General features: G+C 43.5%; 1 protein-coding gene across 3 annotated transcripts; it reads left to right on the top strand.

Moving 5' to 3' along the window:
- Window positions 1-6539: 6539 nt before the first annotated feature.
- On the top strand, window positions 6540-59208 carry BRWD3 (bromodomain and WD repeat domain containing 3). 3 transcript variants are annotated; one of them, XM_084293979.1, is made up of 40 exons: window positions 6540-6686; window positions 6791-6849; window positions 7021-7050; window positions 7286-7345; window positions 14516-14666; window positions 16591-16689; window positions 22618-22778; window positions 22944-23165; window positions 24476-24576; window positions 25210-25280; window positions 26601-26701; window positions 28560-28600; window positions 30719-30823; window positions 32106-32259; window positions 32767-32901; window positions 33682-33810; window positions 34225-34450; window positions 35128-35298; window positions 37115-37298; window positions 37764-37857; window positions 38509-38658; window positions 39362-39438; window positions 40472-40649; window positions 40993-41109; window positions 41322-41429; window positions 42280-42404; window positions 42631-42713; window positions 43255-43366; window positions 43743-43804; window positions 43890-44045; window positions 44741-44861; window positions 45630-45755; window positions 45846-45927; window positions 47726-47782; window positions 48314-48454; window positions 48738-48890; window positions 50538-50701; window positions 51289-51386; window positions 51914-52072; window positions 52682-59208. In XM_084293979.1, exons 1-40 carry the CDS (start codon window positions 6650-6652, stop codon window positions 53464-53466), a joined length of 5385 nt encoding a protein of 1794 aa, XP_084150105.1. In that variant the 5' UTR covers window positions 6540-6649; the 3' UTR covers window positions 53467-59208. The 3 variants fall into 3 exon arrangements, with proteins under 3 accessions (XP_084150105.1, XP_084150106.1, XP_084150104.1); XM_084293980.1 differs by having other exon boundaries at window positions 51920-52072; XM_084293978.1 differs by having other exon boundaries at window positions 6791-7050.
- Window positions 59209-71086: the final 11878 nt, after the last annotated feature.

Genomic DNA, 71086 nt, shown 5'->3' on the forward strand with positions numbered 1-71086 from the left:
TTCTTTTTTTTTTTTTTTTTCAATATAAAACCGCAGCACTTTAAAAAAATCTATGAAGTTTGGTGGCCCCTTCACAAAAATACCTATTACTTCTGTAAAACTGAGAAACAGAACCAAAACACACACACCCTGACAACGTAGCAGAGAAAGGGGACAGGGTGCAGGGAGGCATCGTTGTGTGTGTGTTATCTGCCTGGCTGAGGCCGTGACAGTGCCATTTGCATACCCAGCTACGCGGGGACAGCCGTGATGAATTCCCAGCCGTACAGGCAGCCGCCGTGTGCCCAGACTGCAAAGCTATGGAGAGCCTCCGCTCCTCGGCGCTCGCAGGAGGAGCCGAAAACGCAGGATCAGGCCCTGAAAAAAAAAAAAAGAAAAAAAGATTTGTTTAAAAAATATCCAGTGGGATTTGGATGTGCTGAGTTAGGCAGGGAACGCTGGGGTTTCTGGGGGAGAGCCCTTTGTGCAGCGCTGTCCCCCAGGAGCCATTTGCATGAGAAGGATGGCGCTGGGCAGCTGCAGCGCTGGGCACCACGGGCCCGAGCCAAAGCCAAGCTCCTGGCTTTGGAGGGTCAGAATCGGGCCCTTCGCCGTGGGCGCAGACGACTGCAAATGCAAAACCAGCGATGACGAAAGCTGCGTTGTCGCCTACAGCTCTCAGGAATTTTCCTGCTACGAGAACTTGCCGAGTTGCAGGCACTTTCAGGTGTCGTGTCGAGATCCAGCGGTGCCGTGGCGGATTTGACCGGGGTGCTGGCATTATTTCCCTGCCCTATTTACAGAGCTCAGAGCTACGCGGGCGGCTGTCGCCCCTTTTCACACGCTTTTCACCCATATCCGAAATCTTACATCCATTGGTATGTAAAATAGAGACGGGAACGTTTACACGACACTCGGAGAGGGTTCATTTCTTGGGAAACTGCAAATCGAAGTCCCCCCAAGCGCAGCAGGGATGCACGCAGGGAGCAGCCAACGCCAGCTAATGGCTGCCGTGAGGACGCCGAGCTTTGCGTCGCGCGCAGGCTGCCAGAGCCCTCCAGCCAAGAGGCCTTTGGGATCTGACGAAGGGGTTTCAGGTTTTCGGGTGGAAGAAGCATCACGTTGACACCATGAGGAACGAGCAGCCCAATGAGGAATTCTGCTTTAAAGCAGAATTTGGAAACAAAGACGATGTCGTCCTGGCGGCTCCTCCAAAGCCTTGCGTCTGCGGTGGCGTTGGAGGCGCCTCTTGGTGCCGAGCACCATCTAGAGGGCTCGCTGGGGGAATGCAGCAGTGAAATCAAACTGGAATATTTAAAAATAGACAAAAAAATAATCCTAGAGCAGACCTTATGTAATATCCAACAGGTATTTAGGTATTATTTAACAGCTGCAGTCAGGAAAATCCTGTACGAAGGTGTGGAAATTTGGAGATTTCTCCAGCAAGGCAGGGTGGTGGCACAAGCACCTCTGCGCTCAAGCAAATGTGCCTATTTTGTTAATCATTTTGCACCTGTATTTCCTTAGAATAAACAAGCCATGATGCAAAATTTTAATTTTGAGGTTATTGCATTTGGAGATTGTCTTAAAGTAAGCCTTGACTTTTCAATGCCTGTATTTCCTTACCACTGCAGTTCAAAGCACCGATTCTTAAATTGCTCCTAACCAGCACTTATTTTCCTATCAGTTACAGAAAACCTCGGATTTCATCGCTGGAACAATTGGTGTCCTTGTGTCCCACCTGGCTGCACATGAAAGGCCCAAGATGAGCAGAATGCATACAAAAAAGTTGGATTAAAAAATACTCAAAAAAAAAAAAAAAAAAAAGCCCCAAATGCTTAACTTCCTGCAGTCCTTAAATCTGAAAGGGTTCAGACACATGCATCCCCACCCACATTTCCTGAAGAGGAAAGGTACAGTCTGGGTGCAATCCAGCACTCCTGCATGGCTCTAATCTCAGCTGATCTGATCTGCAGCCACGCTGCACTTCTGTCCGGTTTGGGCAAAACTGCATCAGGTATGTTTTTACACCATGCTGAAGCTACAAAGCAGCGGGCTGGCTTTGACTCATCAGGCAAGTCTAACGATAAATAAAAGAGAGACTCACTCACTTGGTGCTACGAGCCGACCAAGGGGAAGATAATTTAATGTAGTGGTTAAATTAAAGAGAGTTAAACTCTGTTTACTTGCATTTACTCACAACTACAGCATTAAGACGAGAGGCAACAGGGCCAAGCTGGAGCATGGGAAATTCAGATAAGGAAACGATTTTGCAGCGTGAGGACGGCCAAAGACTGGGACTGGAACTGGCTGGGTTGCCCGGGCAGGTTGTGCAATCCTCCCTCCTTGGGCAAGGCCCTGAGCAGCCCGATAGCATCAGACCTGTTCTGCGCAGGAGGGCGAGTGGATGACCTTCGAGGTCTCCTCCATCCTAAATTATTCCGTAATTCCATGAAACAACCCAGCCAAAAACCCAGCTCTAAACTCATGTAATGGAGAGTGTTGGAAAATAAAGGGAGATGTCTCGTTTCTGGTAAAGAAGGGTACATTAATCAAAAGGCATAAACAGCTTGTATCTGTACCCTTTACATGGAGTAACACGCATATAGAGAGATGCTGTGCTGGGGAACCAGGGTCCTCACTAGTGACATGAAATAGCAGTAAGGCAGAAAGGCAGAGCTACGTGAGGCTGTGGAAGTATGCAATAGGCATCCGCATGCCTGAAATGGAAATCTCCCAAACCAACCTCACTCATGGCCCACACCTTGAACCTCAGCACAACCTCTTTCACAGTGATATTCTCCATGATACTTTCCCAGTACACCTGCAGCACTTGTTGTCCACCCTTCAGGCTTCCTACAGATATCAGTTTGTGATAATCTACACCCTGGCTTGCCAGGAGACATGGGGGAGAGGGAGCGAACCCTGCAATGTTTGGCCACGGCAGTGCAGGACTGCTTTTATTCTGTGGGACAGCATCTGAACTGAGGGTTTATCTAAAGGTTTCCACTCTCAAAATCCTTCAAAGGCTTTCCTTTTTATTTATTTATTTATTTATTTATTTTCCAGGAAAATAAAAAAAAAAAATAAAAAGAGGAAATTGTTACAATCCTGTTTCTTCCTTAAAGCAGCTCTGGATTTGGATACCTCCGTGGTTCACCTGCAAGAGCATCGTGTCGGCGTGCTCCTCCCCAGCGCTCAGCGCTGCTGTTGGCATGCACGTACCAGTGTTCTGCTCCGGAGAAACATGAGTAAGCACTAGCATAAAGCCTGGCTTTCACGAGGAGATTTACTATCGCTCCCCAGCATGCTGCTTCTTGGACGCAGCGGCTCCAGAAAGAGATGAGTCACGGAGCTGCAAGGCCTGCGGAGTGCTGTGGAGCTCCCAGGGAACGAAGGCTACGCTCGGAGGTGGGCACCGCTCACCAGAAAGATGACTCCTGGAGGGAGGAACCCAGGAGAAGTGGGAAGAGTTATCTGTCGCAGTGCTCACAGCAACCCTAGGGAACAAGAAAGCAACTGGGAGAGCGTTAACACCACCAAGCTGTGGTGCCACAGGACCAGCACGGAGGCCGGGGGTCACTGGAGAGCCGTAAAACCCAGCTGGAGTCACTGGGAAGGAGCCTGGCCAAAGAAGGAGTTGCACAACGGCTGCTGTGGGCATGACTAACGCGCTGTTGGGACTTGACCTGAATGCAGGCTGCTGCTCTGTGCGCCCGTACCCGGCTCCAAACACCTGCCTCATAGCTGTGGGATGACTAACAGCCTTTCCTGTTGCTGCACGAAGCGCAGCGCTTGCATCACGGAGCACCTCCGAGCCTACGAGCACCTCGGCCAACAGCAAGACTCCTGGTCTGAAGTGTGGGAAGCACACAAGGGGCAGACAAACTTACTTGGGGAACATTTTCTATCATAGGCTTCTGATTTGAGAGCCCGTTGTATTTATTGTAGAAATTCCCAATGGCTCTAGACGGCCCTAAAAGAATAATCAGGCCCGTTGTGGTGGTACAGCTTTGCTTGCTGCTGCCTCCAAGCTTAAATAACAGCAAATTGTGAGGAGAGGCTCAGTAAGACACCAACCAAAAGGTGCCAAAGAAATGCACCATGTTGAAAAAGAAATACCTTGGGTAAGTGTTACCACTGGAACACAGCAGGACGGGGTGCTATGGAGTATTCGTGGTGCTGCGTTTTCTCTTGATGTAGAACGACATTTAGCTCAGAAAGACTGCAATGTACTTTCAGGGCACATTACACCATGTTATCTGTGTTTTTCCTTTGCATTCCTGGCACGCACAACAAGATGAGCTTGCAATTATCAGATAGGAGGGAGAAACATTACCTCTACAGATACGGAATATCAGAGGGTTCTTTTCCTCTCTGGCAATGTTTCCAGAACTGCTGCTTTACACTGTAACTCACTGCAAGGCACACTTCAAAGCCTCTGGTGTAGTGCTGGAAGAGTTCTTCCTACCCAAAAGCCCCCAGAACTGCAGTTTGCAGCTCAGTGAGGTGGCACCTCACATCTCTTTAAGTGACAATAATGAATTTGCCTTGAAAAAGATTCCAAGAGCTACAATGATAAGCAGGGAGTTTTTTTTTCTTTTTTTTTTTCTTTTTTTTTTTTTTTACCTTTCTTCTTTTCCTTTTCTTTCCTTTTCTTTCTTTTTCTGGCTATTTAAACTCTATTTAGCAACTTGAGAACTTCAGAGGACGAAGAAAACAAGGTCTATGCATCACCCAGTTAATCTGAGCTCCTGCTGCAATTTCCAGACCTGTATTAAGGTGCAGGCGAATTATGCAGAGCAGCTGAATGTCAAACACCTGACTCGTTCTCGAGAGGGCTCCTGGCACTTGGTCTGGTGCCTTGAAACATCCTGAGCAGGCTGCCAGCAGGAAGGGCTGCATCCTCGAGGTAATAGCAGGAAGAACTCTGAAACAGCACTTCACAGAAAGCCTAGTCATGCATATAGGCTATAAATGTATGCAAAAATGAATTTATTCTTAATGTTTCAACCGCATTGATTTGCTATGATTCAGCTGTTGGTATTCGAAGCACGAAGATGAGTTGTCTTTTTTATTTATTTTTCAGTTATGACAATGCTTGTTACACTGCCAAGGCTCAGGAAACTCTAATGTTGAATGCCAGGTCTCTATGGCAGCAAAACCCAATTTGACATTAAGGAATGTTGTCCATTCACTCAGTGTTTTAGCAACTTATCTCTGAAGTGGGATAGATTTCTGAAGTTTTTTGACAGGACGCTTCCTATGGAAAAGTGACTTGTTTCCTTTAGGAATATCTACAGGGGTCAATATTGTGCCTTTTTTTCTTTGGCAAGAGCACATGCCTCACCGTCACGTCTTTATTTCCTGGACAGTGGGAGGAAATGATTGTGATTAGGCTCCTAAAGCCGCCCCACGTCCTGTAACCTTGGCAGGGCTGCGTCCTCTGGGCGTTCATCCCTGTCTTTACGTGCTGAGGCGGTGACACTCTGATAACAGCGGGTGCCATGTACCGATGGCTAAAAGTTCCTATTTACGTTCCCGTCAAGCACAGAAAGGCAATTCCTGGGTATCCACAATGCATTAATTTGTTTCGAGCACCTTTATGTTTGTTGGGGGAGCTCCCGTTTGGTTCGTGCCAGCTGCACAGGAGAGCTTGTAGGCCCTGTCCCCCAACGTTTTGCCTCATGTATGGTGGATGAAATGGAGAATAAGAGAGAAAACGACTTCGCAAGCCTAACTCAGGACAGTTATTTTCTTTATTTTCTTTCCTGGAGAAAAGGAGGCTCAGGGGTGACCTTACCGCTCTCTATAGGTACCTCAAGGGAGGCTGTAGCGAGGTGGGGGTTGGCCTGTTCTCCCATGTGCCTGGTGACAGGACGAGGGGGAATGGGCTTAAGTTGAGCCAGGGGAGTTTTAGGTTAGATGTTAGGAAGAACTTCTTTACTGAAAGGGTTGTGAGGCACTGGAACAGGCTGCCCAGGGAAGTGGTGGAGTCACCATCCCTGGAGGTCTTTAAAAGACGTTTAGATGTAGAGCTTAGGGATATGGTTTAGTGGGGACTGTTAGCGTTAGGTCAGAGGTTGGACTCGATGATCTTGGGGTCTCTTCCAACCTAGAAACTCTGTGATTCTGTGATTTATTTTCTTTATTTTGAAATCTACATTTATTATTTTCTTTATTTTCTTTTATTTTCGCCTCGCACCGACAGCCGAGCTCGCAACCCGACTACCCGCGACCTTTCCGTTCCGGGGCATCCCGGAGACCCTCGACCCGTGCCGGGACCGTGAGGGGAGGAGGAGGAGGAGGAAACCGGGAGAGCAACCGGGGGAGGAAGCGGGGGAGGAACCGCGGCCATGCCCGGTCCTCCCCTGCCCGCTTCTTCCGCCTGGGCGCTCCCCGGCTGCGGGAGGCTCCCGGCAGCGCCCCCGTGCGGCGGGCGGGGCGCCCTGCGGGCCGCTGCGCGCTGCGGGCCGGGGATCGCGGCGGGGCCGGCGGCGCTGCCATGAAGCCGGCGGGGAGCCGCGGCGGGGCGAGCGGCTCGGCCGCGCACCGGGGCTCGGCCGTAGGGGCTCGGCCGCTGTAGGAGGAGCGGCGACACCTCGGGGAGACACCCGCCGCTGCCCCTTCTCTCCCCCCACCCCCGGGCCTCCTCCTCCTCCGTCGGAGGATGGCGGCAGCGGCCGCCCCGACGCAGCTGGAAGCCGGTGGGTAGCGCTGGAGGCTTGGGGGGTGATTGGGGGGGCTCGGTGGCTGCACGGTTGCTTTGTAACCGCGTCCCTTTCTCCCTCCTTGTTCCTCCTTCTCTCAGAGCTCTACTACCTGATCGCCAGGTTCCTGCAGTCCGGGCCCTGCAAGAAATCCGCCCAGGTGAGCGCGGCCGGGCCGGGCGGGGACGGGACGGGACGGGGCAGGACGGGACGGGGCAGGAGGGCAGCGGGAGGGCCGTGGGGAGGTGGGGAGGGAGGTAGGGGGGGAGAGCCGGGGTGCTGCGGGTGTCCGGCCTCACGCCCTTTGTGTGCCGCTGCCCTGTCCCCGCAGGTGCTGGTGGAGGAGCTGGAGGAGCACCAGGTAAGGGGCAGCCGGGGGCTGAGCTGTCCCGGCACGGCACAGCCCCGGTGCCCAGGATGGGATGGGATGGGATGGGATGGGGTGTGGGGGGCGAAGCACGGCCGGGAGAGCCGGGCTGAGCCTTTTTGGGGGGCTGCCCCGAGCCGTATGGGGGGGGCTCGGAGCTGCCCCCCCCCCCCCCCCCCCCAACATCCCCAGGGAGGGGTCTGACCGCCGCCCCCGTCCCTCCCCGCAGCTGATCCCCCGGCGCCTGGACTGGCAGGGCAAGGAGCACCGGCGGAGCTTCGAGGACCTGGTGAGCCCACACCCCATAAACCCCCCCACACACACCCCAAAAAAACCCAAAACCCTCCGGTACCGGCTCCGTGCCCCCCCCCCCCCCCCCATGTCCTCAGCCCGGGACCCCCCCCCACGCTGCTCTGCGCCCCACGGGGCCGTGGCTCGGAACGGGGCCAGGACGGGTGTGTGAGGGTGTAATGGGGGGGTAACGGGGGGGTAATGGGGGCACCGGGGGTGCCCATTGTGGGGCCGGGCGGGGTTATCTGAGGGCACGTACCGGAGCCCTGCCCGGCGAATGGCGCCGCGCCTTACAAGCCGGAGCGGGGCGGGCGGCGATGTAACGAGGCGGCTGATTGGCTGCGGGGCGGCGGAGGAACTGGTTGAGGGAGGGGTGGGGGGGGGTGGAGGTGAGGCCGGGCCGGCGGCGGCGGGGCCGGGCCTGAGGGGGGCCGGGGGAGCCCCTTGGGGGGGGGGGGGCGCCGCTTTCAGCCGGGCCCTGAGGGCACTGAGGGACCCGGCACGGCCACAGCCGCCGGTACCAAGCCCGTGGTCGCGGCCTGTGCCGGGCCCTGTGTGGAAAACGTGAGGAAAAAGCCCGGCGGAGCCGTGCCCGGCAGCGGGAGGTGGGAGGTGAGCCTTCGGGCTCGGCTTGGCCTCAGCGGTTGTGGTGCCGCCTGGGTTTGCTCCTCTCGGCCCCTGGGGTGTGGTAGGGAAGCCCTCAGAGCTCCCCTGGTGTGGTGGGGGTCAGTGCTGCGGCCACGTCCTTCTCGGTAAAATGTCCCAGATGGGAAACGGAGGCGTGAGGGGAGGCTTGGAATTGATGGGGAGCTGCTTCGTGGTGTGCAGCGCTATCAGAGCTTGGTTTTTCTTCTATCTGAAGCTAATCGACAGCGATCCTTTCTGATGGCCTCTCTTCTAGTTTGGTTTAGCTGTTAACAAGACTTACAGCGAGGAACGGGACCGTTACGGGAATCCTTGCTGGCAGATGCTAGGTGGGGTGAGCTGAGCTTCCTTATGGATCCTCAGACCGAAGCTTTCACTGACAAGGATGTTGAAGGAAAGGCTTGTCCTCCCTTTCCTTTGGATTTGATGTGTTTGGTTTTTGGCCCTTTGAATGCACATGATCCTATACTAACCCGAGCTGCTTGGCTTCAGTGCTAGCCAGGTGGATGGATGTAATGTGTAGGACAAGGCCTGGGCTGTGGAGAATGAATAACTCTGAGCTTCGTTTTAATGATCTCGCTCACCTCGTGAACAAAAAAATGTAATTACTGACGCTAGCGTTTGGGGATGAAGCTTTTTTTTCTACCCATTTCTCCTGTTTGACTGCTTAGAAGCAGGCAAACAAATTCAGTTCCAGTCTTTGCCGAGTGTTGCAACTGCGCTGGGCAGGCGGGCCCGAGATAATTGCATGGGAGTTTACAAACCCAGAGAAGTCAGATTTCTCGTTTGTTTGCCTGATATCCTGCTCCTGCGAATGTGACAGAGAATTTATTGTTCTAATTGCTGATGTTTCAACTTTGTTTTCCGTTCTCAGTTCGGCTGTTGAGGCTGGCGTTGGTATTTCTGGGGGAATATGCTGGTAGTCCTGTTGTTGAGGATGTTGGTGCTGCTCTCAGGGCTTTTGGAAATGATAAAGATGTAACAACCAAATCGCCTACCAGGCGGCTTTTGTCCAGGCAATGTTTACTCCCCCATCCCTCAAGCTTTTAGTAAAGAACTGAAATCTCCCTGTTGAGATTTTTTTTTTCTTTTTTATTTGAACTTGCTCTCTTACTTTAAATGTCAGGTACTGCAAGCCAGATACAAGATACACTAATAGGAATTGTTTCCAGTGAGCAAAAGCCTGCAGAGAACCTGAGCTGGTTGTGTGTTTGGGTTCCCTTTGTCTTTCTGTTTATTTCCACCTCGGAGTGCTTTTATGTGCAACATGTGGCTGCCTGTCGAGGTAAGCGCCCAGGTGTACTCCAAAGGTCTGCGTGCTCCAAGCACTTTTCACTTTGTTGCTGGCTGCTGGTGGTCGTGGGACACGAAACGAGCTCGTAAAGGGGAGGGTCCTCGCCCTCATTAGGAAGGTCTTAGGTATGTCAGACTTGCACGCAATTAGTACTTCCATTTTAAATTAACCACAGCAGTTTAATGTGTAGCCAGCTGCTGGGCAGACAAGTCGAGCTGAGCTGCCTTAGATTATCACAACAGTCTCCCCTGGACTGCTGGTCGAAATTATCTTTGTTTATTCCCGATAAAAACGACTGACCCTCGTCTGGCTTTCAAGAACTTCTCGCAGGACCGTCTGTTCTGTCCAAGCCCGTTTTGTTCTCCGTGCTGAAGATAGGCCTGATTTCAGGGCACGCAGAAAATCAGCTGTTGTTGGACAGCGTATCTGAGCGGGGAATTTGCATCCGTGAGAGGCTGGCGTGGAACAGCTTATGGGATTTGGCTTCGAGGTTCTGCCTCGTCCGTCTGCATTGATTTAAAGCGAGCTGTGAGGCCGAGGTGCTGTTATTTATAGATATTGCCAATCCCAGCATTAGCAGCAGAGAGATGTTACAGTTTTGTCACCTCAGGAAAATGTCATCTGGTGGCGTGGTGGCTCCGAGCCACCCTCTCCAGGGAAGCTGAGTGGCTAATGGCTTTTTAAATTTGCGTGTATTTGCATATTGTTGACATCTTGTGCAAGCCCGGTGTCGGAGCTTCCTTTTGCTGAGATTCCATATTTGAGGTCTTGAGTAATTTCCTGCTTGCTCAGCTGCCTCGGTCCTCTTGGTCTCCTCTGCTGCTTTTGGGTACGTTTGTCAATTGGTTCCGAACTGATTGGTGTTTTGGCAAACGGGACAAGTGTCGGATGGTTTCTGGAGGGTAGAGATCTGCTGCAGAACCTCCTGCCCACGGAGGCCCTGGTGTGCAGGAGCTCGTGCAGGTCCACGTTGCTCTCAGCGTTACTTCCATCAGGTTTTACATCCAAACAGCTTCTGCATCGGGTGCAGTTCCATCAGTTGGAGTTCCAGCTTCGCAGCAATGTTTCGTGGGGCTTCCTGGTGCCAGCCCCTGGGAACACGGGCATCTTCCTACCAGTAGTAATGGCAAAGAGTTGTGGTTTTGTTTGTTTGTTCCCTGTTTATTGAAACGTTCCCGGGAGGAGAAACTGTCAAGGCTAATACCAGGGGATTTGGTTTGTTGATCCCTGCAACAAACAAGCCTCCTGCCTGTCTCGGCTGGCCAGTGTGGACCCTTTTCTTAGCAGCTTTTGAGATGACGTTGTAGTGGTGCCAACAGCAGGAGCACGGACAGGTTTAGGGCCATGACTTTCCCCTAACCCTGCCGTGACTTTAACCTCACCGTGCCTTATTTGCTGCTGCTTGGCACTGCAGCATCCTCTTTGCATTCTGCTTCCACAAGGGCATATCCACTTTACCCCATTCTTGAAAGCCTTTAGATCTGTAAGATCCACGTCCTGTGCAGTTGCTCCCATGGTGCTGTGGCGTTCCTGTGCTCTGACATTTTAACCCATCTCTCCCAAAATAAGGCAACAAAACGTGGTTTTCTTTACAATTTATCCCGGTCTTTGGAACTGGGTCTCACGTAGCCTGCTCAGCTCTTCCAAGTTATTTTATTTAACACGTTTTTTGACTTGTATTACTTGTTTGTTTCCATCTTTTTTTTTTTTTTTTTCTCATTTTCTAATTTTTTTCTAAACCAGTTTTTAATATTCTGGAGATACTTGCTAATACATATGGGGAGCTGATAATGTCCTTACCGGTATTATATTTTGCCTCATGGGGTTTGGGCTACAAGGTGTGGCTGTAACTGATGTTAAGCTTTGCTTTTTTCTGTCCTTTTAACAAGAATCTGATCTGGGAGACTTCATTTTTCTCGCTCATACGTTTGCAGCTTTGTGTTTTGGAAAGATTCTTAAAACCCACTTAGGGCTACCTCATGCAGAGGTGAAGGGGGAATATTTGTTTCAAGTTCTTTCGGGAACCTGCAAACAGAATTGCTGGTTTGGCTAAGGGCTGCAGTTGAAGCATTTGATTTGGAAGTTACTATGGAAAAAAAATCTCTGGGAGAACGGACTTCTCGTGCTGCCTGCCTGTGTAGCTGCTTGGTAGCAACAGCGGTGGGAACCTACAGGTCAGGGGCTGCCTCCTGGGGCTTCTCTGCCCCGTGCAAACACGTGAGTGATGGGGAGAAGAACCCTACGGCCTTTCTTCTTCAGCCAGGTATGGTCCTGCTGGCGGGTGGCACGTCTGATGAGTAGGGCTCGTTAATAAGGCCCATGGTCACGTTGATAGGCGCTCGGTCTGGGCGATGTGCGCCCCGTGAGAAGTTGCTCAGAGAAGTTTCCAACGTTGTAAAACCGAGCGCTGAAATCTCGCTGCTTCAGCAGCTCCCTCGTGCTGCTTGAACTCTGGCTCCACGCTGGATTTGCCAACTCTCCTGGTCTGGGCAGCGAGCAGCCAGATGTCTGGGAGCCTGAGCTGCTTAGCGCCTGGGTCGCCCAGACAAATCAGCACCAGGCAGCCGCAGACGACTGCCACATGCTCGGCGAGCCTGGCGCATCCATCTTCGACCTCTGAGCGCTGGCAGGCCTGCAGATGTGGCCGTGCTCGCCGTGATGAACTGCCTGAATGCAGAAATCTCCGTGTGTGAAGTGCCTTCCCGCTTCGGAGTAGGTGCACGGGGCTGGGCAGGGCTGCCTGTTGAACAAACCTGGCTTTTGTGTGAGGAGAGCCGTGCCCCGGCCCCAAGCAGGGTGTTTGCTGCCAAGTTTAGTTCAGCGCCTCTCGCTAGGCACAGAACAGGGGCGATGCTTCAAAACTGGCGTGTTCCTGGGTGAACAGGGAGGTGTTTCCATCCAGCACACTGAGAGAATGCTTTGGGCTTTCTGAAATGGCATATTAGTGGTGGTTTCTTTCTACCCTAAAAGCAAAATGTAAGTTTTCACTGCTTCTGCATTGCGTACCGTTTTTCTTCTTATCTTGTGAGTTTGAAGACTTGCTAGAACGGGCAGTTGTTGACTGAGAAACACCTTACTGATTATCAGCGATGTGAAGCAGCGTTTCGTACCCTGAAGCTGGCAAATTTCAGATTTTCTCTTCAGGACTGCCTTTGTTTCAGATCCTCCCCTTACACAGCGAAGGGAGGCTAGCACAGGATAACAAAGTTTTGTGTGTGTGTGTTTTTTTTTTTGTCATTAAGATATTTCTAGCATTTGAGCAATGGCTAAGAGGGATGGACAAATACAGAAGTCCAGCGAATCCTTTCATCTCATTTTGCCAACCATTGCATCATGTACGGCCTTTCTTCTCAACTCACCGTTTCACTGCGTGGAAATTCCTGGGATGGGACCGTGTTAGTGCAGCCCTCAGGTTTATTTCTCCTGCAGAGGTACGATTCTTCCCTTTCCAGCAGAGCCTGGGGCTTTGGAGCAGCTCAGCTCCCACGTGGATTGTTATTGACCTGCACACCTTTACCAGGCAGCGACCCAGAGGCTCTACGAGTTTCCATTCGGACTGGAGGAGTTTGCTTTGGTTTAGTTAAATGACACCTTGTGTGTGCCATTAGGAAAGGCTTGGCTTTTTTGGTTAAAGTCTTCTCGGTGCTGCCGTGACTGCATCGTAACGCAGCTGACTCACCGCGCTGGGCTCCGTAGCACCACTGCTGCTGCCCAATTGGAGCGAGGGATTTCCCAACGACCTGCAGCAATCGTCTGCCTGATGCCATGGCTCAGCGAGCAGCGTTTTGGCAGCACCCCTGAGCGAAGCAGTTTCCTTTTCCTCCTTCCTGCTGCCTGCTGTTTCCCTGGTGCGCCGGGGGCTGGTGTTCCCCAGGGGATGCAGGTGACCAGGATGGCTGGGCCAGGCTGCGGGTGCTGTGCGGTTCAAAGCAGTGGTCCTCTTCCTTCCTTTCCACCAGCTCTGCCCCGTGTGAATCTGGAAGCTTTCCTGAACCTGGCAGAAATCCTTCCCCTTCTGTTGGGTGAGTGCTCTCTGAGCTGGGGAGCTGGAGCACCTTGCTCTGCACTAGCTGAGTGCCGCAGCCGGTGCTGAGAGAGACTTTTTTGAGGATTTAATCAGGCTGGGGGATGCTGCAGCTGGACAGAAGCTGGCCATGCAGTGCCAGGAGGGAACTGACAGCCTGTCACCAGCACCGGCGTGCGCCTGGATGCATCCGAAGTGGTCCTGTAGGAGAGAGGGGCGCTCATGGCCATGCGCCTGCTTTTTCTGTACAATAAACACAGCTCTGGCCCCGTCAGGTACTATTTAGTATTACCTGGCAGGGGCTTGTGGCTTGGGAAAACAGAAATCTGTGTTAGTATCGTCATGTTCTTTGTAATGCTGCGATAGATACAGCAATTATATAGCTCAAATGAAACTTTTTTATCAGTCTCCACTCACGGCTACTTTTTTTGTTCCTGTTGGTCCTCGTGAAGGAGATGTCTGTGGCTCTGTGTCCTGCCTTGAAGGAGCTAAATGGGCTCTGATGCTGAGTTTTTGCTGCCAGCTAGTAAATGTAGCAGAAGTCGGGCAGATGCAGGGCGTTCTGGTTAACGAGGCACAGTTTGTTTGCTGTTCGAACAGACTGGCAGGAAAAACCATTGTCTCTCTGGAGAAAGCAGCCTTTGTCTACAGGGGAAAAGGAAGAATGTTTTTCTCAGGATGACGAAGTGGAAGCTGACACGTGTGGGTGTTAGAGGTACCTATTCCTGCCTGCTAAAACTGGGGGCTGGGAGTTGCTGTAAGGATCCCATTTAGGGTGTTTAGGCTGTGCTACGGGTGCTGCTTACAGTGGTGTGACTGGGGCAAGGGCGTCTCAGCTGAGCAAGACGTGCGGCATGTGAAAAGAAGGAGTTAAAGGGCAAAACAGACTTCAGAAAAAGTCCCCAGGCAATCCTTTGTTTGATCAGAGTACTGCCCTGAGAACGCTGAGTTTTGGGGATTTTCTGTTTGGAATTGAAGGTTGTCCTAAATTATGACTCTGGCTGTTGCTACCTTGATTTTCTAGTCTGACTTTTTCAGCGCTCTGTGGCACTTTGAAAGACATCTTAGGTATAATTCATTCGGAGGTTTTTTTCCACCACTTTCATGCTAGACTTGATTTCAACAACGAACTTGAATATTAGAGTATGAGCTGGGAGAAAAATACCGGCAGAAGCAAGAATAAAACAAATTTCTGTGTTGTTTAGGTGGCTGTCAATGCACACATCCCTCCGGATTATCTTCTTCGCATCTGTGAGAGGCTGGGACCGCTCTTAGACAAGGAGATCCCCCAGAGTGTCCTAGGTGTGCAGACCTTGCTAGGCGTTGGGCGGCAGTCTCTGTTACGGGCAGCAAAAGGTAAGATTCCCCATGCACGCGTGGCTGCGTTGGGTTTTGATGAGTAACCCCCTTTTGTTTCAATTCTTGCTGCGCGATCTGTGCTTGTTTGCATGCGCCGTGGTTTATCTCGTTTGCCTGTCAGCTCCTGCTTTCCTGTTGCAGTCCTGCTAAAACACAGCGGGTGCTGGTCCTGTTGCACATACCTGCTCTGGGCTGGCAACGCCACCCGAAGCAGCTCTCGGCTGTTGCTGCCTGATCTTGCTACTTGCTTCCCCTCCCCACCCTCCCTAGCACCTTGGGCCAAGGATTGTGTAAATGATGAGCTGGATTAGAGATTCGATCCATCTGAAATAGCCGTTTTCTTCATACGCCCGAGCACGTGTGTGTCTGAAAGAAGCCAGCAGAATTTATGTTTTGCTGGGCTGTTTTTCACGCTGAGAAGTTCCATTATTTGGCTCCCTGGCCATGCATGGGTCCGTCAGGTTGAAGGGTAGGGTAGCATTTGGGGCAGCGTTTAGAGGGTTCTCTGGTGATAATTCCTGCTTGTCCTTGCTTAAAGTTAATTTGACCAAAATCCCCTGTTCCCTTCGTGAATAGAACACCAGGCCAGGCCTTTTGAAAAACCGCTCTGCTTGAGATAATGATCCCGAAAGCAGACTTTTGTGTTAGAACTGAGTGGATCTGAGAGCCATCTGCTACTGAAAGGAGCGGTTCCTCCTGTCCCTCCTCGCTACCTGCCCCTGCCACTTCTCCCCTGTAGGAGCCAGAACTTATCTGATCCTGTGACTGCTGATTCAGAGAGCTAAACTGTTGCAAAATTTATTACTGCTATTGTAGTGAATTAAATTAGCTCCTGGAAGGATCAGAGTGCCGGAGGTGACGAGAGGCAGCAGGAGCAACGACCTGGGAGCAGGGCAGGGATGGAGGGCAGGACCTTCCAGTCCGAGTCAATTGACACACGTGGATTTTTTTTTACTCCCAGTTCTGCTTCGGTATGAAGCTCCCATTTCCCATTAGCAGTTAGTTATTTTGATCAATTTTAGGAAGTAAGTGGTGCTGTTAAGGTGCATCATTGTAATACTCCGTGGTACGTTTTGGGTTGTAATCGGAAGGTGGTCTCAGGGGTCTCTGAGTCACGTAAACTTGCAGGCATCACAGTCACAGATCTAAATGGTGATGCGCAGAGCCACCAATCTGTGGCACTATCCTTCTGTTTCAGTCCTTACTCGCTGTGGAAGCTCGTTTCTCTCCTTCCAGATGGCCAGAAATGGAAGAAGTCCAGGTCTAATTTCTGAGGCACTCTGAACAGTCTCAGAAAAATCACTATTGTTCTAGAAAGAAGGCTCTCTAAGGCCAGTTGGCAGCAGATAGCTGGAGAGCCTTTAAAGAAAACAGTCTTCATTTTAAAAACAGGGTTTTTGGGGGGTGCTGGGGTGCAGAGAAAACTCTGAAAGTAGGGCATATTGCCACCGACTGCAAAGAAACAGATGTATTGGAAAAAAAAAATCCCTTCTCCCCTTTTCCAGGAGAAAACACATGTATATGCGTGTTTATTCTCAAATGTACAGCTCATAAAGAGAGATCCTGCATGTATTGGGATTCCAGAAGGACTAAAAACACATCAGAGCTCAGCTTCATACCAAGTGCACCTACTTCTTGCATTCTCTTTCCTTCCAGCATATCAGACTCTTACCAAAGTGAAGCAAAACCAAGCTGAAGACGCTTTCAGTCATATTGCTTCCTCTCACTGTTAAATTCTTGACAAACTATTTAAAAAGATCAATCTTATTCTTCCAAGAGAACGGTTGAACTTGGAGGCTGGGACATGACCCAAAAGACGCTGGGAACGGTGCTTGATGCTGTTGATTCTAGGGAAAATTGGGCAGTTGGGCCCAGCTGGGCTGTTCATTTCACTTACCTGCTGTTAATTTTGCCTGTGCAGACTTCCGACACACGCTATGGAAAGGATCTGCATTTGCAGCTCTCCACAGAGGCCGGCCTCCCGAACTACCTGTAAATTATGGGAAACCACCAAACGTGGGTGAGTCTTGACACGCAAACAAGGTGTTTTTTCCTTCTCTGTAGTTTTATTAATATTCCAACTTAAAGTTACCGTCTGAAACGCGAATAGGGGTTTTCCTTAATGGCTTTTTTGATATGTCACCATGAATTGCTCTAAAAAAGGGTTTTCACAATAGAATAACCCTTTTTTGCACTATTCTGGCTTGATTCTTCTGTAACGTATGCACACATGTTAAAACGTTGTGGTCATGTTCAAAAGCTTTGCGTGTCACCTTCCTCTTTGGAGGGGAAATAAGCTCGAATCTTTATGATATGCCTACATAACATGTGTGTATGCCTACGGGATTGAACAGGCACGGTTACAGGCGTGGAGGCAATCTTATTCGGGAACCTCAGCCAGAACAAAGCGCCTGGCTCCCAGAGAACTTTTTTGTCTCAAGAATTCAGTTCAGTTCAGTTGTGACAGAAAACAGACTGCTTGCAACATCCCTCTCCAAAGAGGAAATAATCACCAAACCAACATTTGTACTGCTTCAGCTTCAGATGTCCACCCCGCTAAAGAACTTGTATAAAACTCAGATGTGTGTTAGGCATTCGGCTTATACATCATCAGAGAGCTCTACTTTGCTTAAACTGGAAAGTATTTTTCTTGCACAGTCTAAACTTTCATTAACCACTTTTATAGCAAAGAAATTTGATTCTTGCAGGCATAAATATAGGTGCTGTCTGTCGTGATTTGTTTTCTTCTTAGGGTGTTTTATCTGTGTTTGCCATCTGAGTGTTTGTGCAGATGTATAGGCTTCTCCTGGTGTGTTAGGGGATCCGTTCACGTAGGTTTCTCTTATCTGTTAAATGGAAATCTCTAAAGGGAAGTCTTTCTACTGAACTGCATCCAACTATCACTATTAATTTAACTTAAAAAGCAGAATATTGAAAGTACCTTGTGTAGTTTTCCTTCTGGTTACAATTCTTATTTTATCTCTGGAAATAATTTCTCTTTTTAAGGAGATTTCCATCAGCAGTTCCTCCTTTGGAGACTCAGGGATCAGAATGAGTCTCTGCTTCTGCCACGTCTGTTCCTCTGTGCTGCTGCACTTTCTCCCTGCCTCTCATTACTAAAAATTAACCTTTGTCTGACACGAAAGGGACAATGTAGAGGCTGCTTATGGATGAAATTGATAGTGCAATTTGCATGGGGTCTGTGGTGTTTTGGCAGCAGTGACAGGATAGCAAAGTTAATATGGATCTTGTGGTCGAAAGAGAAATGGGTATTTGCCTAGACCTGGTTCATATTTAACTATTACATTAGTATTTTTCCTGCACTGTGAAACAATTTGGGTTATGTTGTGGAAATTAAAAAATAAATAACTATTTCCATATATTAGTAAGGTTACTTCTGTGCATACCTCTATTTTTATCCTTTTAGGCTGGTTCTGAAGTTACTGTACAATTAGCAGTTGGGTTGGTGGGTTGCTAATCAGCTGGATTTAGATTTACTGCACAAACTCAATTTCTGTAGAAGTTGTATTTCTGTAAGTACTCCTGCATCAACCCCATCATAAGGGGAGAACCAGACCGCGTGTTTTTGGAATATGCTTTGTTATTGATGATCAGCAGTGACGGGCTGGACGTCAGCATTGGCATGCTGTCATGACAAAGGTCTGTGCTGCTTGGCTGGTGGCTGTTTGACTTCACAAGCAGAATGTCTTGTTGGTTTTGATGTTTCTCCACGAATTGCTATTAAGAAACACAAAAGTGTTGTTTGGAAATCTTTCTTTCATAGCCTGAAATTCATTTTTGTAAACACTGGTTTCTAGAAGAATACAGTCCTCCTTGGTGTAGCTTTCTGCTGCTGACAGGGCAGCACGGTGAACGCAGCAAGGCTGGCCTTGCAGGCTGTTTTTTTGCAGGTTTTGCTGTAGCGCTGTGTTTGGGACTCCCGTTGTCTCTTCCAGTCAGAAAACGAAAAGATTGGTCACAGAGAAGCTCAGAAATGTGATTATTCCTGGATGATAAACCTGGGTTTGAGTACTGCATGGGGTTTGTCGGAGGCTTTTTTTGTAAGCCACACAGAGCAGATCAGAAAGAAGGACGGTTGCCCTCTGTAGCTGGTTACCAGAAGTATTTTAACCCATGTATGAGCATGTTCACACGCGTATAGCTGTACGCAGTGAAAGCAGCACCCCCAAAATTCTGGCCCAGAAACTTCGTTGCATGGTGGCCGTGCCCAAGAAATTGGGCTGTACGGAGACGGACGCGGGTGGCAGCGACTTCTCAGCGAGCCCTGGCAGCATGAAACGTGGTGGCCGTGTCGTGAGGTTGTGGTGCTTGTTCCAAAAGGCAAAATATAGCGATGTGGAATCGTCACCCTTAATACTGGGGGGAAATTTCCGAACCTAGTGTTCGTACCAATATTCTGGTTTCAATTTTGGCTTGAAAAAATGGAGCGAGTCAAGGGTTTATGGAGAGAGGAGGGATTAAAGCAGCTGCGGTTAGGTGACTTTGTCCACACTGACGTGTTTTCGTTTTTTCTATAGTTGTGACTTAACTTTGAAACTTGTGATGTTTGTTTTCTGTATTTATTTTTTCCATGGCAGGGCTGTTGTGGGTTTTGTTTTATCCGCCCAATGCCAGCGTTCCTGTAAGGGTTTTTACATTTGCGTTGTTACCTCTCCTAGCATGGATTGCAATTAAAGAATCACTGATTTATGTTGAATTTGCCTCTCCTACACCTCCTGCGATGCTGCTGCTGTAAGTCAGGGCTTTCCCCAGCCTGTCCCCAGGGTGGGAGCTGGCCATGCTGCTGCAGGGCCAGGTGGCGTACACCAAATGCTGCGGCAGAAAAAGCCAGCTCCTGCCCGAGCCAGCGGGCTGCCTTCCCCAGCAGCCCCTTGCAGGACTTCCCCTGAGAAGCAGGCCTGGAAAAAAATTTGCTTCATTTCTTAAAAACAAGACTTTGAATGTCAAATAACACCAATACAGTTTTGAAAGGTTTTCTTAGTAAGTAGTGAGGGGAAGGGGGTAGACTTGGCAGCTGTTACACCCAGTATGGCCCGAAGTACAGCAGCTAATTAGATGGGTTGCTAAAAGATTTTAGGGCTATTTGGCTAATTCTGTGTGGGATTCAGTAGTATCTTTTTAAATGGTTTTAAGCTTTGAGTACAGTAATGTAATTGTATTAAAAAGGAAACTTTACAGGGCTTTTCATCATGTACATGCAATTCCCTGTTTAGATATTATGCCCGTTAATCTCCTACCAAAATGGTGAGACCTGGAAGCTGGATTTCTGTATTTTGTAGGGTTTTGTTTTTTATTTGGTGGGGAAGGCAGCGTTACTTGCAGTTCCTTTGAAGGCAGTGATGATTCACCACGTGTAGGAAGGAAAAGCTCTCAGTCGGAGCTTTGTGTGTGCTACACGTTGCTGCTACCCGAAGCGTTTTCACAGGGAGGATCAGATGCATTGAATACTTCCTACTTTTGTTCCAAGGTGCTCTTGCTTTGCTAAAGATGACAGCCCTTACAGCACAACCAGAAGTCTGTATTTCTGCGAAACAGTCAATGGAAGCATTTCATGAACAGTGTTTGTGTTTTTTAGTTATCCACTGGAGACTGAGAAATGGGGAAATGGATGCACACAAAAGCGAAGTGGCTTTTACGTGCTCTGAGGCTGAACTGCTTGCAAGTCTAGGAATTGACTGGAAAACACGGGTGCTGAGCACCAAGTGAAAGGCTTTGTGAGTTAGGTGCCAGGCTGTTGTTAGCCCTTGTTGGAAATCCCATGGAGGAAAACCTAACATGGGCAGGGGTAAATTTCCAGCAGGATCACCTGGGAGCATTGCACACACAAGGTGTTGTGATTACTGGGAATACTTTGAAATGCAAGTGTGCCGTTTTGATTCACACGATTTTTTGTGTGATTAAAAATCTTCAAAGCCACGTGAAGTTGTCCAAAGGCAGGTACTCTTTTACTCTGTATTTACATGATTTAAGCCCTGCAAAGCACAGCAGAATTACCAGCTTGCCAAGTGGCTACCTCTTTGCGCTGGCTACCCACTGAAGGGGAAAGAGATGCAATGCTTTTTAAAAGTTAGGTTTTAAGCTGGCATACTTAAGCAATGTATAAAAATAACACATAGGCAGTCCTGAAGGTACCTTTGCACAGCATTTATCACAATGGGATCTCTGGATCCTCCTGCAAGAGGTGGGGAAAAAAGTTAAGGATTTCATTTCTGTTCTGCTAGGGGAGGCAGTTTCCATTTAACAGTTCCTGTACAGTATGAGATATAGGCTGAACAGTAGGTAGATAGTAAATTAATTTAGTGCATTTTGCCTCTGTAGTACTGCTGATTATGTATTTTTACATGAAAAACAAATATTGACTGAGGATAAGGTTTCGGCGGTAGCCTGATGATTTTTGCAAACCTGTACATCTTCCATGCAACTTTTTTTTTTTTTTTTTTTACTAATTGTGACATTTTAGTTACATTGAGGGATTAAAAATGGGCCAAATTCCAGAGCATAAAAGTGAGAAACAAAAACACTTCCTGTAAATCTGCATCAATTCGCTTTTCTTCCCTATTTCTCTGTCTGCTTGTGTGTCAATGCTTCAGTCTTACAAGTGTGCAGAAGTGTGTTACCAGTGAATAACCCTTTGAAATTCTGCTTCTTGACATGGTGATTTTTTCTAACATCTTCCATATTTTATTTATTTTTTTTTATGGGCAGGCAATGTGATGATACAATTAAGAAAACGGATCAAGTTGTTCGCGCTGCTACTAAACCAGAGGCACTGTGCTGTTAAACTAAAGGGTTGAAAGGCGTGAGAGCTTCGTGTGCTTCCTGGGAAGCCCTGCCTAGTGCAATGTGCAGGAGGCAAGATAAGGGGCTTCTTCAGGGAGCCTCCTATCGCAAGTACTCAACAAAACCACCAATGTAGCAGCATGAGATCTTTAAGTACCATTGGGAGGGAAAAAAAAACTCGTAAAACTTTGAAATCAAAAGTGGAAGTGGTATGAATTAGGATAGGTACAATTAAGTGCCAAAAGCGATCTCAAACTAGGTGTCAGATCAAAGATTAGAATTAGGATCTTCCTGTGTTCTGCAGCTACGATGAGCTGCATCCAGTGGTGTGTCCCAGCAGAGTTTTTATTTACATATTTATTTATTTTATTTACATATTTATTTTCTCCTCTCCTTGTCTAGTGGAAGGACTCGTAGTTATCACCAGTGAACCTGCGAACAGTGCTGGTTTTTACCTGATGGTTTTGTTCATTTAGATTTCAGGTTGTTCTTGTAAAGGCTCCTAGGTATAGCAATAGGATGGAATTTGTTGCTGTAGTTTTTTCTTGCGCCTGCTACTCTTCAGCTTTTTCCATTGATACTGCATATTTCTTGTTCTTAAATTACGTTGTGATTAAAATGAAATGGTATTGCCGCTGCTGCTAATAATGAGAGAGGTTTTGTAGGGAACCTGTAGAAGACCATTGACCCTTACATATGATCTGGGATCCATTACAACGAAAAATATTTTCATTACAAGAAAAAAGAAAAGGCATTTAGAATAACCTTTAACTGTTGTCATCCAAAAATTATAAGGAAATTACATATTACTAATACCAAGTTTTCCAAAGCCACAGAGAATAAGTATTTATGTTGTCTGCTCGTGTTTTGAATGCTTGGAATGACTTCTGGTCATTCAACCACTTTATTTTGATTTAATATTTTTTTAATACAGCAGATGTAGTGTGTGTTGTGGTAGGCATTGAAAGCGTCCTTCAGGAGTGGGCTCACTTTTTGGAAGACCGTGCATGCTTTTGTGATAAGGTGGCAGAGGTTCAGATTTACAGAAGTTGTTACCAAATGTTATATTAACGTAACACTTGTTTACTTTGAGTTCTGGACAAAATCCATGTCTTAGCTTTCTTTTTGTTTTGTTTTTCCCTTCCAGTAAATATAATTTCTGCCAGGCAATTAACTGGCTGCGGACGCTTCAGCCACTTGTTCCCAACATCCACCTACCAACAGATGAAGATGCACAAGAGGATTTTGGGGCATCTATCATCTGTTTACTGCATAGCCTTTGATCGCAGTGGGAGAAGGATTTTTACAGTAAGTTTAAAAATGTTACTTTGGAGTCCCTCAACAGCCTCTTAATTACTGCTTGAGATGCAGATACAGCCTCCAGAAACTGAAGGGAATCAAAATTTTGTGACGTTATGGGCACACAACGTGTATATTATTTTATCTAATCTTTGGAAATTTTTCTGGCTTTAGGGGTCAGATGATTGCTTGGTCAAAATCTGGGCTACAGACGATGGGCGCCTGCTCTCAACGTTGCGAGGACACTCGGCTGAAATTTCTGACATGGCTGTTAACTACGAAAACACGCTGCTCGCTGCAGGCAGTTGTGATAAAATTGTCAGAGTTTGGTGTCTTCGAACCTGTGCCCCGGTCGCAGTGCTGCAGGGCCATTCAGCTTCCATTACTTCCATACAGGTAAGGAATAATGTTTTTTTATAAACTGTTAAATTAAAATGATACTAATGAATGTGGATTATGAACCGGGGCTAAAACTTCTCTTTTTGTCTGTGTTTGGCAGTGTAGATTTGCCCCGGCTTGAGGGCAAATCAAGATTTGCTCTCAATTGAGAGCATCAGATGAACTAGCTGAGGCAGAGAGAAATCTGTGGTGGCAGTCCTTACGCAGCAACTGAACCAACATTCCAGCATTCCTGGAGAGTATTTGCTTTTCAGAGGAATTACTGTCAGCAAAAAATCCTTATTCCACATTACTTGTTTGCTCGTTTTTTTAGCCTGTACCTCAAGGGGCTGTGCTCACTGGTGTAGCATCGAGCAGCCACAGCACAGGTGAGGGTTTGTAGATAACCTCCACTTGTGCCCTTGCGGTTTCAGTTGTGCCAGTAAACAACAGTGGAGCTGCAAAAAAATGACTGAACTTCCTGCACCCAGTTCTGTAGAGATGACACAGTCAGTAATGGCTGGTAATTGGCAGTTTATTTACTTTAAAAACAAAAAAATAAATTGGCTAGACAGAAACCTCCAACAAAGGAAAATTCCAGGATAAAAATAGACAGTCCCTGCAATTTGGCAGGTTATGCACATCAAGGAGGGATTGAGTGAGGACATTTAGCTCAGAATACCTTTCTGCTGGAACTTTTGCTGCCTTTGATTCATCATAATCTTCTCCTACACGCCAGTAGTTCTGGGGATCTAATTTCTCCCCCTCTTGCCTGTACTTTCCACTTTCCTCTGATTTTTAACTCTGTTGCAAGTTGCTTACTTTAAGGTGATTTTTTGGAGATATTTTATAATTTGGATTTGTGTTTTATGTATTTACTTAAATTAAAAAAATGTTTACATATACATACATCCCTCACAAGGTTTTTGGAAAACTCTGGTTATTTAGAAAATAGTAATTTTTATTTATGGCTTTTTGAGGAAACGATGAGTGATTCCTTTATCAAATACCAGGCAGATAGAGGATTAAACAGGTATTCTCTCATCTTCTTGCCCCATTCAGAGTGTCTAAGCTTGTTTCATGTCTCCAGTTTAAGTTTTGTGTGGTAAAAACAGACTTGCTAGCCAAAAAGTGGGTATTTTCCATTTCCTTGTCATTGTTTTTGTGCAAGTTCAGATTCTGTGGTTGTTCCTAATACTGCTCTCTGTACTCCTGGGGAGAAAGCGAAGGTGCTAATGAAAAAAATTCTTGTCAATGTCCGTTTGCAAGATTGTAGCATGTAAGGGGAGAATAAAATTATCTGATTGAACTTAAAACTTTATTTTTAGTTCTCTCCAGCAAGAAAAGGCACAACACGATACCTCACTTCTACTGGTGCTGATGGAACAATCTGTTTCTGGCAGTGGCATGCTAACACCATGAAGTTTAAGTAAGCCTGTTCAGATAATTATAATTATTTTAAAAGAAAGACAAGTTTATTCCGAATTTTAGAGCGGAGAGGAATGCTGGGATAATTCAGGGACTGTTTCTTCTCAATGAACAAGTTTCTTGGGGATATGTTCTGCCATAGACTTGCTGCTGGGCCACTGTGGTGTGACTGCAGAGCGCTTTCTTGTGTGTGTTGCAGAGCCTGTGGCATTACGATCCGGAGGGGAAGCTATTATTTGGGGTTGTTGTGCTTTGGTAGGCAGCGCTGTGGAAGAACTTAATGCTTTCATGTTTAGGACCAAGTCCTTGCCTAAAATGTTTTTAATCCAACGAACACGCATCTATGGATGTCATCAAACCCACACTTAATAGGAAGTAAATGGTATTAGAGTAAAGGATTGTCAGGTTCTGTTTTAAATAGATTTAAGTTGGTGAGTATCATGATAAATAAATTATTTTTTTTAATTTAGAAAATGATGGTTTTCTTACTAAACAAAGGAAAAATAAGCTGTAGCAAAATTAGGTATGAATTCTGAAATAAAGGGTTTTATGATGGACATACTGACCTGACCTTTTAAGTTGCAGTGAGGGTCTAAAGCAATGAAAAATAAAAATGTTGTCTTGTTGCATGTAGGGATCGCCCTGTAAAATTTGCAGAGAGGTCCAGGCCTGGTGTTCAGATCTCTTGTTCCTCTTTCAGTTCAGGTATGTATGCATTAGTAGGTAGCTGAAAGTATTCTGTGAACTGTAATTCCTTTTGGTGGCAGGGCTTCTTTTTACTACTTTTAAATGCAAGTGGTATCAAACCTTTTTTTCAGTTAATCACAGCACTGCCAAATTGTGATTGTTGGAAACTTTCCATGCTGTCTGCCTCAAGCTGCCCTCTCGTTCCTTCCTTCTTTCCTTCCGAGCTAACGTGGCTCAACCACCTCAGAGGCAGACAGCTTTCAGCCTGTAAAGTTCTGCAATGGAAAGTTCTTATAATCTGCCAGACAGGTGGCCTCTGTTCAGAGATCACACTTGCCAATCCCAGATTTGGCTGTACGGTAGGAGAATCAGTTCTCCTTAATTAGAGACTTCTTTGGCCTTCAGTACTTCCCAGTATTTCTCTTGGGACACTTTTGTCTTCTGTCTTTTGCTCTGGCTACCCAGGCTGCACATGCTGCTTCGTAGCAGAACAATAGGGCCTGTACCAGGCTGGGAGCACAGCAGTGAGGCTGGGTTAGTGAGCAGCTATTCACTAATCTGCTTAGTACTTCGTGCTGAACAATGAAGTATAAAATCATCTACTGAATGATCTGTAAGTGACCAGGTCCCTGTGGTCCATTGTATGTGTTTGGAAATACCAACTTGACTGGCATCCTTTGTTGCAGCACTGAATTCTCAACAACAGTGTTTTTTTACAAGCAAAATTATGTAATTTCTCATTAATTTTCGTTATCTGAAATCAAGTGCTATTCTAGAGCCCTGTGACCCTTTTCCATGTTCCTTTCTTAAAACCATGGATCCTAAATAGCTAAAACTATTTCAATGCCATAAACTACACATTACAATATTGCACGAAAAAAGAATACTAAACAGAATAAAAAGCTCCTGATTCAGCAATAATTTCTCATACACTTCAAATTGATATGTTTACATATTTTGTTTGGTATTGACCAGTGAGGATATTAAATTATTCCCCTTCTGTTTTCCTACGTAGGCTGACTGAGAGCACTGTGGTACTTTCTGAGGGAAAGCAGAATAGTTTGTTGGGGGAATGGTGTAGTTAGCATTTGTAAACCTTTGTGATAAAGCTGAAAATGTTGTATGCTTCATTGTTATGTTAAAGTTGGTATGGTCTTAGAAAGTACAGATTAAAGCAGAAGTTGTCAAAGTTAACTTCTTTTTTCAGGACATCTGTTCTTATTACATTGAAACTTTCAGTTTAAAACCACAGTATGTGTCTTTGACAATAAAGCAGTAATAAAAATTAGTTTTTACTCGGTTGGCTTTTCTTCTCACAGAAAACATTGTCTTTCTTAGGTGGCATGTTCATTGCAACAGGTAGTACTGACCACGTGATAAGAATTTATTATTTGGGCTCGGAATCTCCAGAGAAAATGGCCGAGTTAGAATCTCACACGGTAAGAGACGAACCAGAAAGCACTTCTTTTCCCCCCTGCTTTACCTTATTTCAGGGACCTAGGTTTTGTATGCCCTATTCAACTTGTATTTTTTTATGTCCCTAGAGTTTGGTTGGCTCTCAACACTGCAGTTTTTTAATACCTTGAGATTTATACTTATTTTTAAATTCCTCTGAGGCAGGAGATGCATGCAAAACATTTTATGTGTATTATTCTCTCAGGAAAACCTATATTCTTCCAGGAAACTGAGGGACTCGGTGTTTTCCTGTATTCTGGAAGAAAGTCTACGAGGGAATGGGGGGATTAAAGCAGTTTTCATGCAAGATGTTATTTTTCCAATTACGTTGACTCTTGATTATTTAATTATAGTTGTGACATAAATCTATGTAACAAAAAAAAAACAAACCAACAAAACAAACAAAACACACACACACAAAAATCAATTCTGGTTTTAGAGTGTACAGTCAAACTTTGGGTCATGGCAGTAATTTCATTTAGAAAGTGAAGAAAACTTGAGAGCATTCTTTCTGAGGCAATGCAGAAGGATTCTCATTAAAATTGAAAAATATATTAAATATCTTTGTAATGTCCTTTAGCTTCAGAGTTCTGAATCTTGATGGTTTCTATTAAAACCATTGAATGTCTCAATTTTATTGAAAGCTGATAAAGAAGAGCCACTAACATAGTGTCAAGCCTTTCTTCATTTCTTATTTGTTACTGACAGCAGGTGATAATAGTGTTATTTATTATGTGCGTGGTTAACAATATATCAGAAAGGGCAGCTTATAGCAACCCTGATAAGGCTCTCACTGATGAGGAGTTTGGAGCATTTATCTTTGAACCTTAATAGCCCAGCTGTCCACTTTAACAATATTTTATGGATTAGGGCTGAGACCTAAACTGATTCACTGAACTTCAGTGGGAGCCATGAGTCTCTCATTTAAGTCGCAGCTAGAGCTTCAAGTCAGGAAATGTAGCAAATGTTTTGCTTGCAAAAAGAACTTATTTTCCATATTCAGCAGTTCAGCTTTGGAATGAACTGAAATTCCTTTAATTTTTGAAAGTCTACTCGGTACTGCAGACTGCTGTCAGCCTGCCCCTGAAAAAATCCTGAGCTGGACGCTTGGCTATCAGCAGCTGGAAACATCAGTGGGAGTAAAGAATAGCAAGTGCGTGTAGCCAACACAAGTATTTAGCAAAATAAAAAGGCAAATCCACGTCTAAAGCTCAGTATTTGTTTCTCAACAGTTAAAAAAAGGTCAAATAAAGCCAAAATTTGCTTTTTATTTTTTGGACAACGTGTTTTGAAGTGCTTTAATGTTATGTCTAAAAATTGCAAACCTCCTGGGATCATTTATTTGGTTTAGTTCTTTCTCCATCATGTCGAGTGCTGTGCCTACAAGGCTTTGGGAGCTCTGGAAGTATTCTTATTCCTGTTAACAGGGGAGTGTAAAAAAGGTGCAGCGTTCCCAGGCAGAGCTTACCCCGGGTTTTGTGTGGTCCCGTGGCACTGTGCAGGAAGACTGCTCAGGCAAGAACAGAGCTGCTGCAGCTTCCTCCTCCTGAACAGTGTCAGGGAGGCTGAGTCAGAAATCATTTGCATCTCTGAGCTGCTTCTGGAGTGACGTGAATTCGTTGCCTCTCTGAAGTTGTCTGTTCCAACGTCTAACACGATATGGCTGCTTGGGGAAATTTTAACTTGAAATGTGACTTTTCTGCTCTTGAATTTGTAAGACCGTATGTTATAGGAGATGTATAAAAGATGCAAATTGCTAAATAGAAGCTCATCATGAAGGTCTTTTTGGATGAGTGTTCCATCTTACAGAGCACTTACTGCTATTTTTCCCCCCTTGTTTAGGACAAAGTAGTTGCAGTCCAGTTCTGTAACAATGGCGACAGGTGAGTGGCTGTCCTGGCATTTTTCCATGAGAAGTACGGTATTTAATTGTCAAAATCACTTTTCAGAGAGAACCTGGTGCAACAGGAAGACTGCAAACAGGCTGTGATTAATCTTAGATGAATTATTTAAAACATATTGGAAGATGTGTGCTATATCTACAAACTTAGTCTTGCTGAGTTCTGCTGTAGCAACAAAAGCCCTCTCTGACTGTACTTTTGCTTTGCTTTTTTTTTTTTTAACTGAGCGAATTGGAAACCATATTTTGCATCTTTTTTTCTGTAAGAGCGTCTTCTTACAGCTAGCCATGTTAAGTAGAGAATGGGTTACTTCTGAAGTACAAATATAAAATAAATAGAGTTGTGAGTGAAAGTTAGAACTGTTGCATATACACAGATCAGTTAGTTTAGGTGAATATAGTAATCCTGCAGCCCTAAAATTTATGGAATGGACCATTCCTGCCTCCAGAGCTTCTGTTTTTTAAAGCTGTGCAAAGTCAGGATGCTCATGCTGAAAGGTGCCCGTAGGCATGTGTGCGTGTCAAGCTTCTGCAGCACAGCTGTGCTGGAGTGCAGTTTGACAAGCTTTGATTAGTGATCAACATCCTAATGTAAATGTTTTTATGCCAGCTTTTGCTCATTTTCCTTATTTTGCTTGGCAGAAGGCTGAAGGGATGTGTGCGTGCAGGAGCCATCCAAGCAAAACTGTACCTTTGCCAGTGCAACTGCACCTGTACTCAGAGATCCTTGTCATGGAAAATTATATGGGAATGTACTGGTATAATTGTACTAACAGTTCCTTCCAGATGATGTTGAGAACACTAGTCTCAAAGAGGGTATTCAGTCATGTAGGCACTGAAAATTATTCTTTTATGCTATCGTGATTCTTTTAATGAAAAAGTTATAACCTCCTTTTTATCTTATTATAAAGAAATAGAAACAAAGTAAACCTGGAAAACTTCTTGCAGGCATTTTAGAACTTTTTCATCATGATGAAAAATTCAATAAAACTGAAAAGATGGAACAACCATTTATTAAGATAAAATTGTATAGGCTTGCATCGTTTTTACATGCGATTCTACATGTGAATGGAATATATTCATAAAGGTGCTGGCTATCCAGTGAAAGCATATTACTTGAGAAGCTTTTTAAAAAAAATTCTCAACAAAAATGACTTCTAGGCGTCAATGGCCAAAGCATTATGATGTAGTTAAATGCATCTGCCAGATGTTTGTTTATTTTTTAACAAGAAGGATTTAAAAAAAATGAAAATACCTGTGTAATACTTGTGTTCAGCTTCGCAGACAGGGCTATCCTCTTTTATTCAACTTGGATGTTTCCCTTCTCTGTCTTCACCCTTAGTGAAAACTTCCATAAGTTAATGTATTATAATTTATGCTAGACTCCTGGCATGTAATTTCTTCTTCTTTGCTGCCACTATGAACTGCTCAAGGGATTTGCTGATGTCATTAAAAAGGGAATGTGCAGCTTGTATGAATTACGACATTGAAGTCATTCCAAGGCCATCTGCTAGCTGTAACCAAATGTAATTAATGTTGTGGGATATAAACTGTTTCATACTGTACAAAATCTGATACGAAAATTGTAACCTCACTATCTTTTAATTATATTCCCTAGATCAGAGATGCACAAACAATGTAAAGAATAAGTGTTGAAAAAAATATTAAAGCCATTTCTAGCTTCTGTGCTGACTTGAATGGGTGTGCTCTGGGCTTGCCAAATTTCGTAGCTGCCTTTTTTTTTCTGTGGCAGGAGTTCATGGAGATTTTATGACTAGTTAAACACGCCAGTGTGTGGGAACATATAGAGTAAGAATATATACACTAGTATGCGTTTCCAAGTACATGTATACGTGTGTGTGTGTGTGCAGAGTGAATGACTGTCCTCTGCCAAACTCCTAAATATTCTTGGCACAGGATTTAGCATGCCCTCAGCACACTGCTGCTGAGGATGGACAACTCCATAGGGAAGCTACTGAATAGTGAGAGTGTAAGATCCCAAGACAGACATTTGGGTATTAGACCAGAAGCAGCAGTGGTTTATGCTTATTCAGAATTTCATAATTTGTTTTTGTTTGGTTGTTTTATTCCCCCTCTGTAGCTTAAGATTTGTCAGCGGAAGCAGAGATGGAACAGCAAGAATCTGGCATTACCATCAGCAAGAATGGAAGAGTATAGTCCTGGATATGGCTACTAAAATGACAGGGTAAAACTCAAACAAAGCACACTTCATAACATTGCTTACCCACAAAACAAAAACTTCCATCATATTTAAAACTATTATCTATGTTTTTTAGCTAATTTCAGTGCATGTTTTTTGTGTATTGAAATGCCATGGCCCTATCTGTTAAGTTACACAGCTGATTAGCGTAATAATGTTGTTATTAATACATTTGTAATTCCTGACTCTAGTGGTTGGGGAACACTTAGTGTTTTATTTTTTGGTTTCTGCCATTTCTCAGAAGAGTTCTAGTAGTGACTGCCATAATCAATTTCCTCAGGTCACTAGTGTTCATTTTATGCCAGATGCTGTGCTGTTTTATTTGTTGTGCTACAGAGTAGAGTTAAAATTACAATGAATACTAAAGGTGAACCAGAGAAAAAGGAGCACAATATTTGATATGCATGCAAATTTGGACATGTTCAGCAGGTTCCATTCCAGTAAACAAATGCAGTAAAATAAATACATAAATTGGCCATTAAGGCTTATTTTACTCACCTGAGGACAAATGACAGGATGCAGAAGGTTTCTAAGAGATCTGACACAGATTCTTTTTTGTAACAACCTTCCTTTATAAACACATTTTTGGATTTCTTTTTTCATTCCAAGGCAGAATTTCTTGTAATACATAAGTACACATCCAGAGTGAGCCTTAACACTGTATTTTTTCCCTAAGCTTTTAGGTAAGAGATGAGATGTGTTGATCTGGTTCTCAGGTTCAATTGGCATTTTGAGTTTTTCTTTTTGAGGTCCTCAGGTGTCATCTGTAAGTGGACTTGTAATTGAGCATGCACAGTAACAGAAAGCAGAGATGGACAAATCCATTAGGCAAAATTCCTCTTTGCAGCATTATTTGTATTTCATATGGTTATGGTTTTAATAAGCTAACTGGTAAAGTACGATTTGGATTTATTTAGCAAGTTTTTGCTTATTACGGAGTTTACTCCCATTGATGACTGGTAAGAAAAATGTCTTGTAGGAAAAGACTGCACTGAACTGAATAGCATGAATGAAAGAGTTGTGGTAGGTGAGGATTATCGATTAAAATGTGTGCTTTTTAAGGAAAGAAAACTGTAAATCTTAGTGGTACTGAGTTTCTCTTTCCGGATTTTACCCCTGCAGAAGCTATCCTTCATTCTCCTGCATTAGCCAGTAGTCACAGCGGTGGCAGCCATGCTCTCCCTAACTTCATTCTGAGTCAGTGCTGTTAAATGTTTCTGTATGTAGTTACTGATTTATTTCTTCTTTAAATTATGAATTTCCTTAGAAACAATGTAGCATCTGGGGAGGACAAGGTGACTAAGCTGAAGGTTACTATGGTGGCTTGGGATAGATATGATGCCACTGTCATCACTGCAGTCAACAATTTCCTTCTCAAAGTGTGGAACTCATCCACAGGGCAGCTTCTTCATAGCTTATCTGTGAGTAAAGTTCAAGTGAATAATCCCAAATTGTTATAAATGAACTCTGAAAATGATTTGAGGCCAAACTGCATCCTCATTCCTCCTGCTAAGCAAAGTTTGAGCCTGAAGTTTGCCATCTGTCTTGCGTTTTTTTGGGAGGAGTATATATCCCGGGGAAAGGAGCTGATGACCAAAACGCTGCTAGACCCTGCTGATTGCTGGCTGACAAGGGAGCCTTTTGGAGGCCACTGCTTCTGCCCAGATTGAAGGGCTGCAGCTGTTCTGGCTGCTGATCTCTACTTCCTCTCCCCTCTCCTCCATCTCCACTGTGTCTGAGGTACTTACCAAGCGGGCAGTGTAATAATGCCAAGCCTCTGACAGAAGTGTCAGCTTAGTACAGACACAGTTCTAGTCTAAAATCTAGTAAACTGAGCTGGTTTAAATATCCTCACACTTAATATTAGTGTGTTTGGAGATGTTACCTGGAGAAACATGACTTTCTTTTTCACCCTGCTTTCATTGCAGGGTCACGATGATGAAGTTTTTGTTCTGGAGGCTCATCCGTTCGACCAAAGGATCGTCCTTTCCGCAGGCCACGATGGAAATATTTTTGTTTGGGATATAGACAAAGGAACAAAAATTCGCAATTACTTTAACATGGTAAGAATGGTCAGGGAAGTGTGGTTTTTATTTTCATGTTCGCCTAAAACTGGACCTGAAGCAAAAGCAGATTTCATTATATACTGACTGTGACCAGTGTTACAGCAGGATCAGGGGAAAAACTCCTACATATTAACAAGAAAACACTGTACTCTTCAGTAAGCAATACCAAAGTATATTTTTTCGTGGGATCCTTACAGAATATTATCCATGTGTATGGTCACATGAATATGATAGTGATTCCCAGGGTAGAACAATGAAAACCAGTAAGCCTGTGTGTTGTAACACAGTGCTGTGGTCTGGGAAATGGTACGGTTGCCTTTGTGCTGCATTTATCTTAATACGCCCAGCATCAGGTCTGTTGGTTTGATTCCAGTGCTGAGCAAATGCAGCTGTGCAGCTTCAGGGCCTGAGCTAGCTTCCTGGCACTTGTGGCTGCGAAACCTGCTGGTGAGGAGCTAATACGTGTCTGAGTTCTTTCATGCAGGCTTCATGCTGTATCTTCTATTACATAAAAATTAGACTTCTAGGTAGTTGTTTCAGAACACGCATTGAAAGTTGCTCTGAAATTTCAGTGCAATTGAAGAAAGAAAAAAAAATGACTCCATTGGTCAGTGGGCTTTAATAATTAAATGGAAAAATATAAGAGAGTCTTGAGTGAAATGATAATTTTCACAGAATTAGGATCTAATATTTTATGGGACACTGGTAAAATGTTCTTAATAGTCACTGTATAGAGAATACATGATTGTGAAAGGGATGTTCTATGCTTGTACACAGATTGAGGGCCAAGGCCATGGAGCTGTTTTTGATTGCAAGTTCTCACCAGATGGACAGCATTTTGCCTGCACAGACTCTCATGGACATCTGCTACTATTTGGTTTTGGATGCAGTAAATATTATGAAAAGGTGGGTTGAATGAATTTTAAACTCATCTGTGTCTTGACCCGATTTTGTCTTAGGAGTAGTTGTGTTACAGTTTATTCCTTCTCCCTGCACCAGACTAAATAGTAATTAAATCATGGAGCACTTGCTGTTTATCTAAACCAAAAAAATTTAGACAGGAGAGTCTCTAGACAAGGGAGCAAGGCATTAACTTCGGTGTATTCACCTCCATTGGCATATTTTACTACTGAATTTTTGCATCAGGCCTTGATAATAAAACGCGTTTGCAGTAGGAGTCTGTTCTCTGTCATAACATTTCTTCTGCTGATCTTAAGTGTAGGAGTTGTGGTATGTGGGTGTGGGTATGGGAGCCATTCCAGAATTGCAAGACAGCTGCAAGTGGCCATTTATTTATTTACTAAATTGCTTTTCTTGCAGATTCCAGATCAGATGTTCTTCCATACAGACTACCGACCACTGATCCGTGATGCAAATAACTATGTGTTGGATGAACAGACTCAACAGGCTCCACATCTTATGCCTCCCCCCTTTCTGGTGGATGTTGATGGAAATCCTCATCCCACGAGATTCCAGCGGCTGGTACCGGGGAGAGAAAATTGCAAGGATGAACAACTTATTCCTCAGCTGGGATATGTAGCTAATGGTATGGTGTCTGAAGTTTATGCATAATACATGGATTGCACAGTATTGAGTACTACTTCACAGGGGTGGTTACTGTAAGAGCTTACTTATTTCAGTTGTCTTCTGTAACTGGTGGTTTACAATCAGACGAAGTAGAAGAAGAAATGGGGGGGCTTTATGGCATAAAGGAAGTGTATGCAATTAACTTGAGGCAAGACGAAGAGACTGCAGTATTCTAAAATCTGTGCACTTCTACGTATTTGTATGGCAGCATGCTTAATTGTCCCATTAATCTTGGGGTTACTATGTACACGAGTAAGGAAGCAGGAAGTTAAGAAAGACCTTGAAAAACTAATTTTATTTTTTAAACTTTTTTTTCTTGTAGATAGAAACTTTTCCACAATGCTGATCTCCAGTAGAGATCTTCCGTTGTTACCTACTGAAGCATAATTCCTTTCTGCTGTTTCTAAGTGCTTGCATTTATAGTTAACAATTAGTCTGTAATTTTAGATTTTTATTTTAATGTCTCTTTCAAACTTCGCTTCTATTTATTACATGAGAGCAGAAGGATAGCTTGTGATCAGATGTTTTGCAGGGCAGACAGTTACAATTTGCACAAGTTAAAATTTGATTGTTTCTGTAGTATTTATAAATCAGAAATCAATCATTTGGTAAAGTCATGGCTTTGTTCTTGTCAAGGTGATGGTGAAGTAGTTGAACAAGTCATTGGGCAGCAAACTAATGACCAAGATGAGAGTATCCTTGATGGCATGATCAGAGAGCTGCAAAGGGAACAAGATCTAAGACTAATTAATGAAGGAGAAACTCTTCCAAACCCTCCACTCAATAGATCCCACTCTGTTAATGGAGGTAAGCATCCCCTCTTTATCCATCATTTCTTTTAGTGAAGCACAGCAAGGTACTAATGGAAACATGTTCAATTTGGTGTGTATTCTGGGAGTGTATCTTTGAGGATGCTTTCTCTTTTGTTCTTATGCATATTTTAACTTGTGTGGAGTGCTTGGATGTTGCTAATGATGTCTGAGGAATTAAAAGTTTAAGGTGCAGCTGATCACCTTACTAACTGGGCTGTGAGTATAATGAGCTCGATTGTGAATGTTTTCTAAAAATACATTTGAAGTTCTCTGTATTGTCTTGATGTTACTTGATCACTACGGAGATGATACGTTCTAACTGAATAATGTCAAGTTAACAGTATATAATTAGAGAATGTCAGTGGAATACAATGTTGTGACAGACTAATGGCTTCCTTGTGCAGCCCAAATGCTAGAGCTAAGCATCAGATCAGTGTTTATACAACAAACATGTCTGCTCTGTCTTAGTGTTTCCTTAGAAAGCCTGAGATTATTCTGTTGGTAAGTGATCTGCTACTGTGACTTTCTTTTTAATATGCAAAGTGATTAAAAATTTAAAGCAAACTCAGTCAGATAGGAACAGCTGACTGTGAAGCAGCTGCTTGAGTGCAGTTGTAACAGAGCAGATGCTGTGGACTTGTGCTGCAAGTCATCTCGAGCTTTTAAAAAATTTACATTTGCTAATAAATTAGTTTTAAGTTAAATGACCAATTACACCTTTGAATCAGGTTTTCCTGGCAAAACTCATTAGGACTGCTAGACAGAGTTTAAATTTAAGAAGGAATAAGAAAAATATTAGTGAAAAATGCTGAAAATACACTTGGATTTAAATTGGTGTAGTCGAGAAAGCGGCCTGGCAGCTAGCTTCAGTTCACAAGAGTCTTTTCTGCTTCTTGTGATAGGTGGTTGTGCTGTGCAATTCCTCGACTGTATTGTAAAATAAATAGAAATGCCCCTGTGTTTGTGAGAGGGAACTTCCAGATATAGTGGTTTAGAAATTAACCTAGTTACATTCCAGAACTTGCACTGATCAGTGACTTTGCCACATGAACTGCTCCATTTGTCCGAGTTAAGTAGAGTATGTATGGACTGTCTGGCATTTTAATAGCTGAATACTTTTATATAAGTTTGTGCAACCGTGAATTCGTTTTTTTTTTTTTCATGTTGCTAACCATATTTAAGCATGTAGAAATTGTTGATGCGTTCCCAAATGGCAAGATAAATTAAAGGAATAGTAGTAGCAGTGATTCTGATATTACCAGCTTTTTCACTTTGTTTTCCTACCTAAAGTTTCAGTCTGTTTTCTCCTGAGTATGTAGCACTGCGTTGTTGTGCCACCCAATGAAAAGGGCAGGGAAGGAGCAGTGCCTGTGGTACAGTAGATAAACATTACAAATAGAGACCAAGTGGAGGCACAAGAGAAATGTTAAACCTTGCAGCAGCCTGTTATTTTAGGTGACAATCTCCTCTTTTCCTCCACCATAGAATTTAAAATTCAGAGCCTCTAAACAGTTAACAGGACTTTGCTTTGAGTCACTTAAATGCCTTTACAATTTTTCTCATAGCTTATATTCTCTGCTTGCAAGAGACATCTCAAAGATATTGCAAGCTACAATATTACAGTAGTCTACACATCTCCAATAGTCCAAGGCCAATGTGTAAAACCCTTGGATTGAAGTAAAAGACAAAGCTACTTGACAGAGAATAAGTGTTATTTGTTGCCAAAAGGAAGTTCTTTGTAATCCTTAAGCTTTAAATTCCACTTTTATTGGTGAGTCATAGAAGTGAAGAAGAATCTTTTTCTTCCTCAGCTCTTCGAAGTCCAAGTTTGGAGATTGCATCTCCACCGAACGTTGGTCTCCGGAGAAGTGGTCAGATTGAAGGGGTTCGGCAAATGCACCACAACGCTCCCCGGAGTCAAATGGCAACAGAGAGAGATCTCATGGCGTGGAGCAGAAGAGTAGTGGTGAATGAGCTTCCCCCAGGCATCAGCAAGTAAGTGAGATAGGAAAAGAAAATTAAAATTGCGTAACGTTTATGGAACCATGTTCCATGTGGTTTTGAAAAATGACTTTCCAGAAATAAGTTTGCTTTTTCGTTGTTTGTTTGGAAATGCAGGTAGTAAGATTAGAGTGGTAGCTGCTGTTGAAGGATTAAAAATAATAATTCATTCTCCTCTCAATTATATCTTTCTTCAGTGGTTCAGAAAACACATTTTTAATTTTTGATGTGGGACTTTAAATTCTTCCCTCTTCCCAAAGCTTTATTAAAAATGTGTGTTTTGTTGGTTTGTTTTAATACATTTCAATTTCCTTGGGTTGATGTATGCTCTTAGCAGGACCTGTGGACAGATTTCTTGTGGCAAGGGAACCAGAAGTATTTTCATGTGTATTTTAGTGAGACTGTCAAGTTATGTGATGATCTCATGAATAAAATGGATGTTTCCTTTGTATAATTTAGGGTGCAGGAAGAATGTAGAGCTGCCAAAGGTGAAATCGAAATTGGTTTATACAGTGTTGAAAAGAAGAGAAAGCCATCCCACACCTTACAACGGGTGAGTTAGTTCACCAGGAGAGAGAATCTGGGTGTCAAACAGTTCTGAGCACTCAGCTAAAAAAACAAACAAACAAACAATAATGAAATTCTATCTGTTAAATGATTTAGAAGATCAATAGTGCTAACTGTTACTTTGCTCTGTAACTTGTCTGTTTTTATACTGTAATTTGCAAGTAACTATGATAAGTCTCCATCCATGAGGCTTCAGTTGTTGGAAGATGCTGGGAAAGAGAAAGAGCAGCATCATGGGGAATGCTCAGTTTCATTTGTAGAAATTAGGAGAAAGATTACAGGTGCCACGCTTGCAGTGGCTATCTTATCTTATCCAGAGGCTGCAGGTATTTTTCTAAGAAAAATTGTATTTCTTCATAACCTTCCTATTAATAAGGATTTCTTCTTAAAAAAAAAAAAATATTGATACTGAACCAAAAAAAAAAAAAAAAAAAGCAGAACCATTTGCTTGTTCACTGAAATGAACAACCACAATTCTGTAAAAGATGTCTTTTCAGTTCTAATTCTAGATTTCCTAGGTAGCATTTGTAGATGGGTAACAAAGTACAATTACTTTAATGGGGCATCTTTTAACTCCATAGTTCATTATGGAATAAGTAATCTCTTTCTGTTTGTCCCTCCTGTCCTGTGACAAAAGAATGATTACCAGCCAGGAAGTGGAAGGTCTTTGAGAAGAAACCAACGCAAACGCCAGCACGCCTACCAAACACGCTCCACGATAGAACACAGTCAGCAAGGAGCGAGTCAAAACGCACGTGCACGGGAAGAATCAGACAGCTCCTCAGAGGTCTGACACATCAAGTGATTCTTTAGATAAGTTCCCTGCTCACAAATGTTGTGGTTTGACAACAGATGTGCTGAGAGCACTGTTGCTTTCAGGGCACTGAGTTTCTCCACCTAGGAAGAAACAGTCAAACCACTAAGCTTTTTGGATGTGTGGTGTTACTGTAGCTTGTTGATCTTGGACGGAGAAGGATCCTGTACCTCAATGCCCATACAGTATTCAAAACTAGCTTAAAACAGGTTGTGTATTTTTGGAAATCTGCAACATTTTCAAGGAAATTTAATTGAGGTGCATTAAACCACATACTATTTTGGCCAGTCACATGTAGTAGAGTTCATATTGCACATATTGTACATATATTGTAGGTCAGATTCAGTACTTTGATTTCATTTGCATCTGTAGGCTGTTGAAAGAGATCGTGTGTTGTTAGTAATCAATGATATTGTCAAGGGAAGAACTTGAAGCATACCAGATTAAATACAACTTGTTCTCATTAAGGAAGCATGCAAATTAAAAAGAGACTGAACTTTGTCATTTTGTAAATGCACGGAACATACAGAATAGCTATAAAGCTTATTTGTATTTAAGGACTGGTTTGAATTTTAACTTTTTTCCTCAAGTGAGGCAAACTATGTAACTTAGTTGCAAATAGAAATGATAGGTGTTAAGCTTTGACCCAAAATGAAACCTTCTGTTTTTAATACAGGAAGATGAGACAGTTGGCACAAGTGATGCATCTGTGGATGATCCTGTGGCGGCGTGGCAAAGTGAAAGCAGTTCCAGGTAGAGTTAGTAGTCTTTTATCTCTTGTAGTAGGTGGTTATATAATTTAAGTAAGACATTTTATATTGTGATACTATGCCAGCAAGTTCAGGAAGAAGTGTTAATGACTGGCCTCATAAACATACCAATCTGTTACACCCTATGACAGATTGAACAAATTGCTTAGTACACTTAAGTAGTTTAAAATGGTAACCAACAAAATTTGAAGTCTTAGGAACAGAGAGAAACTTCTATGTATTTGAGCGATTAAGTAATTTTGGAAGCTTTGGTAACAGTACTTCAATACAGTGTGAAAAAGTCATACTTTTTGAAGACTGACTCTTTTTCCAATCCTGCTTGAAGCATTTCTATTTTATTTTCCAAAATGAAGAATAATTTTGAAAGACTATTTTATGAAAATTTCTTTTTTTTTTTTTTTTTTTTTTTGCTAATAACCGCTTGAAAAAATGATGCTAATTAATCATATCTAATATAAATATTGATAGAAATTCATACATACTTTTCGTTCATGTTTTGGTAGGTTTTAAGTTTGCTGTTGTCAATACGTATTAGTGTACAAGTTCTACAGTCTCTTTTCTTAACACTATGCTTTTATAAATGGAAGGGATGTAAGCTAATGGAAATACTGTTTGTGTTAGTTGGTTATTAAAGAAGTTAGAAATATTTGGATAACAAAGAAGTTAGAAATATATTTTTAAGAATATTGTACTTTTCTAATTTTTCATGTATTCTGTGCAGTTAAGACAGTTCTTATAGTCAGTCTATGAGTTGGTGAGATATTTAGTATTAAAAATAGGTGTCAGCCAAAATCCTAGTTTTACCAAGAATTTGCAATTGATAAAATAACATACTGAAATAAAAGACTTAACATAGCACTTAGGTAGTCTTTAAATTCACAAGAGACTGAAATTTTGCCCTAGTCCTGACATCTGTTTCACATAACCAGAAAAGCAGGTTGAAGGATTGGACCTTTCATTCCATTGTGTGAAAACTGAAGTGCTGTTTTTTTCTTACAACTTTATATTATCTACAGTGATTCATCAAGTGAATATTCAGACTGGACAGCAGATGCTGGAATTAATCTCCAACCTCCAAAGAGACAAACCAGGCAGGCAGCTCGGAAAATCTGTAGTAGTTCTGAAGATGAAAATATGAAGGGAACAAAAGGAGTGGAGCAAAAACGAAGGAAACTTAAGCAGCCTAGAAAAAAGGTTGGCATTTTTAATTTTCGAGGGTCTTTTTGACTTCGTAAGTCATTCCCCCCCACCTTTTTTTTGGAAGTTCTTGTGTTTTTCCTAATAAATGTTAAAGAAGACACATAGAATATTTCTATGGAAAGAAACATAACCTCTTTATTTTTGATCTTTTTGATGTTCTGATAACAAACATTTCTTACCACCTGTGATTTAGTTGAGGTTTTTGGAAAGTTTACATTCCAGCATTTGCTTTGCCCTTATATCTAGTTATTTTAGTTTGTGCTGTTTTATCAGTCATTTATATACTCTGCCATAGTAATTGCAGCTTGTGCTCTCAATATAATGTAATATATTTTAGAAACCAAGTGGGCTGCTTTCGATGGAAGGTGAACCCAGTGAAGAATGGCTTGCCCCCCAGTGGATCTTGGATACTATACCCCGCCGCTCACCTTTTGTCCCACAAATGGGAGATGAGGTAATAATGACCGTAGCAATATTTAAATTCCTACCTAGGCTGCTGAGATTTAAAAATTATTATTATTATTTATTAGGACAATTAAATCTAACAATGCTTTCAGTGAATCATGCTCAAGATAGGCTGAATTGGGATTTTTTTTGGGGGGTGGGGGGAACAGGACTATCAGTAAAATAAAATAAACTTATTTTTTATAATTTTTTTTTTTTAAGATCATATACTTTAGGCAAGGCCATGAAGCTTATGTACGGGCAGTAAGGAAAGCAAAAATTTACAGTATTAACATGCAAAAACAACCATGGAACAAAATGGAACTCAGGGTGAGTTAAATGGATACTTAAAGGTGCTGAATGTCTTTGTAGACATAATCTTACAGCATGTTTTTCCAAAATAAGAGTATTCGAGATTGTTTGGGCACGTGTTAGGTTTACAAAGTTCTGTTGTTCTGTTTGAAGCACTGAGTCCCATAATGCTGAAAGCACAGTGTTCCCCTATTTTGTGCTGCTTTACTCAGATTTCATATCAAGCATAGAGCAAATGTGTGCTAATATTCATATACATAGATGCCAGTGGTTCTATTAATGAAAACAATTGCTTTACTGCAAAAATACCCAGTTACTAGTGCTAGATATTGAGTGATTCCAGCTGTAGTCTTCAAAGGCATCCCCAGAATGCCTTTCAAAGGAAAAGGAAATGTTATTTCATGTAGGATAGAGATCTTAACACCTGCTCATGCTGACAGGATGTGATTGTACAAGGCTATTATTGAATTTCCACTTTAAAAGGAAGTTTCCTTTTACTTCCCTTGTATGTTGCTATGCAGGGGTGAGAGGCTCTGGGATTACTCAGGCATAACCTTTGGTGCTGTTAGTGTGATGGAAAGCATAGCGTGATGTGTTCCTCAGAATCTTCTTAAAAAGTTAAATAGGTTGTGGGTGTCATGTACACAAACATACCAAGGGAATAAGCATCTTGTACCATTTTCATTTTTCTTTTTAAGGAGACGGATTTATTGTTAGGTTTTGGTAAAGACAAATTTTATGGGTGAAATTACCTGGTCTGCAAAGTAGAAACAAATATGTTTTTTATTTATAGGTTTGGTACTTTAACGTGGATGTTCCCATTGTTAGTATGTTAAAATAATACTGTTCCATGCTTGTCAATACATAGGAACAAGAATTTGTGAAGACTGTAGGAATCAAATACGAAGTTGGGCCTCCTACACTCTGTTGCTTGAAGCTTGCATTCCTAGATCCGATCACAGGCAAAATGACAGGAGAGTCATTTTCCATAAAGTGAGTAACTGAAATTCTGATGTTCTTCAAGATGTTTTCTTGTGGTTTAGCAGCTTCCCCCTTTTTCTTTTTTTCTCTTTCTAGACATGGTGGTGGTGTTAATTCATCATTATGCCAAGCCTGAAAAGAAAATGCTTGAAATTTTGTGTTTGGAGACTGTCTGTATTGTACATGGGGAACTATGCTTGTGGGTAACAGAAGCAAATTTTTTTTCTGTTTCATGAAGGTACCACGATATGCCAGATGTTATTGACTTCCTTGTGCTGCATCAGTTTTATAATGAAGCCAAAGAAAGGAACTGGCAAATAGGTAATGACTTTTTTTCTGTTTCACATGTTTTGCAACGTTTCTACAACTATTTAATAGGTTAAAATGTGGTGGTTGTGTTTTTTTTTTTGAGTTTGTGTGGACAGCATATATTTTAGACTTACTAGAGTGGGGAAGAGGTTCTTACAACAAATCCTGACATTTAGTTATACAATTCTCTTTCAAACATTTTTTTTTCTTAATGTAAAAGAATTTTATGATATTCCATTGTTTTAATTCATGCTAAAAATTCTAGAAGATTATAATTTTTATTTTGTAATTAACGTAAGGATCTTACATTTATTACTCTCTGATATTCCTTTAATGCTGCTTCAGTCTGACTTTGCAGTCAGACTGTGTATTTGTGATTTGTGATGATATTTGTAAGATGCTGTACGTTGTATTCATAACACGATGTAAAAGCACTGTGCCACACATGTCATCATAGTAAACATTGGAAACTTTTATTTGATGTTTGCTACAAGTCCTACGGCAGAAAAAGTGAAATGAGAAATCTTGCTCAGTGCAGTCTTTTTCATTACAGGGGATAGATTTCGCAGTATAATAGATGACGCTTGGTGGTTTGGAACTGTGGAGAGTCAGCAGCCTTTCCAGGCGGAATATCCTGATAGTTCCTTCCAGTGCTACAGTGTTCAGTAAGTACTTACATAGCTGCAATATTTCGGGCATGTTGACATACTCTGGGTTTTCTAGGTGTTTACACACAACTCGAAAGCGTACCTTGAGAACAGGGTCCTTTTTTCCATTTAAAAATATAGTAAGGCATTATTTATTTATTTATGACCTTATTCCTAAAACACCTTTAGCCTAAACAGCTGTACGGTGAACACATAAAAGATAGAAGAGAAAAAATAAGGAGTTTGAAACTAGGTAGTGACAAGTCTTGTTTCTAGTAGACACGACCTTTTTAAGACCCTTAGAGGAAAAAAATGCATCATTATAATCAGCCAAATGAAAAAGTAAGTGCTTGAATTTATGTATTTCAATGGATTTTATTTTCATTTTTAAAAGCTGGGACAACAACGAAAGAGAGAGGATGAGCCCATGGGACATGGAGCCAATTCCAGAAGGAAGTAAGTGTGTTTTGAATTCATGTCGATACATAAATAGTTGTGCATCACTGCTAGTACTTACTGTTGTTGAATTCTTCATATTTAGCTGCTTATCCAGAGGAGGTTGGTGCTGGAGTCCCTGTGACTCCAGATGAGCTGACAGCTCTTCTCTACAAACCCCAGGAAGGAGAATGGGGGGCCCATTCCAGAGATGAAGAATGTGAACGAGTAATTCGGGGGATTGAGCAACTTCTTTCCCTTGGTATGTTTGGAGAGAAAAGGTGGACGTATTAAGAATATCAGCATGGTGGCACATGATGGAGGGGTAGATAGGGTGGAGTATTGGGCATTTGAAAATTGCCCAACTAAATAATTGAAAAGAGCCTTTTAAATTTCATGTGATGCCCTTTTCAGTTGTGCTTTCCTGCTCCTGGGGCTTCACCTGTTCCTTTCAAGTTGATGGGGATTCTGAGTGGCTTGCATATAAATATAAATGAGTAAAACAGAATTAATCTGCCAAAAAAACAACTGACAAATTCTTACCAACAAATACCGTGTGACTAGTTTCAGAACATAGCTGTTTAATAGTACGAATGATTTAAATTCTGTCCTATGCATAGGACACTTCTGTATACTTAGCTATACTTGGTTTATGTTGCTTGTTGTAGTATTCCTGTTTTACATCCATAAACCATGTTACTTTTCAGCAATACAGTTGGCTGCTGGCATGGAAGTCTCAGATGTGATACTTACACTTGAAAAAACATTTTTTGTTTAATTAACAGACAGTACAAGAGGTACAATCCTACCCTTTGGGTAATGACGTATCCAGCTGTAGAGCTGTATTGCTTTTGCTGAATTCTTAGAAAGGAAACGCGGAAACTATTAAAAGTAATTATAACTTTGCTTCTGGTATCATCTGAGGCATCTGAATGATTCTGATCTTTTGTCTTTCAGACATTTCTAATCCCTTTGCTGTTCCAGTGGACCTTAGTGCCTATCCCATGTATTGCACTGTAGTTGCTTATCCAACGGACCTCACCACAATCAGGAGGAGACTTGAAAACAGGTTTTATAGGTCGGTTTGATTTTTATTTGTTTGTAATCTACATTTACTGTAGTCTATTTGAGGAAAACGCTTAGCTGAATAACATGTAATACCACTTAGGCAACATATTTCTTTGGTTAACCAGGAGCGTAAGGTGAGATTCTATTTGGCTTTGTACAAAGCAAGTCTTGCAATATAATAATTTCTTTTGTGCACACCATTAGGGCAAAAGCTGGTATATCTGGATCTGGAGGTTCGGTTGTTTGTTTTTTTTTGTTTAGCATACAGAGCCTTAGTCCCTGAATGGCATTGTAGGCAGAGTGTGTTTGATTTGTATCTCTGCTGCCTTTGAACCAGATACTTGGGTTGTACTGTAGCTGTTAGACATGGGCTAAATAGTGCTGTAAACTGGAAGTCTCCGTTTTTCCAGTTAACTTGGGGATAAATAATATCTTTTCCTATCCTGCTCTTTCTTCCCTCTGGGCATCACTTTACCTGTAAGGCTTTCTGCAAGTGGGAAGAGCCAGCAGTTGTCTTTTGTAGGTTTGTTTTCTTTCTATTCATTGCCAATTTGAAGAGGGACTTTTTTCCGCTACAAAGTGGATCTCAACCTGGCACACTGGGATAGTAAGCAGTGTGTGAACAGAAACCACTTACCTGTGTCCCTGGCAACCTGTTCTCCACATACTTGGATTACCTAATTCCTTTTTTTACTTTCAAACTCAGAAGACAAATAATACACACCTTCATCTCCATCCTTTTTTTTTTTTTTTTTTTTTTTTTTTTTTTTTTTTTTAGGAGAATCTCTGCGCTGATGTGGGAGGTACGCTACATTGAACATAATGCCAGGACTTTCAACGAGCCAGACAGTCCTATCGTCAAAGCAGCCAAAATCGTAACAGATGTCTTACTCCGCTTCATTGGGTAGGCATGGTTTTCTTACTTCACAGATCTGACATCTTGAGTCCCTGAGAAATTTGGTTATGTATTTTGACTTTTGTTACTGCTCTGCAGGGATCAGAGTTGTACGGATATATTAGAAATATATAATAAGGTGAAAGCAGAGGACCTGAGCAGTACTGATGAAGAGGAGGAGGTAAGACCATTAAGCGTGACCATGAGAAGTTGCATTTTTAAATTCAGTACCCGGAAGAAGTTTGAGAAGATTTTTGCTGAGTTTTTATTTTATGGGTAGTTGCTTTATATTTTTGAGATAAGCCTGTTTAGGCCATTTGATCGCTCACCTAGGGCAAAAAGCTCCCTTCAGTAAGTAAAAATGATTCTTGGAGCTTCCTGTTTTTAATCTTCTCTCAGTACGTGATATTTTGTTGTGTGAGGAAATATTAGTAAGTAGGGAGAATATGAGCTGGAGCTGTTATTCAGGCTGATGAACTAGAAGGACAGGTTCTCCTGTTGTCAGGGAAGAAGCAGACCTGATTTTCTTTCGTAATTCTCTGTCATTTCCCATTAGTTGTACAGTGGAATGAAGTAACAGGTAAAAAAACAGGGTAGATATCACTTCCCTTAACTTCTTCTCTCTCCTTACTCTTAATCCCCTTAAACATAGTTTGTAAAGACTTTGAAGTGTGGTGTAGTTTCTGTTGCAAAGCAGTGATCTCTTATAACCCAAATTGCTTAGTTGTGTTTTTTTGTTTTTTTTTTTTAGTGTTGTTTTCTAATACATGAACTACTGTAAGATGTAGTTATGAGGTTTCTTTGCTCCTCCAATCTTCTGACGTTTTCCATTATTGCAGTATTGAAATATTAAAGTTAAACCTGATGCTGGTTGAATACCTACATGCTTGTGACTAGTGCTGTTACCTTGGATTAGTATTAGAACTTAAAATCTTGAGTATAATGCTTGGTGTCAAGGAGGAGCACTTAGATGTTCCTGGATACTTTCAAGTGCTGCACACTGACCACCAGATTTAGGATCGAGAGGAAACTTTAGCCCAAGTCAGACTGGCTGAAAACATTGGAATTTTTTTTCTGGACTGGTAGGAAGCTTCATTTGGCAGTCACTGTGCTTCTGGTATCTTTTGCTCTCTTTCTGAGATGCATTGTTATTGTAGTTTTTGCATTTTACAGAAGTCTTAAATGCACTGCACAGTACTACAAATGGTTTGAGATGGTTTAAGTGGCAGAGTAGCTGCTGGCTCTGAAATAGGCCTCTCTGGCTTCATGTCTGGATTTTGGCAGCACAGGAGTGGCATTGTCGTGTTGGGGTCCAGTGTATTTATCTTCTTTCCTGTTCTTTCTGATGTACTGTGTGAGAAATAAGTTGTTTTCTTTTTTTAATTTCTATTTGTTTCTTTGTTCTGTGTTCTGTTATAAAAGTTATCCTTTGTGTAGCCAAATACAAGAAGATTTTGTTTTAAAATAAGAAAATACTGTGAGATTCCTCTGTAAGAGCTCTTAAGCAACCGATTCTCCCCTCAAAATATAATTAGTAGTAGAAAGTTTTGTACAAAGGAGTTGTTTCATTTCTGGATCCAGTTTCTGAAAATAATATTATCTACACTTAATGTAAGTAAGAGACTACACAAAGTCTGAATAAACTCAGCGAACATTTAGGAAGAGGTATACAGCTGTGCACCACTGGGAATTAGCTGATTCTCAAGGACTGAAAATAAGCCATTAATATTTCTCAGATGTTTCTATGTAATTTCTGTGGAAGCAAACTTAGAAAAGAGATGGAGCAGCTTATCTTTTTTCCCCCTGAAGTTCTGTAAGCTTGAGCTTGAAACTAACTTCTGTTTTGCTCGAAATATTCTTTTAATTTGAATAGTTTCTAATTGTGCTTGCTGTTGTTTTTCGTTTTGTTTGTTTCAGACTGTTTCCATTGCTGTGTGTGTATACAAGCATGCATGTGTAATCATTACCTTTTCCTTTAGGTGGCAGAAGTAGATGTAGATTCAGATGCTCCAGGAACTTCCTCTGGGAAAAGACGAGTGAGTAAATATTTCTAGTTGGTTTAGCTTATGAGACAGAGAGACTGGGCACTGAAACACTCATTTAGGTCTGGAACATGTTAAATTTGTCAGAGCCTATAGTCTGCAGTTCCAACCATGTGAGTTCAGTTGTGTACATGTATATGGGTAAGTGGTGGCAGACTAAGGATGCTGCTGTGCAGGTAAATTTAATTGCTGAAGCATCTTTTTGGTTGATTGATTTGAAAGATATCTAGAACAAATCTAATTTGCCATCAAATCTGGGAGAAAACTGACAAAAATAGCTAGCCTGGATCTGAAATACTGTGTACTTCATGTGGGTTTGAGCAATTATATATTACCAAAAAAAGGCACATTTCTGCAATTTGCATTCTGCATATCATCGTGCCTTCAGCTGTTTTAACCTTATTGCAGTTCTGTTTTTAGTTGTGGAAATCTGCTTCAACTCAGAACACTAGTAAATTAATGTGAACTTAAAGTGAAAAATCTGAATATTCTGAAAGATGACAAAATCCATCTGTTTCCTTGCAGGTAAGGCGACGAATAAAAAGACAGCCCATGAAAGCAAGTCCTGATGCTTGGAAAGAGCAATGCAAACAGCTGTTAAACTTGATTTATGAAAGAGAGGACTCTGAGCCATTTAGACAGCCGGTTGATCTGTTCTCCTATCCTGTGAGTACGGCTTCGGTACTCACAATTTTGAAATCTACTGTTCATCCTTTGCCGAAGTTCTGTGCTGGACATGTTTGTAACCTTGGCATTTCTGAGCTGTAAGGGACCATGTTCAGTGCAATGATGTTTTCAGAGAATTATCTACAGTAACTCTCCAATCTCTGTCCTAGGTGGAAATAATTAGTTAAGAGCTGCTGTTGTGGATGATACCATAGATGTTTTCATGATCAGCCTCAGGTGTTGTTATCATCAGTCTTTATTATTTTTTTGCATGCTCTTACAGGATTATCGAGATATTGTTGACACTCCTATGGATTTCAGCACTGTGAAAGAAACCTTGGAAGCAGGAAACTACACTAGTCCGTTGGAATTTTACAAAGATATTCGCTTGATATTCTGCAACTCTAAAGCTTACACTCCTAATAAAAAGTCTCGAGTAAGTAATACGTTTTAATTTCTTCTTTGTAAGGACCATGGCCCTGCGTATTAAACCAGATGCTTTAGTGGTAACAAAATCACATCTCCAAAAGACACCATCTAGCATAGATAAGAATGTTTAAAAATTTGCCTGTAATTTTTATGTAGAAATAGAAGCATTTATAAACTATTATGAATAAAATACATACCAATTAGGATTAGGTTGCGCTGCCTTTACTTAGAGCATAAATTTCACAGACGTGTTAAATCCTACATGTTGTTATATGTGGCACCTAACGTGGTGATGCAAAATGTTTTATTCTAGCCACTGTCTATCAGCAGGAAGAGCAGAGTGTGGCAGGGAGAGCTTTTAGTGCAAGTGTAAATGGTGCTAGGTGGGAGGCAATGGGAGATAGCATGACATTTTTCATCTCTTGAGGAGCAGTACTCCTTGCTCACCAGCAGAATAATAGCTACTGTGCTCTGTGAAAGCAGGGTGATGGCAGTAAACTTGAAGTAGGGTGATGCTCTGGGAGAGGGGAGCTCCAGATAAGTGTGAGTGGGTGTGAGAGAAAGCACAAAACTGCTGTTACCAAAGGTGGGTTCAATTATTCTGGTGTTGTATAAAGGACAAAAGGTGGGCTGGGGTAAGCTCTGAAGATAAAGACCAGTAACTTTTGCATACTTAACAGAGGGAAAGGTGGTAGAGGATTGCAAGAAGACAGGTGATTTGAGATCAGTGTATGCTTGACATCCAAGTATGCTTGGTAGTGAGTTATTTACTGCTGTGCGCTCCCTGGGAACTTCCCTGTGTATTTATAACTGAACAGCTGATGAGTCAACTCGCAAATTGCTTTAATAGAGTGGCCCGTCAATATCCATTTGCTTAAATACTGCGAAGAGCCTCAGTGGGATGATCTTTGCGGGAGGGCTGGGGCACACAGCTGGGCCTTCTGCCACAGTGGGTTCATCCACTGCCAAATGCCTGTCCGCATCCTGAGGGTTTCTAGCTTTGTTTACCATCTTTGCAACAACATCCCAAAACTACTGGTTTGTCATAAGCATGAAACATCTGAAGTAAAATCTTGAACAGAATAGTCCAAAATACAGAGAGCACCGTAAGTGCATTTGTGAATGAGGGTGGTCGGAGGTGAGGCCCAGGAAGAGGGTGAGGAAATGGCTTAAGGGCATCTGGCTTCTTGAATTTGGGAATGAGGACATTTCAGCTGGCGTCTCCATGCAGCTCTGTAGGGATGAGCGTAAGGACTCATCACTAGGAAATTACAGCAAAAAACAAAGATGAGTTGACAGTGAAGTTCATTTGTACTTTCCCTTGGTATTTCAATTTAACTTATGGAGTGCCTCCGTGCTATATGGAGATTAACAATGAAAGGTATATTTCAGTAATCAAAATACCAATTTTCTTTTAGCCTTGTAAATATTTTGTACTGTAAATAATTAAATCTTTGTCCAAACACACTTTCTGTCATAAGAATGCACATGCGTTTTGAAAGGAAGTTATCTGTAAAGAGCCCTGCAGTTGAATGTCACCATTAATTTTTCTTTTGCACTGCAAAGATTAAGTCTCTGCAGCTTTGTGACGGCTTTCTGCTGATCTTCCAGATAACCAAGCTTTAATAATTCTGGCCACGCTTTCTCATTCCAGATATACAGCATGACACTTCGACTATCTGCCTTATTTGAAAATCATATGAAAAATATTATCTCTGAGTACAAGTCAGCGATGCAATGTCAGAAGAGGAAAAGGCCACGGTACCGAAAACGGCTAAGAAGCAGTAGCAGTTCCCCATCAACTAGCAGAGCATCTAGGTAACGTAATGATAGTCAAATGTGCTATCAGTGTCATTTGAGATATGTCAAGACAGTGGTAGGCAGACCTTTGTGAATAAGCAGTCAGTTAATGGTATTGCTCATTTCCTGACACAGTTGCTCTTTTGGGTGGTAAATTTATGAGCTCAAATCCCATCAAAACTCACTTTGTAGTTTGGGCTTAATTCTGGTAAGCGAAAGGCTATATAATTACAAGTGTTCCCTCTGGATAAATTGAAAAAGTAAGTTTTTTTTTGCCTTTGTTTAGTAATGGTTGAAAAAGTGCGGAGTAATGCTTTTCTGAATTCTGTATGTTAGCTGTGTAAACTGAGTAGTTCAGTTTTAAAAGGTGAGGTTAAAAGACCTCACACACCTTGTCCTTGAAAACTCAAATGCCTTTATCAAACAGAATGATATTGTTACTGTTTTTAGTGTTACTACTTCAGTACAGGCACTGGGGAAACAGAAATCATTTGTGTTACAAGTCTGCTGCAAAAAAAAACAAGGCACTGCAGGGGAAAATGTTTTTGTGTTTGAGTCCTTCGGAACTAACAATTTTATCTTTCTGGGATGCTTTGTATCGTCAGTCCAAAAGGGAAACAGAAGCAAATGAAGATTCAACCTAAAACCAACCAGAATACCTCACTGCCTTTGACTAGGACTAGCTCTTCAGTTTCATCTCACGGTGAGGAGGAATTTTCTAATATGCATTCTTTCTTTTCTAGCAACTTCTTTGTGCAGAGTGATGAAAAAGCTGGTGCATATTTAATGTTCAATTTAAATCCTATAATCGTAAGACACATGCAAAACCTACCCGTTGAACAAGCAAGTAGCAAGATCATGTAAATATGTGTTCTGTAGCTCCTGTTAGCAAGACACGGCCCTCCATCTGTTGATAAGTTATTGGTAAGGTGCAGAAAATATTGAAACTTGGTCTGGCCTTACTAAGAATTAATATAATTACAAGAATCTGGACTTCCCATACATGGGCTTCTCTCATACAGCAACTACAAACATGTTAAGTTTACTTTGGATTACACCTTGGATGAGTCTGTCTCTTCATGACTGGAGAGGCAGCTGGGTGAAACTAACCTCCTGACTTTCAGGCCACTGACTTAGGTGATACAAAACCTCCCCAAAACGCCTTACATTTCAAACGTGCAACTAGAGAACAAAAGATACTCCGTCAAGTTAGCGGTGTCCCATCTTAAGTTTCAGATACCACAGAGGAACCTTTGGGTTCAGCCACTGGTGAAGAGTTGGAAGGTCAGCCGTCTTCCTCGGGCTCAAATGCACAGAACCGAAGTGGAAATACCATCGATCCAGGGAAAAGTAGACCGATCAGAAGTAAACTGACACCAGTGAAACAAGGTGGGAAAGAAGTATTCTGTTCTTCAGATGACTGCTTTCACTAGAAATGGAAGGTGCTGCTTCTGGCTGATGCTTATGTTTTTCTTGCCAGGGTCTAACGTTATGCTGTAGCCCCAAACCACACTGCAACTGTTTGCCACAGATTCCACAGAAATTCCCTGGCCTTTTGACAACGCATGTTTGTTAGGAAATAAGCACTACCTGCAGAGTGTTGTTTTAATATACGTTTTTAGGTTTGAAGTAGATTTTGGAGGTGTTTCTGTCTTGACACACTTGGTAGGATTTGTCTGACTAAATGTTAGATGTTTGTGTCTGAGCAAATCACTCTGGTCTCCTGGTTTTGAATGGATTTGCATTGGATTATTAGTCAAGAGAGTCAAGCAGTCCATGCTTCAGGATAAGATGAACAGCGTTTACTTCTGTTTTGATAAATTTTCCTCTTAGGGTACCCGTTTCCCTCCACAGAACATAAAGGTTGCCTGTGGTGACTAGCTCAGAGTTGGATCATCCCCAGGGCACATCACAAAGGCGTGAGGCGAATCCCACTTCTTGTGGCCCAGTTTGGTTCAGGCACGATGATGGTAACAGGATTGTTTTGTGTTTGCTTAGATCACTCTCCTGATGGACCACTTACAAATGGTGATGGCAGAGAACCTCGGACAGGAGTCAAGAGGAAGCTAGTAAGTGCATCAGAAGATGAGCATCTGGAGGAGGCAGAGGAAGAGGAAAAGAAGAAAAGAGACTTAAAGGAGAAGTCTGGTTTATCTTCATCAGAAAGTGGGGAATCAGCATCCAGTTCAAGTTCTGAAAGCAGAAGTGGCTCTGATTCAGACTCGGAATCAACATCTAGAACAGATCAGGATTACATTGATGGAGACCATGACTACAGCAAAGTTGTGCAATCCAAAAAACCCAAGAGAAAAATCAAAAGAAAAGTCACCAGTGGGAAGAGGAATTGGCAGGGCAGAGGGACAGGGAGGAGGGGTAGGTGGGGGAGGTGGGGCAGATGGAGTAGAGGGGGAAGAGGTGGAAGAGGTGGACGAGGTTGTGGCAGAGGAAGAGGTGGTGGCAGGGGAGGAAGAAGAGGCCGGGGAGGCAGAGGAGCCTCGCGAGGAGCCACCAGAGCGAAACGTGCCCGAATTACAGATGATGAATTTGAGAATCTGTTTGGAGGACAATTTGGTGAGAACGTCTTTGGAGGCCGATTCAGTAGGCCGCCTCGAATCAAAACAAGGAACGAGGGCAGGAGAACTGTCCTGTATAACGACGATTCTGATAATGACAATTTTGTGCACACCGAGGATCCTTTGAACCTTGGTACTTCCAGGTCAGGCAGGGTGCGGAAAATGACAGAAAAAGCCAGGGTCAGCCATCTCATGGGATGGAATTATTGACAGATGAAAAACTTTGGAACAATTTTAAAAGAACTTCAATGGCCTTCTACTGCAGGGATTTTACCAGAAAATCTACCAAGCAAGTTGTGCGGGGACTCCACTCATGTCTCACAGTGGTGCTTTTCCATTATGTCAGTTTGCGTTTGTTTTCAAACTTCAGATCGCCACACTTCATTGGTCAAAAGAAGCCTTATTCATTAGGCCTTAAATTACAGAAATTCTTCCCCACACACTACGAGTTCATCGCATTAAAGAGGCTTCCAGCTTCTCAATAAGAACATGATATTTTAAATCATGATTATGACTTCTCTCCCTTGTTTTGTTTTTGTATTATAGAAATAGCACCTTCTTACAGAGTTTTTATGTGGTTTCTGCCATAAATCCTTATACACAGTAATAATTATAACTTTTGCACAATACACCAATCCTAAAGGCAGCTATAAAATGTTTACAGTTTCTATATTGTAAGAAGGATCTGGATTATTTTAATCTTCCCAGGCCAAACAGTCATGAATTGTGCTGAACTGAAGTATGTCTATACTACAGTTACGGGGGTCCTGACGTGCTTTCTATCGGTTCTTTATTCGTGTAAAAAGTGACAAAGGGTTGGTGCCTTGTAAATATGTAGCAAACCTTTGATGTGGTGTGTCCTATGTGTGCATTAACTTTATTAAAAAGAGAATACTTGAGAAGTATGAATATCTAGACGAAAGGTGCCAAATGCAAAAGTTACTTGCATCTATTTTCTTTTTGTCCTCTCATATTTTTATAGTATTAATAGAGATTGTGCAGCTAAGGGGTAACTTCAACATTTGAAAGGTTCCTCCTCTTCAAAGCATAACGTGATTTTTAATAGTAGCTTGGCTACCTCTATTTACAACTACTGGAAACTTAAAAGAAAATAGATGCTATTATTCAGTATGTGTTGAAGAAGAGGCAAGCAGGAGGGCAGAGAGATGGAATTGCTCGCTGAGTTGTACAGTAACTATATCTCCATTATATCGACACGATGAAAACAAATCCAAGTAATGATCAGTTTTCAGAAGCATGATGTTTGCAGCAGGTGGTAGTTTGTGCAGGTAGGCCAACTGGCTCCCACACGGTTTTGCTGTGACTTAACTCGGTGCAAATCTGTGGTGGTTTTAATTTGTCCCCTGGAGCTGAGGGGGAAGCTGAACTGAGCTCTGGTGGCTAGCAGTGCTGGTAGCTTTCTGTTCTCGTCCTCCAGACAGACTCTTGTGTCTCAAGCTTCCAGAAGAGAATTCGTGTTGCACTGTACTTGTTATACTGAAAACTGCAAACTTGAAAACAGAACTCATTTGGGTAGGAATAGTGCAGTTTGTGACAACGCAAGGGAAGTCGGTAGTGTCTTTCCCCAGCGAAAGGCAGCGGTGTCAGTGAGCAGGACCAGGGGATTTGTCGTGGGGTGAGCTGGAGCTGGGCAGCCTCTTTGCTGAGTAGGGTCTGGTTGAAATATATATGGGACTTCAGTTGTCTCCTGTTGTTGAAAAGAATCTGACAGTTCCAGCTTGGTTAAGAGAGTACGTTGGTTTACAGAGAGAACAAATGAAAAAAAAAAAAAAAAGAGGTTAGAAATTTTTAGTGGAGTTTTTCAAGATTTCTTTTTTAAAAAATTTTTCATCCAGTATCCTTAGGTTCATCTGTGCACGGCTTGGTCAATAATTCTGGAAAACCTCAGGCAGCAAAGAGTGACCCATGTATATTCTCAGATGCAGAAGGAATTTAATTTTTGACTTTCTATATTAAGCACTAGCTATTTTATCTCGCTTTCCAAAAATTCTACTTAGATGCAAAATGACTTGAAAAAAATGCAAAGGTTTAGTTTTGTGATGGAGGAGAGTATATCCTAAATTGCTCAGAGCATTAATATGAGTTTATGGTACAGTAGAAAAATCACACTTTTCTAATAACTGTTTTGAATCAGCCATAATCCATTTCTGGACTTAATTCAGTTGTGTTTTGATGGGAATATAGTGCAGAGGCTCTCCTAGTTCTGTATTGGGCTTTAAAATATAAACACCCGTCCTATCATCTCTCTCTCATATATATATAATATATATATACATACATATATATTTATAAAAAAAAAAAAAAGTGTTATTTCTTTGATTGGTCCTCCTACATACGGTAACCAGGAATAGCATGTATGCATCAGCTCATAGTCAGAATCATACCCATTTTAGATCAGTCCTGTTGAGCTAACGTAAACACTATGGTTTCTGTTCTAAAGCCTGAAAAGCTTGAAATGCAAAAGAAATGCTTTTCTTATATTTCTGACTGGCCGAAGATCCACTTCCTTATTTATTTTGTGTAAGGGTCGGGGGGAGGTAAACACGTGGATTCCAGAGAAATCCTTTTATAAGTTGTGTATTTTAGCAACAATTAGAATAATATTAAATATGTTCTCAAATGTATCTTTTCTATGTAATGAAGTACTGTGAAGATAACAGTGAAGCATCACTTTACTGTGGCGTAAGTATTAATCATACGTGTTACATGATTACGAGCTAGACAGCAGGGTGTGCTAGAACAACAGAACTATTGCTTATTGTAAAAGAAAATGTGTATTTTTTTTATTTTTTATTTTTTTTGGTGCATGAGAACCTTTTTATAAGCATGAAACAATAACTTGGTTTTAGCTACGTTCTTCTCGCTTGGTTTGGTATCTGGGTTCTTCCCCTGAGTTGGGCAGTTGGTTTCTCGTGGCCTCGTTCCGCGGCAGAACGGTAACTGTAGGAATTCGGGCGCTTTCTCTCAAACCCCAGATCCTGCTAGGAGCTGCTTATGGTTGCAGAAAGCCTGATCCCAGCCCAGCAGGTGCATCAGGAGCAGTAAGACGATGTAAGCCGGGCACTGGCAGGGTCCCCGACCCCAAAGCCGCGTGCTCGTGCCCTCGCTGAGGCGCCGGCAGGCCGCAGCGCCCCACACGCGCTCAGGGCCGCGGCCTCTCCTGCCCACAGCTCTGCTCTGTGTAGCACTCCCATTTCTCCTGGACCAGGGCATCCCTGACCAAGCTCGTTTTGCGGTTCCACTGTGCCATCGCATCGTTTCGGCCCCCACTTGGCCCGCCTTTAGCTTTCTGTCATGCTTTGTTTTCCTGTTTGCCCGTTGCGCCCCTCGTCTCCAGCCTCCCGTTCCTGCCCCGCAGGTTACCTGTGAGGCTCTGGGTGTTTTCTGACACCTTGATGAACGTTGTTTCAGCCAGACTGTTAGGGTGTAAGGCTTAATTCGTTGCCTGTTGTTTGTCAAGGAGCTGAACTGTCCCGCGACTTGCCACTTTTTGTATGTCTGCATTACCTTGCTCTTAGCTTCTCGGCCGCCCCTCGCCCCGATGGGGCACTGTGCCCACCATGCTGTGTCTACTGAATTATTGCTCTTTTTTTTTTTTTTTTCCCTTGCTGTATGAATTTAACGTCAAATCTGTGAAAGTTGTGGGCTTCCTGCCTCACAGGGTATCTCTGTTGGAAGTGCCCATGGAGCTTCTCTGTTGGTGCTGGGGCTGGGGCTGGGGCTGTGCTGTTTTATCGCTCCTTTTGTCCTTGTTTCCTTCAAGCCGTGTTGTAGGTGTTGTGTGTGTGTGCTCCGCCTTCCCGGTGCCACATTCCTCTTCTCTCTCATCTCTCCTTGTTGCTGGTAGCCCACCCGTGCTCCTCTTGGAAGCTCCCCAGGGCAGCGGTGGCCTCAGGGGCAGCTTCCCCAGGTTCTCCACATCCCCAGCGCTTGGGAAGCTGTCCTCTTTTCCTAGCTTTCCTATCTCATCCCAAGTAGAAATGCCTTCTTTGCTTTCAAACTTCCATTCCTTAACTGCAGATCACAAGTTTGGATAAAGAGAGAGCCTGGTGGGCTTGCTTAATGTAGCATCGAAAATCTTGGGTTGCTCCTCCTACTAACAGGAGCTGGCATAGGCGTAAGCAGAGGCCACCCCCATCAACTCCCCCCTGCAGGTGAACAAGCTAAACAGAATCATTAAGAAATAATAACTTCTGGAATGATTTTTGGTTGCCTAAAATAATCTTGTGTCCTTTGCGTACTTTAATTCTCCCTGACCGTGTTCTTAAATGCACACCTCAGGTGCTTCTGCGTGCGGGCTGCTGGGTTCAGAGCACTGAAAAGAGCCGACATTGGGCGCGTAGTAAAAATTGTTCTGGAGTAATTTATAAAATATGGAAAAAGAAACTAAAATGTGTTGCTTTTGTCAATGTTGGAGGCTCTGCTGACCTCAGAAAGCAAGATAACCTTGGCAGGCATGTAAGGTACTGCTCCTGGATGGCTCTGAGCGTCTCTGACAACTTCAAAATCACACAGAACTAACCCGAGAAAATAAGTTTAAATCTCTAATTCCTGATAAGGACCCAAGATTGCTGTTCCGTCTTTAACCTGGGTGGTCAAGGACAGGGAAAACCAAATTGCTGCAGGTGTAGGGATGTCTTGTCAGCCCTGACTGGGGCGTCCTGCTACCGCTGGTCTGTGTCATCCGTTCGGTGTTCTAGAAATGTGTTTGTGCGTTTACATTTCTTGATTTATTTTTTATTTTTTAAATCATCGTGCAAAGTTTTATAAAAAGCTAATTATTTACACGATAGACTGAAGGAGCAGTTAACAATCCAAGGCTAAATCTCTATTTAGTATCGTAGGGAGCTGTCATTGTGTTCTTACAAGTATGTATTATAGAAAATTACTGCGCATGTGCGATAGATAATTTTCAATATTAGTATACCAGAGGTTTACACATTTGAAAAAAAAAAAAAAAAAAAAAGACAAAAAAAAAAAACTCCTTTATGTACAGTAAGTAACAGCCTGCAAAACTTAGTCTGAAAGTTGTCTTTTTTAGTATTAGAAATGCAAAGACCTGTTGGAAGCTTGTACATTTTTACTGTGTCATGTTCAGCCCACAGCAAGCGTACACAACTGTGCTCTGAATCCCTGAAAACGTTCCGGTGGAATTGCTGTCACAGCCTTAACTCTAGTGTTATAAAAATGGTGCTTAAATACATTTACGTGCGTGGATGTGGGTACCTGACCAGGCTTTGTGAGAATTTCAAGTCAAACGAAGCTGCGCTTGCGAGTTAACGCTCCTGGCTAAGAACGGCGGCCACGTGTTAGCCAATTTCCAGCCTGTGGCTGGCCGGCAAGTGGTTCAGCTCGTGGGCAACCAAGAGCAGGTTGGCTTCTTGGTGTGCTTTGGGACCTGGCCACCCTGCTGGCTGCGGGGTCTGGCGGCCGGGGGGCTCGGGCTTCCTCGCCCCGCTGGGAAACCCAAAGGCGCCGACCCTCTTCTTCAGACGGCCTCCTGAGAGCGGGGGCTGCTCAAATCCACCCCGAGCCCCCGGGCTGGTTTTGTGTTCTCCTCCGTAGCGATACCGACACAGAGCTCTTCATTCCTCCCCGAGTCCTTAGAGCAGACGTCACTTAGAAATAGCACTTGGTGTTGGAGCAGCGACATTCACGTGATTTAGGCTCTACAGTTCATGCTCTGGATGATTTAAAATACTCCAAAAATGCACAAAGCTATTAGAATTATGTACTTTATTGATTTTTTATTTTTTTTTTTCAGGTGATATTTATGCCCATATCTTCACATCCGCTATCTCAGGTCCCTTTAAATGAATACTTCAGGGATTTTGATGCCACTCGTTGGCAGACCAAATGTAATATTTATATGCAATGAGCTGTTAGTTTTTGTATTGTACAAATGTAAATTTGTAAAGATTTTTTTCTAGAGTTTTTTTGAAGTCACTTATGTAATCTAGGATGTTTCATTTTCCAGCTGTGGGATTGTCTTAATAAAAAAGATAAACTCTTCCTCTGGTTTTGCATCGCTTACTAAGGGGTTTGGGATTAAAAAGACAAAAAAAAAAAACAACAATCGGCTTTCAACATGAAAGCACTTGGTGATTTAGCTGGATAATTCTACGCTTACGAACAAGGACACCTGTATAAGTGGATAAACTTGGACAATTTCTGGGAAATTGGCTCGCTGAGGCCTTGGGGCTAGGAAAGGGGAAGCTGGGAGGTGATGGGGACATGGCAGAGCTCAAGGGGGGTGGGATGAAGACCCCGCAGTGGGGTGGCCGTGGGCTGTCTCTGCTGGGCTTCTGGTGCCAGCAGGGCCTGAAGGGGGCTTGGGCTGCCCATGGAGGAGCCCCCTGGAGCATCTCCCTGTTTTACTCCTGATTTCATCACCTGTTTATACACTTCGAGCTGCAATGCGTTAATTCCTGTGCACCATGAGAAAAATCCAATACTCTGTGACACTGGACTGCTCTGTTTTCCCTCTACTGCTGAAGAAAGAAGGATAGATATTGCCCAAGGAGTTTTTAAGCAAATTTCCTTGCTGGTTTCAGCATGGCTTCTTCCTGCTGGGCATGAATGCCCCATCAGTCGTCGTGCTGTGGTTTTGTGCTCTGCTGCCACAGGGCTCCAGGAAAATACGTAAATCTCTCTTTGTGGTGATGGGAAGATGGATTTTGGGCTCCTCTGAACTCTTATTTTAATTTTATTTAATATTATATTTATTTTATTTTATTTTTTTTCCCCAGAGCTGTTGCTGCGTGCTTGCTGAGCTCCCCAGTGCAATGCAGCCATTGCCTGCTGCAAAGTCCATGCAGGAGCATTTTACTTGACTCTCATTTTCTGCTGCGTCGAACATTTCCCTTCATTTTGTGTGTTGATCTTGGCACGCAAAGCATGCTCATTTTTTTTATTTATTATTGTTTTCTTGAAGGAGGTTTAGGTATAAATAAATATTTTCATAATTTGTAAGGACTCCTGTGCTTGGCGGGCAAGGTGTGGGGCTCAGCAGAGCCAGGTCCTTCACCCTTCCCTGCCCTTTTGCTTCCAAATGGGGCTTCAAAAGTTGGATATTTCTGCATTTAAAGCTGGCGTGGTGCAAAAGGGACAAGAAGTTAGGGATGAAGGTGACCTGCGGCTGGTCTCCAGCAGCAAGAGCAGCAAATTGAGCGGTGTCCCATGACTTTCCACACCAGGATGGAGTAACTGGGCACCAAAATGACTTTTTTCCTTGCTATTTCACGCTCAGCTCAACCTCAAAGGGGCTACTTTCAACATCATTCGCCCAATCTTTCATGCAGAGCCTGGCAGACGGAATAACCGGGGTGAAGAATAGCAAGAATGGAGGAGCAGGGAAGATAAACAGGCTTGATAGCGCAGCATATAAGCTGCTTGTTTTGTGCTGAAACGGGAACATGCAGGCATTTTTTTCCAAAAGAAGCAATTAACACTTTTTAAATAGCTATATTATGCAGTCAAAAAGAAAAAAAAAAAATGCTGTGTTTACTGCAGTTGGGAATGTATTAGGTTTATTCACTGTAACAAAATGGATTTTGTTTAAGACGGGAAGAGATAAAAGACTCTCAAACCAAACTTCTGATGAAAGTTCCTGAATGTATGACTGAGTGAAGGAGGAAAATAGATTTGTTAGCGTGGACAGCAGCTATTAGTAAGTCTGCTACATAAATGCTCTCTGATTCTTAAAGATATTCGGTATTAGGAGCGTTTTGTGATTTCAGAGACAAGAGGCTTCTTGTTTGCACCAAAGTTTCCCCAGTTCTTGTCGCAGCACCTGCAGGGCGGCTGGGATCCCCTCGGTTCTGCTCCTGCCCCGTGTGGGTGCCCCTCACCTCCCCTCTTCTTCCCATCCTCCCTAACTGTGCCCTGCTTTGTTTTCACTTACAATCAATTATTTTTTTCCCCAATCATCTCTCTCCCAAATTCTTTTCCCCAAAACTACGCCTGTTTTTTCTATTGCTAAAGACAATTCTGCCGCAGATACAAATAAAGATGCAAAAGCACCAAAGTGTCCTACACCTCTTGGTGCAGGTGGCATTGGGTCCACTCCAACCGTGGGCAGAGCACAGAGATCTTCGAGGACAGAGACGTGGGGTGGCAGCTGGAGAAACTCAAGTGCAAGTTGGCCGCAGACGGGGCCTTGAGATGTTTCCTCTGCTTTTGCCCCATTTTCCTCTGTCTTAACCGTGCCTACTTAAAGTTTAAAACATGTAAATCGCGAGCACAGCAGATGTGCATCAATCTCCTGCGCGAGAGAGAGCTGCGGGATTGTTCCCTTTTGTCTCGGGGCTGGTGAAAAAGCGCTGGAGGAAGATGTTGAAATGGGCACCCCGTACGTACACCGCCGCACAAGGAAGCGTGCCCGCTCTCTTGTGCTGCCACATAATAGAGTTAAAAAGAAATAAGTCTGATTTCCATACTGACTCATTGCTCGCACTTTGTTTAGCGACTGTTGAATCCAATTTCGCTTCAGCTGGTTGCGAGGCAGTGACAGGTGCAGAATATCCTCTTTTTGTTCGCACGGCAGATGCAAGCAGGGGAGAGAGCACTGTGTTTCGAGCCCAGAAAGCACCAATAGAATAACGTCAAATTAAGACTAAAACATTTTCTGATGAATAAAAGCAGAAGCATACATTTCCAGGAAGAAAATATGTCCTACAAGAAACCCAAGTTTTCAAACTTGCAAAATGGGGATTTGTTTCACCACCAGACGTTTATAATTTATTTTAATGTTCTTGGAGCTCGAGTGGCAACAGCTTTGCAAGTGGGGAAGGGGCAGGCTCCCTTTTGGAGCCATTCCTGCTCCTCTGCCACCACGGCTGCCCGAGGTTCACTCCCAGCAATACTGCATATTCCTTCCCAAACCCACAGTTTCAGCGTGCCCAGCACATGGAGAGAAACCAGGCGTGGACCCAGCACGTTGGCCACAGCCCATGCGTTTCTCACCGTAGCTCGCTCTTCCAGACGCCAGCACCACAAGGTGCCTGGGCAGGAGCTGGTTTTCTCCCTCCAAGAACATTTCTATGTCTTGGGGTGTCCCTGGCCTATATCAGAAAGTTCAATAAATTTGGTTTCTTTCAAGCATTTTCCTCAAAATCTGGTATCTCACATGTAGGCTGTTGCTAAAAGCGGGGAGGGCATTTTTCTTTTTTTTTTTTTTTTTTCCTTTAAATGGCTGATTTTCATTTAGGAAAGGCTAAAATAAAGGGAGTGGTTTCACTCGAGTTTGACCACTTCACAGCTTTTCCAGCTGGGGACCTGCAGCGGGGCAGGAGCGGCCGTGTTAGTGGCAAGCTCTGCTCCAGGCTCCGCCGGGACCCCTTCCCATCCAGCACCAGCACCAGCCCTCCGTGGAGGCAATCGAGACTGGGAATGTCCTCTTCCACCCAAAAATCCCCAAGAAAACACAAGAAACCACAATTTCAGCATGTAACAGAGCAGCGAGATGAGGCACCGAAGGCAGCAGCCCATTTTGGTGCACTGATGGGAGCGGGGCCTGCCGATCAACCTCACCCCAAACTGGCGTATTTCCACCAGCCTGCCGTGTAATTAAAGCCCTTTATGCATAGTAATGGTTGCGCTAATTAAATGTTGCTGTTTATTATTAAATAATGGAGCTCATTAGCATGTGCTGTGCTGCGGAGATGCTCGCGGCGCAGCGCCGGTGCCCGGCTCGACCCAGCCGAGCTGGGGATGCGCTGATCCCAAACCGGTCCCCGTTTTGTCACGTTTGTGCTGACAGCATCGAAGCATCTGGACTTGTCTGGGCAGAGGTATTTTAAATTGGGAACATTTTAATAGGCTGTGCAGTGAAACATCCATATGCATGCTGCTTGGGGTCACTTTCGATCCCTTTACAGCGTTCCATAGGCACTGGAAAAATCGGATCTCCGGCACATTCCCACGGGGAACATTTTTGCATTTGTACAAAGCTAAATTGATTGCAAGCATGCAGCCAGTACTATGGCAAATTTAAGCTTGTTGTTTTGCTGGTACATCGTATAACAATGTTTTTATGAAAGCTGTGTAGTCGCTACACAGATAATTTTCAAATTTCCTGAGCTAAGCTGAGCAGTGGCGTATTAAAGATTCATATATGTTGAAATATTCACAGTATAAAGTCTTAACACACACACCAGTAATTCAAAAACACTCCAGCCTTTGGGTCAAAATACCAGCTGGGAAAATAAAAATAAAAAAATAAATAAATAAATAAAAAACCAAACACGAGGCAGTGCTGAAACCCGACTTGTTTTTACCACTCTGTTGCCCACAGCCCCGGTGAATCAGAGTCCTGTTTGCTCCTCGTTTCGTGTAATTTATTATCAGCGGGGCCAGCTGGGACCACTGTGGTTAACGGACTGTCAGCATTCCCATTACTGGCGCTTTATAGCTCAGCCATAAACGTTTACTCAGAACTGCGATGTTCCAGACCCTGTGCTTAGGAAGGCTTCTTCTTTTTCCCCCCAGAACTTTACTTTCAAGCGGTTTCTTTAAATAAAAGCTAATGAAAATAAGAATCTCTAAAGCTAGAGGCTTGTGATGGCTTCTTTATCCCTGGAGGGAGGCAGGGAGCTCTCGGAGGCACCTTCGTTACCTATAGCTGCAAAGCACGTGGACGCTCACCAAAATAGCTTCGTGTTAGTTCAGCAACATATGGTGGAAAACTGCAATTATTTGGAAGCGAGGTCGATCATTTACATTTTCACATAGAGTCTAAAGCGCAGAAATCCACCCCAAGCTGTAGAAGCCTTGCTCCTTAGGTGACACGAGAGCAGACGTCATCACCACGAGCAGTGTAAAGTCCTGGGGGAGCCGACCTCTTATCAAGCAGCCGGGAATATTTTTAGATCAGTGGAGGACTCAGGACCTTGCACCTTCGCTGGAGGCTTTCTCCTCGTTGTGGCTGGTGGTGAAAAGATCCCATTAACACAAAGTTACACTCGGGATTTAATGCGGGCCCGTTCCCTGCTGCCATTATACAGTAGCCATTGTCAATAAAAAAAAAAAAGTCTGCTTCCAGTTAATGTGTTTTTCAAAAGACTTGGCAAAAAATGAGTTTTTAAAAGATTTTCTGCACGTTGTGGTTGTGTCAAAGCTAAGCCACGCGCTGCGAGCCCTTGGGCTGCGGGTTGGTGATGCACCCAGACCTCACGGGCACCTGTAGGAGCGTAAGCCAGAAATGCCAGTTTGACAGAAAACCAAAGTCAAAATTCCTTCTGCTAATATCAGCACAGCCACCTGGAGCTAGGGAACTGTCAGGAAAAGCTTTGGGAAAGCATTGCTGCAGCACTGCTGAGCTGCTCACTCCTTCGCATCAGTCCTGCTTCACAGCACACAAACAATACCCACGAATGCATTATTTCCACCGCTATTTCCCCAAGGAGCTGGCAAGAAACTTAATTCTTTTTTCTATTTTGGTGCACAGGCAGTTTGTTGCTTCCAGCAGCCGAGCCTGGCTGTGCTGATGCCAGAAGCAAGCTCCGTGCTCAAAGCCCAGCACCCAGCGATGACTGTCTCCATCACTCACCATTACTGCACAAAGGATTTACAAAGTATTGCTTTGTAGTAACGCATTAAAAACGGGCAATGGGGATATGAATTGTGAAATGGGGTCCTGATCTGTTTTCTGTCCCCAGGTTTCACACCACTGTGTGCTTCTCTCTGCATCAAGGTCCTTGATGCAAGAATTAGGTCAAAAGCTGGTACTAAGGGGAGCTGAGTGTTCAGAAGGTGAAACGGCAGCTCCTGGTGGCTTGGGAGAAGCAATGAAGAGGCTGTTAATTGGGGAAATCCCAATTAGAGGATTTTGGAGTCAGCAAACAGACTGCAATTGCAGAGCTGATGCTGCAGTGGACCTCAGGACTAACCCTCATCCCCGTCGCAGGCAGGAGGGTGCCTGCTGGAAAAGCAGCAGCTTGTCCACAAGGGTTAGGGGCAGGGCCAGGTTATTAAATCCAGCGCTATCTGGATTGTCCTCCAGAGGCAGGGAAAAGCGTAGGCAAAACGAAAGACACAGCTCATGAAGGTGGCTTATAAATAATTACCATTACAAGCTTTAAATAGCCTCGTGTTTCTCAGAAGGACGAGGCTCAGGGGCAGGGCTGGGCCCTTCCCATCAACGCCAGCACAGGCTGGTGGCCCTGTTGCTGCCGACAGCGGAGCAAGAAATTGTAGTTGGTGCCCGTGCTTGGAAAGGTGTGGGGAAACCTCGCAGCAGGCTGGCTGCTCCTGCACACCAGCCTCAATTCCTGCCCAGCCCAGCTGGAATTTCTCTTCCTCCATCCCATCCGTCATGGTTTTGTCCCTGTAAACTTAAAGGGAGTCAGATTACTTCTGAATCGATCCCCAATTCATTACCCCTGGTGAACACTGTGCAAAGCAGTGATTTTGTATTTTGTTCCCGGTACCCTGCTAATGGAAATCTTTGCCTACAGGCAGTGTATTTTGGCGGTGGTGGTGGATGAGTCTTCTGCTGCCCATAAAACCCAGAGAAACGCAGAGATATTGCCTGTGTTTTCCCATTTTCTTTCTTTTTATAGTTGTCTGCATCCAATCTATCATAACAGATGTCTTCTCCTACTTCCTTCTACATTTTTTAAAGGTCTGACTGGTGAAACACCTTAAAGAAGGCAACAGGAGCATGACTGTAAACTGGCAATTAGTGGGAAGAAACACTCACTTATGATTTTTTAATAATTTCTATGAAACATTAAGAGTCATATTGCTGAAATCCGCTTATTTGTCTTGCACTGAGAGCTCATCAGAAGCACTTATATCGCTAAATTGACCAGCAAGCCACATTTAGAGAAGTAATTTAAAATGGAAAATATCAAGTGACTTACAAAATGCAGATCCTGGGGCAGAGGCTTTTACATCTGTTAGGTCCTGATCTTCCTGCCACTGTTAAAACCAGCAACTTTAAAGGCAGCAAAGCAGAGCCCTGCAGCTTGCAAGCTTACAGCAGGCAGACCCGGTCAGTCAGAAGTGTTTGTGGTATTTTGAAGGACAAAAATAGGATTTGGCCACCACCAGCCCCTGGAGAACCAAGGGTCAAAAGTGGTCCTCGAGGAACACTCCAATTATTTGATGTAGTTTGGCCTTTTAACCTCTCCTGATTCAATTAAGCCTGTGTCAAATCAGGGTGTTGCCACCATCTTAAGAGGGTTTTGATTCTTAATTAAAGGTCTTTGAAACACTTGGAAAAAAGATGTCAAAGAGCAAACCACTGATGAAAGGAGATTACTTACGGATTAGCCAACACATCCATGCTCTGGAAGACCGGCTGAAGCCTGGGACCCCCTGGGAGAGGAGGAGATATTTCAGAGGCAGGTTTGCTGCTGCTGGACATGGGCACTGGAAACCAGCCAGCAGTGCTCTGCTCTTCACCAGGAGCCTCTGCTGGGAGCAGGACGGCAGGGCTTCACTCACCAAGTCACTTCTTGTCCCTCCCCCTTGGCTTCTGCAGTCTGGACGGGACTTCCAACACCCCGTTGGGGCAATACTGTGGTGTTTCCATTCTTTTACAATCCAGTTGTACGAAACATTCAAGATTTATAAATGTATTCTTATAGATGCTCTATTCTCCACTGGAAAGAAAAAAAGAAAAAAAAAAAAACAACCCGCAGTTCACAGTTTAATTGCATTTCCATTTTATTATTTCTCTACTGTTTATAGTATAAATAAGGAAGGCTGGGATTTTGGAACAGACTCCTGAAGATCTCAGTTAAAAAAGCTGTTACTTTATAAGCAATGATTGAGAATTCAGGTCCCCAGCAATGTGGTTATTTTGCTTAGCTGCTATAAATACTTTATGAAAATGTCTACCCTGTCAAAGAGAATATGAGTTTGCTGAGTGTTGAACAGAGCTGCAGGAATGCGTGTTAAAGATTCACAAACCAGACCATAGGCTTCATTCAGGAGAGCCTTTTTCTCGTGATTTTTTCAGCTGGTGGTACGCTTCGAGGACACGAGGATGTTGGTATCGTCCTTTGACTAAAAAGCTGATTTAAGGCAGAGCTTAATGGCCTTATTGAAAGAAACACGACTTCCAAAGCTGGCAATTAAGAACTCAGGGTTCTGGCAAAGGCACCACATCCCCACCACTGAAATCGTCCCCGTTTTGTGCTCGCACTGGGGTCTGCCTGGCTTGCAGGGAGCGAGCCCTGGATGTAGCTCCCAACCCGGGATGCAACACGGTGGGGGCTGAGCACAACAGAACGCATCCATACTGTAATTACATCCTGAATTGCATTTGATTATTAAATACTAAGCTATAGCTATCAGATTTTAACTTGCCTAATTTTTTTCCCTAACAAAGCACGATTTATTTGAATGGGTGCAGCAATCAATTACTCGGGGCAGCGTAGCGCACTGCAGTCATCTGGGCTCTCCTCTGTCTTACTGCACTTATTTCTTTTCTTTCTGTTTTTTTCCAAGGAAATGTAATCTTCCACATGTATTAGCATAATTTCTTGTGAATGTGACTGTGCTAAAGTCATTGACTAATGCAGTTTGCAAACCAGAATATTTTTCAGGGAGATTACTTCCTTCTGGGGAGCTATGCAAATACAGCCTTATTTTTATTCAAATATCTTATGAATTATCAGTGGGAAATTAGTTTGTGATTGTTCCTCAATCATTACACAAGGCACCTGTACACCGACTGCCTATTAGGAGCAGCTATTTATAACACTTAATGAGTCAACTCCACCAAGGTCAGATAATATAAATGGTGCTGCTGGATTCGCACAGGCACCATTCATTAAGGATTAGCAGCTGCTGTCTAGTAGCAGAAAAACATTGAAGTTGCTGCTTTGCCTTCACTAGTTGCTTTTAGATAAACATCCCTTGGAGTTTTGCTTTGTGATATTTTATGTGTTTGTGCAATACAGATACAGGAGATAGCAAGTAGCGGCTGGGATTTGGTAAGGTCAGGCCTCTGGCTTTCAGGGAGCACCGGGGGCTGAATGGTGATGAAGTGTGAGCCCTCAGCCCTCCGGCTCTGCACAGGCTGGCAGCTGGTGGAAACCCAGGGCCGGCTGCTTCAGGTGGGCTCCTCAGGTGGGTTTGGTGGGTTTGCAGCTCCACGGCACAGCAGGACAGAGCCGGGAGGGTCCGCTGCAGAGTCAGGGGTTTTGAGTCCAATGATTATAGCAGCACAAGACCACATCCACTGCTATATGTATTTCTGTGCCACGAGGTCCTTGCTGACTGTTCAAATTTGTCACCACAGCCGTGAAGCCAAGCACCAGGCAGGCATACCCCAGCCAGCGTGGGGCCTCGCGCCCTCAGCGGTGACAGGGACACCAAGAGCGAGCCCTGGGCACCAGGCCTGGAGGAGCTGGGGGCAGCTCCTCGGGGCCCCTGTCAGCCCCAGTGTCACATCCCCACCACACTGGTGTCCCCAGGACTTTGTACCAAGCACAGAGGAAGCCACCCAGGAGCTGGCTTCATTTCCCAGGCCGCCTGCCAGCCTGCGCCCACCGCCTGCCAGCAAGCTTCAGCAGTAGCAGCGCTTTCGGGAGATGCAAATGCTCCCTCTAGAGCAATCCCGGTCCCCATCCCTCATTTCTTTCATGAAAGTTCAGCAGAGCAAAGCCTTGGCTGTGGGGACAGTCTGGGGTCGCTGCTGAGCCTGCATTGAGGCATAGGAGGAGCAGCAGGCCGGGGAGCAGCCCCGCTCTGTGCAGCCACACTCGGGCACCTCACCTTTCGTCTTTTACTCTACACATTAAGGAGAACCATGAGTTTTGGATCATTGTGGTTAAGCAAACAATTCTGTTTTAGAAAACTTTGGCTGTTTTTTCAACATTTCTCTCCTCGTGGGCATGGCAAAGCCCCACGGTAAGCATCAGCCACTCAACCTGCCTGGCCTCCGAGTAGGGGAGCCCTGACCCCACGATGATGTGATTGCACGGGACAGCAAGAACAAATCCTCCAGCGACCCCTGGAGCTCAATGGGAACCCAGATAATTATCACACAGCCTCGTCCTGTCTCCAGGGACAACTGTGAGGAGTGGGGTAACGCATGACCTGATGTCAGAGCAGAGCCTGGTGAAGCCGCCAGAGGAATTCTCCATCGGTGCCATTCCCATCCCCGTCCCCGCTGCTGTCGGTGCCACGCCGTGAATGGGAATGAGCAGGGGAAAGGTTGGCTCTGTGTTGGGACCCAGAGTGCTAATGAATGTTAACAGCTCGTAAAAGAGCCTGTGCTCCTCCATATTAATAATGCATCCAGCGCAGTAAGGAGTGATTGTGCAATAGAAACAATAATTGCAACGTTTAAGGGAAAAGAAGCAGATGAGCTGATGTGAAAGTTCACTTCGTTTGCACAGCATAATTTTGCTTTTTATCACGGTGTGCGAGATGACTAAATGCTGGATGACAGGGGAAATGAGGAGGTCATCTGTCTTTTGCAAGTATTAGTGCTCTGGGTATTTGGATGTTAACATTTCAATGGCCTTTCTTTGAGAGGAGGCACAAGGCAAGTGCCAGAACAAGCGTGCTATTTCCCTGATCTCTACAGATGTTCCCTGAGCCTGGCCCTTCTCCTTTCATTTGCAGAGCGCATCTGCCTGGCTGGATGGGAAATGATTCATCAGGAGCTGAGAGGTGCTGTGCATCAGTCTTACCCACATGGTTGTATTTTTCTCTAATTCAGACTTTTTTTTTTTTTTTTTTTTTTTTAAACCAGTTTTTAAGAGCAGATTGCTTTTTGTTCCCAACAATGGCTGCTGCCGTGAGGTCTTGCTGGTTGTGGCCACCACCAGGCCCTCAGCCACAGCTCCTGCTCCGCTGCTGTAGGGGCTGGTGGGCATCTGCAGTATGGCAATGCTGAGTGTCACCTTCCTGGGGCAGGCACATCTGGGAGAATCCCAGAGCAGGGAGTGTTTTGGCCATAGGAGCCTCCTTCTTGCCCAGCCTAAACCAAGGGATTTCAGCAGCTACTCCAGCACTGGCTGTGTCTTTTTTTTTCTGAGCAAGCAGAAGGCAGAGGTTGCTCCCTGCTCACTTCATAACGCTCAGCTGGGAAATCCCAGGGACAGGGAGCAGAAATAATTGGATAGAAAATGACAAAGTGGCATTATTACATATTATAGACTTTCTGCTGAATCGATACATGTCAGAATGCATTTTGTAGCCCGGAGCTATCAGCTACAGAAGTTCTCCACAGCACTCCTCCAAGTTCAGTGCTTTGGTTTTCCTTTGCACAGGCTGAGCCCACACCCATCATTACCTGGGTATTTTCCAAGCAGAAACGTGGGAAAGCACTGCTGCTTATGCACAGGTCTCCTCTCCTCAGTAAATTTCCACCCCGATTAACGAAAGGCTTTACTTAAAATAGCGTTCTTCCTCCCTGCTCCTCTCCCTCCCTGCTCATCTCCGCACCAGTTTTGCATCTAAGCACTTACTTAACCAGGGAAGCAGAGCTAATAGCTATAAGGGGCAGCACAGCCCACAACATGCTCAGCATAGTGGCCTCATCCTGCCCTTCGGCTGAGTGCTGCAGCAGAGCAGGAAAATGGGCTCCAGTTACTGCTGGGGCAGGACAGCGGGTGCAGGAAGGCTGCTGCCAGCACCCATGAGCTGATAAACAGCTAGAGCAGGCATCAGGATTGTCCCACAACCCTTCAAATATTTCTTCCCTCTCCTCTGTGTGCTTTTCATGCCACCAGCCCTCACCAAACTTCTGGGGGTGCAGCTTTCCGACGCAGGCCGTGTTTCTCAGCTGGAGCAGAGCAGCTCTGATTCATCGCTCGCAGCTGCCTCCCGGAGAGGGGTCACGCCT

Source organism: Netta rufina (genome assembly GCF_964035555.1).
Source record: "Netta rufina genome assembly, chromosome: 12".
Lineage (NCBI taxonomy): Eukaryota > Metazoa > Chordata > Aves > Anseriformes > Anatidae > Netta > Netta rufina.

Bases quoted from the DNA above. Each gene is read 5' to 3' on its own strand.
- BRWD3 (XM_084293978.1), top strand. From the start codon at position 6,650: ATGGCGGCAGCGGCCGCCCCGACGCAGCTGGAAGCCG. The intron at 37,858-38,508 runs GTGAGTTAGTTC...CTGTGACAAAAG, and splicing joins CATCCCACACCTTACAACGG to AATGATTACCAGCCAGGAAG. The intron at 38,659-39,361 runs GTCTGACACATC...TTTTTAATACAG, and splicing joins AATCAGACAGCTCCTCAGAG to GAAGATGAGACAGTTGGCAC.